Source organism: Colletotrichum navitas, assembly GCF_030913465.1.
Source record: "Colletotrichum navitas strain CBS 125086 chromosome Unknown LY79scaffold_111, whole genome shotgun sequence".
In the NCBI taxonomy this organism is placed as follows: domain Eukaryota; kingdom Fungi; phylum Ascomycota; class Sordariomycetes; order Glomerellales; family Glomerellaceae; genus Colletotrichum; species Colletotrichum navitas.
This window is the reverse complement of record NW_026850657.1, coordinates 1-72,089: the sequence shown is the minus strand read 5'-3', so window position 1 is coordinate 72,089 and position 72,089 is coordinate 1. Positions and strand designations below refer to the sequence as shown.

Below are 72,089 nucleotides of genomic sequence, written 5' to 3'. Positions count from 1 at the left end.
ATTACTATAAAAGGGTGGTCTTTTTTATAGTGTACTATAAGATTAGAGACCTAAAATCTAGCTAGTTTAGCTATATCTTTCTTATTATATATAGCGCTTTATATTATAAGTTAACTTTATTTCCCTATCTCTACTTAAATTAAACTAATATATAATAATTTAAGATAAAATAATGTATTAGTAATAGGATACTGTTAAGTATATTTAAAAGTATAATCTTTTTTATTTTTTAGCTTATTACTATATAAAAACTGGTTTTTAGTACTATTAATAGAAGTTTAAAAAGAATTATTAATTAAATCCTCTTATTAAGAGGATAAAGACTCACTAGTATAGAAGTAATCTCTTAATTTAGAAGCTATTTCTATTTATTATTAACTATTTTTAATAACTATTAATAGTTAATAGGTTTAATAATTTTAAAGAATTTAAAAAATAAGGTAGTTAAGTTAATAGATTAAATAATAAGTAATATATATAATATACTTATATAGTATATTATAGATTATAGTAAGTTATATACTTCTTCTTACTCTTCTACCTTTTATATAAGTAAATTTAGCTATAGTATATAAAATTAATTAAAACTACTAATTACCCTCTTCCTTATTACTATCTTAAGCTACTTTATAGGTTTATATATTATATCTAGCCTTTATATAATTACTATATTATTATATATATAGTTTAGTACCTTCTATACAACCCTCTTTTTAAGAGTTATTCTCTCTCTTAGTACTAACACCTTTCTTTTTTTTTATAGTACCTTTACTTTAGTAGTATTAAGTAACCTTCTAAAATATAGTCTAGTCTTTTTTACCCTCTAGTACTTACTTAGTACCTTTATACTTATATAAAGCTTATAGTTCTTAGCCTTAATAATAATAAGCCTATAGGCTAACTTATTAATACCTTTAGCCTAGAAGTTAATTACTTTATATATTACTATTAGTAAGTTACCTTAATATACTTAGATCTTTTTTTTAAGAAAAGTAGTATTTTATATACCCTTTAATACTATAGTTAGTATCTTTAAGTCCTAGGAACCTTAGCTACTTAGCCTTAAGTTTAATAGTGTTAAAGTCTTTAGCTTAAAATCTAGTTAAAAAAGAACTACTTTAAGGTTAAAAGGTATAAGGCTTACTTATTTAAAACTAGCTTATATATTATTCTTATTTAAAAAAGTAAAAAATACTACTTTAAAAATAAAAAAGAAGTTATCCTTTATAATATATAAAATTTATATTTATATTATCTTTTTAATTTCTTTACTATATAAGTATTTTAATAAGCTAAAATACTTAATATTAAGAGGCTAAAGCTTATATAATAAAGAAAAAAGTATATAAAAAGTAATAATACTCTCTTTTTTATAGTATTTATTATAATTAGTTAATTTATAACTATTATAATTATTAAGAACTAAAAAGTAATAAGTACTCTTTATATAAGACTTTATATATTAATAAAAATAATTTAACTAATCTAGGCTAATATTATTTATTATTTATTTACTTTTACTTAAATAGATATACTATATAGCTAGGAATTAGCTATTTTAGTACTAAAAGAAAAGATAATATTTACTTTTTATAATAATATATAAAGGTATTACCTAACTATCTATATATATACCCTAAATAATAAAAACCTATTCTTAATTACTAGGCTTCTTTATATAAGGCCTTTCCTTATAGTTAGAGGTTATAATAACCTTAGTATATAATAATACTCTTATTAAGAAGCTAGTCTTATTAAAATTATAAATATTATAATTCTATATCTTATACTTTATAATTATATATTATATAAGTATAAACTAGCCTTATATAATTATAAGATCTTTAGCTAAGGCCCTCTAATAGTTAATTTAATATTAAAACTATATTTTTAATTTAAGGATATATTATATAAAGTTTTTTACTTATTAAGGTCTAGTATATATCCTATTATATATATTTAAGAGTTAGTTAGCTATTTTTTATATATCTTTTTATTATAAAGAGAACCCTTAATTAATTAAGTTAATAACTTATTTAAGAATTACCTTCTCTTTTATTATAGTTATCTTTATTAAATTTATTTATCTTTTACCTTGTATAATATGTCTAGTGTGTTAGTTATAAAGGGTTAATTTAGTAACTTTAAAGGTAAAGGTAGCCCTTTATATAGACATTTTTAGGTCTTTTTTAATAGCTTTAAGGGCTAGGATAATATAGCTTTCTTTAGAAAAAGATTATATATTTATATATACAAAAAGTTAGTGTAAAGGTCAAAGAGGTAAAAAATAGAAGGACATACATAACTTACTATAATCTATAACTTACTATATAAGTACGTTATATATATTTATATATCTATATTTACTAATAGGCCTCTAGCCTTGTATTATATATATAGAGCTTTTACTAATAATAACTTTTACTTTAGCTACTAGCTAGCTAGCTTACTAATTTACTACTAAATAATACCTTTTACTATTATATAACTTAAAATAGTTAACAAGTACTCTTAGTTATATAAATTTAAATAGTTCTTTAGTAAGTTAGAATCTAAAATTAAGGGTGTATTATTATACTTTAGGTATTAAGTAACTTTTCTCTTTCTATACTTAACTAGCCTAGAGAAACTTACCTTTAGGTAGTCTACTAAACACTATAATTTAAACCCTTTACTACTATTACTACTACTACTACTGTCCTCTAAGTTAGTCTAAAGTCCTTTAAATTTATATACTACTAACCTTTATATTACCTTAATCTAGCTAATCTAATATTATACTACTACTATTAGTAAATATCTTAAGTATTAATATAGTATTATAAATTAAGTTCCTTAACCTTTAGTTTCTTATAGACTTTTTATTTTTAAATAGCCTCTTTTACTATAAGAATTATATTAGTAAAGTATTTACAGACTTTATTATACTTAAAGAGCTTTTTAAGCTTTTATAAGTTATCTTAAAGCTTATTAATCTTATTTAAGATCTTTATTTTTATAGCTTAGCTAAAGTCTCTAGCTAGTAGCTTTAGGCTAAAGATAGCTATAGCTAACTTAAGAGCTAAAGGAAGGCTATAGAATAAGGTGTCTTTATTAACCTTTATAAGGCTAAGCTATTTAATAAGACAGCTAGTTTTACTAGGATCTTTATATATTATATATAGTATATAGTAGTTATATAGCTAAGGTAGACCTTAGAGGTTTATAATTATTAATTATAAGGTTATTTTAAAGTTAAGAGTTATATTTATATAGGCTTATAAAGAATATAGATAAGATAAAAAAAGAGAAGAAGAGACTAAGCCTAGCTTCTATCTTTTTATATACTAGTAAGTAAAGCTATCTTTAATACTATTATTAGTATTTAGTATAACTTAAGGTATAGGGTTATTTATAACCTTAGTAGTAGTAAAGTTATTATATAGCTTATAATAAAGCTATTATAACCTTAGTAATAGGTTTAATATTACTATTATTGCTATTTAGAATAGCTTACTTATAAACTAGTATAACCTTACTTAATAGTGTTACTACTAACGTATATACTATATTAAGATATTAAGATCTAGTATAGGTTAAAGATGCCCTATATTAGGTGTTATATACTATAATATTATATATATATTAACTAAACTGCACTATACTATCTATAGGGGTTTATAGTAACTATATTTATTAATATACTTATAAATATTAAGTATATAAATATATAATATATAAGGTGTATATAAGTATAATTAGGTTATATAGTAAGTATACCTATTTAAAATAGTTATTTATATTTACTGATAGCTTAAAGACTTATAAGTAGATAATAATAGTAATAAAGATTTAAGTATTCTAGAGATATTACCTTCTTTTATACTTATTATCTCTTACACAATATCTATTAGTACTACTAATTATAATTATATATAATTATTATAAATCTATAACTATAACTATAATTATAACTTTAAACTTATATATCTATATTCTTAGCTTTATATATATAATAATAATATTAATCATTTTTTTTTGTACTTATATTCTAGTTTTATATAAAGTACTTTATAACTTTTATATTCTAGAAGTATAAAAGTATATATTTTAAAAGATATAAGTATTAAAATAAGAGATAGTATTAATATAACTATATTAGTATATATAAGTATATATAATTATATACTATAAAGTATTTATTTACTCTTTAGATACGAAAATATTAATATTATTATACTTAAGTATTAAAATTAGAAATAGTATTTAAGTAAGTATATAATTATATATAATACTAATTTTACTTTTAAATATAGTAGTCTCTATTATACTTTAACTAGCACTTATATATAGTAAGAGACTTCTTAAACTTATAAGAAGTTAAGTTACTATTAAATCTCTAGTAGTATCTAGGCTTTATAGCTTTTTAAAATAGCTATTTAGTCTTTAGTAAGTACTTTCCTTATAATAATATTATTAATACTTCCCTAGCTAGGTAGTTTCTTTAGTATAAGGACTTTAAGGTTTACTTAAGGTAGTAAAGGTAGGTTATAGGCCCTAGTTCTAACTATATTAGTTTTATTACTATTATATGTTTAATAAGATTTACTTTTAGTAGCCTTTTTAAGCTATAGAATTAAGAAATAGTTAAGTTGTAAATAGTTATACTTTTAAAAATAGTATACTTTATGCCTACCTACCTTAGTATTAATTAAGCTAAAAGTTCTTATAGCTTCTAAGAATAATCTTAGCTTTAAAGCTATTATATTTTATTTAAATTAATATATATATATAAATCTATTTCTATCATAAAGTAGTTAAATTATTTTACTTTATTATAATAAAGTAAAGAAAACAAACTGAAATATAAGTAAACTTTAGAAAATTAGATTTTATAAATACTTAGCTATAGCTAGAGAAAAAGAAAGTAAAAAAAAAAAAAAAAGAAGAAGCTCTTTTTCTTTATAACTATTCTTTTTTAAATAAAAGATCTCTATAGTTATAAAAAAATCTTTTTATTATTATATATAAAGTTAAAAGGTAAAAAAAGATAAAGTTAAGTAAATTAAAAAGATAAAAAAAGAGCTTCTCTTTTTACTAGTAGGCTATGACTTTTTTTGTTTATATTAATAACAGCTAGTAACTTAGTAAGTAACTACTCTCTCTCTCTTTTAATCTAATTTATTAAATAAAAATTAGTTACTTTTATATTTTAGTCCTAAACTAAAGGTATTTAATATAAAATTATTTTGTAAAAAGAAAGCTTTGTAGTAATATAAGTTTTAGAATATTCTACTATATATATAAATAACTTTACTTTTCTTATTAGTAGTATTAAAAATACTAATGAATTATAATCTTAATATGTTTTTAAAATAATAAAAATATTTTAGCTACTAGAACTAAAGGCTAGCGTAACACTATTTATAAAACTTTATAGCTTATTAAAGTATATCTCTTTTAGTAATAATTAACTAAAGATAAGTTATTAATCTATAAATCTAAAGGATCTCCTATTAATTATTAAGCTACTATATCTTTTCTATAAATACTTTTTACTATTTATTTCAATAAATACTTTAAGGTTACTTTTATTTTATAATTATAGCTTAATAACGTATCCTTTTTTATAAGGCTTAGTTCTAAAAAGTATACTTAGGCTAATAGGAGTTTAAGTTAGTATATTTTTATAAAGAATTTAGATTATTTATAAAAAAAATATATTGATTATACTTCTTTAATTATAGATAAAACCTTAATATTTATAATATTTAAATATATAACTATAGTATATAGCTTTTATATTTAGGCTTAAGAAAAAAGAAATATAGTACTTTATTATTACTATAAGAAAAGCCTTTAGAACTAAAGATAATAATACTAGTATATAGGTTTATAGACTATACTTTAAGTATACTTATTATTAAAAACCTTATATACTAATTACTACTATTATAAGACCTAGAGTACTTACTTTTATAATACTAAGATTATTTACTAGAAGTATAAATATAGTATTAAAAAGAAAAGTAAAAGAATATATAATAATAAGTAAAATAAACTACTTATTTTTACTTTTTATATTTTTATAACTATTAAGGTCTATAGTACTAAAAAAACTTAAGTTTATTTAATACTATAATAAAAAGGTTTTATTAGATTTAAAAAGTTCTAAACTAAGGCTTTTTTTTATTACTCTTACTTCCTGTTTAAAATACAGTAGCTTATAAAAGTTTAAGTAAAATTATGTTTCTTTAAATTTAGAATAGATAAAAAATAAAGTATAACTAATAATCAAAAATACTATTTAGAAAATAGTAATATAAAAAGAAAATAAGTTTTATATACTTAAGAAAAGTATAAAAGTAGACTTAAGTATTATTAATATAACTTACTTTTAATATAAGAAATTATATACCTTAGTTCTTTTATTTTTATATATTTCTTACCTTTCTTAAGATCTATTTAAAGTAGTATTACCTTAAGGGTCTACTTTTGCATTTTATTATAAGTAGCCTCAAGATTAGTATAGTATTAGTTAAGTTATTTTATTATTATTTAAAAAATATTTACCTTTTATTTTCTTGTTAAATAATAGTAGTTCTTTTAGTTGTTTTTCTTAAAAGCTTCTTCTTTTAGTTCTATTCCTCTAAGTATAAAAAGACTTTTATAATATTTTTGAAAAATCTTAGATTTAAGAATTTAAGAGTTAACTAGATCCTAAGTCTTTAATACTATTTAAGTATTTTAATAACTATTTAAAGTTAGTTACTACTATAGGTTTTCTTAATAACTTAATTGTTAAATAAGCTTTTAGCTTATATAATAATATTTTACTTACTTATAATAAAATTTAAAAAGACCTATACTATTTATAATTAAGTTTTATAATTTTAAATATATTAAAAACCTCTTTAATATTATATAGAAGTATAAAGTTACTAACTTCTAATTATTTATTATATTAATATTTAGTATAATAACTATTATAATACTTTATATTCTTTATACTAGTTTCTTATTATAACTTTAGCTTTTTAGTAATCCTTATTAAGTATAAAAAAAGCTCTTATTTATTCTTTTATCTTTTTTTTTATATAAATAAAGGCCTAGTCTAGAACTTTTTATATTAGTATAAGAGTTTTAATTAAGATAATAGCGTTATACTTATAGAATAAAAATAAATAAAGCTTATAAAGTAGTAAATACTTATTTAATTTATAACTAAGGTTATAATAAGATATATGTAAAGCTTAAGCCTTATTTCTTTTATAAAGTTAGAATTAAATAAGTAATTAACTAGTGACTAGTTTTATAGTACTGTTATTCTTGGGATTATAACCTAATATAACTTATTATATTATATCTTATAATAAATTTAATAATATATTTTTTATTATCTAGTTCTTTATTAAATATTAGTTTATAATAAAGACTAAAGTAAAAAAATCTCTTTTTATATAAATTTAGTAATACTTCTAAAGTTTATTTTCTTTAGTTATTAGGCTTTAAGCTATCTTCTTAAAGGGTCTCTAGCTTTAACTAAGTAGTAGTATTTATTAGTATACTATATATTTAAAAGAATTCTTATAAAAGTAACTGTTATAATATAATATAAGTATACTTATTATTTTTCTATATCTTTTCTTATAATTAGTAATAAAGTAGTTTTAAATTATCTTTCTTACTTTATTATATAAGCTATTTTAGATTATTAATTACTTTTTAAGAGGTATATTATATTACTATAGGCTATATAAAACGTAATTTATTTAAAAAAAACAATACTAGACCTTAGACCTTAAAAGTCTTAAACTCTAAAGATTAGATACTAAGAAAATAGTATTAAGTTAATAAATAGTATATATTTTACCTAATTATTATTAAATAGATTTAAAAACTATATAATATAGCAGAAAGAATTAAAAGTAAGTTATTTATAGGTGATGTGGGTGGCAGTAAGCAACAAGACAATATCCATTGATATTGGTGATGTGTATCTAGAGGAAAAAGGGCTGCTGGCTGGCAAAGTGAAGAGGCTGGATATCTGGCTGGCAGTGGCCACGTGACTAGACCAACACCTCCCCTCAGCTCTGCCTAGCTAGACTACTATTATACATAATATAAATTTTCCCCTTAAATCTGTATTTATATAGCCTTATCTAGCAATAGAAGATCCTCTAAGAGCGCTAGAGGCACCTCTAATAAAGACAGAGGCAGGGCAGTTATCTTTACAGTAGGCATTAGTGTAGTAATAGTAATAAGCCTTCTTGTAAAGCTCCTTATAGTAAAGGTAATTAGTAGGGATAAGCTTAGGATAAGTAAAGTAACACTTACTATTAGTATAGTTAGTACTATAATAGGTATATTTATCCTTTTTGACTTTAATAAGGGCAGCCTTATTAAATATAATAGAGCTAATAGTGTTAGCTTTATAATAAAGGTTATTAAGTAGATCTTAGAGCTTAGCCTCCTAAGGCTTAATAGTAGTATACTTATTAAAGATCCTAGACAAGGTGCTATTATTATAAATTAAGTTTAAAAGAAAGTAGAAGTGTATAGCCTTCTAGTTAGTAATAAGTTTATTAATGCTTTAGCTTATAGTATAAAAGGTCTTAAGATACTTAAAGAGATCCTTAGAGTTATTAACGTTAAAGTGTCTATAGTTATAGATAAGGTTAGTAATAGCGTTACTAGACACCTAAGGGATAATAGCTTTAAGCTTACTTATAAGCTTATAGAGGTAGTGGCCCTTAGGGGTCTAACTAGAGCCCTTAAGGCAAGGAAGAATAGGCCTAATACTGTTAATAATAATGCTATAGGCTAAGGCTTAGCCCTTTTGCTACTGCTTATAGTTATTAGCAGGAGCAGGGATATTAGATTTAGTATACTTAAGAAGGTTATCCTTATTAAAAAGGGCTTTAATAGTAAGCAGCTAGTAGTAATAGTTCTTTTTACTATAGAGAATAGGAAGGCTAGTAAGGTAAAATATAGCTAGAGCTATAGTTATTAATTAGTAAAGGTAAAGGACCCTTATTATAATAGGTTTATTATTACAAGGGTAAAAATCCTTATTATAGTTATTACAAGGGTAAAAAATCCTTGTTATAGCAAGGGTAAGAAATCCTTGTTATAGTTACTTAACTAGGCAGGAGCACTAGTTAGTTATATAAAATCAGTGAGGATATTTGTTATAGTTAAAATCCCTAAGGATTTATTATAGTTAAAATTAATAAGGATATTTGTTATAAAAAAAAAAGTCTAAATAGCTTTAATAGCGTTAGAAAAGGTAGAGGCCTAGGCTTATAACCTGTAGGTAATGTGGGTGGCAGTAAGTAATGAGACAATATCTATTGATATTAGTGATATGTATCTAGAGGAAAAAGGGCTACTAGCTAGCAAGGTGAAGAGGCTGGATATCTGGCTGGCAGTGGCCACGTGACCAGACTAACATTATTTATCCTTTATTATTTATAATTAATACCTGTTTTATCTATTTAGTTTCTTTATATACTTCTAAGCTAAGCTATATTATAAGTTAATATTCTTTTTATATTTATAAAAAGATTAAAAAATCTATTTAATTATTAATCTCTTTACTTACTTATTATCTATATTAAAAGTCTTTATAGTTTTCTTAATAATTTATTACGTATATAAGTAGTTATATACTCTTTCTAATAGTTTAAGAACCTTTTAAAGCTTCTTTTCTTTAGTATTATAATTTAATTTAGTACTTATATATATACGTATTTTAAACTATATAAGTAATTTAACTATATAACTACTTTTTAATTACTAATAACTTAGTTAAGGAGCTTATTCTACTCTTTATTACTAGTGTTTACTATAAAGTACACTTTATTACTTTTTAGCTTATAGTTAATAAGATTTAGGAGAAGTATAGTAGTCAGCTTTTTTTTAAAACTATTTATTAAAGTTTCGTACTTTCTACCTTATATAAGTTAAACTTCTTTCTAAAGTAGTATTATTTATAGTTTAGTAATAGTAAAGAAGTCTTAGAGCTATATTTTATAAAATAAAGTAATATTAAAAAATAGCTTTAAGTTAAGTATACCTTAATACTTAAGCTACTTATAAATTCTAATAATGTTTTATAAATCTAAAAAATAACTTAAAGTGTTCTAAATATAGTTTATAATTATAATTACACTTTAAGTCTATATAAGCTTAATATTAAAAACTAAATATCTAGTAAGCCGTAGGCTAACTAGAACGTTTTTAATATTAGTTAAATAGTTAAATATAATTTTAAAAACACTAGAGTAATTTACTAGCTTGTTATTATTATACTTAAAAGTTAGTTCTTAAATTATAATACTATTAAAAAAGACGTTTTAATAAAATAAAATATATAAAATATAGATTATAGTATATATAAATTAAGTAACTAAATTGATAACTTTTATAAGTAGTATATACTACTAAAGAAGTCTAAAAGTAGTTATAAATACTATTATATATCTATTTTATATTACTAAAGGACCTTATTTATATATTAAGTAAATATTAATAAGTAACAGAAACTATTAACTAGTATATAGTAAAAGTTCTTAAAGAAATTTATTACTATTAAAAGTAAGGTAGTATTTCTTAAAGTAACCTTATTAACCTTAGTTACTAAATTAATTAATCTTATTTTCTTATTTATCTTTTTTATTAAAAGAAATTATAATAGTATATAGTGTAGCTTTACTTAAGGGTCCTATAGTTTAATTAGTATTTTAGAATATTAATAACTTTTTACTTTAAGATATAAGAGATAGAAATATTTCTTACTTACTAGGCCTTAGAGAGTTACAATATTATATATAATAATATTAAATACTTTATATAATAATACTAAAGATATATCTCTTTATAATATACACTGTGTAGTATTATACTAGATCTAGTAGCTAAGGCTATAATTAACTAATATACTAGTACTATAGTTAAAGATAGTAATATATCTAATTTTAGAAGCTTTATAATAGTTAGTTACTACATAGGGACTTTAGATAAATTATCTTCTAAAGAGAAAGAAAAGCTATTAAAAAGTAACTATATTAAGTTATTTATATATATATTAATTATTTTCTTAATAATAAATTGTATATTAATAGTTAATTTATGGCCTACTAATACTAAAATAAAATAGAAAATATATATTAACTTAAATATATAGTTATTCTTTCAAGAAATAATACTGTCTTATATAAATATCTTAAGACAACTATTAGTATTACTAAGAAAGCTAAATAATTTACTACTGATAAATTTAAAGCAAAAATACTACTTTGTTAGTAAATAAATATATATATTAATATCTATATACTATATTAATATCTATATACTATATTAATATCTATATACTATATTAATATCTATATACTATATTAATATCTATATACTATATTAATATCTATATACTATATTAATATCTATATACTATATTAATATCTATATATTTACTAACTGTTTATTAAAATCTATTAGTTATATATAATATACATAATAAAACAAGATGTAATTTAGGATATCTATTAGTTTATATAGCTATAGAGCTAAAGCCTGTCTTAGATACTTTAAGTAGATTAATTAAAATTATACTATATAAGCTTATATATTTATTCTATTCTAAATAGAAGTAAGTTAAATATTTATAAATTACATAAGTCATATCTATAATCTTAATAAATTTTATTTATTTTTTACCTTTTATAGTAATTTAGTTTTATATATAATATAATAACTATAGAAATACTTTAATAAGTATGTTATTTCTATTATTTCCTAATAGGTAATACTAACTATATTACTTAAGCTCCTAGTACTTTCTCTAGATATTTTAAGTTCCTTAAAGCTACTAACTAATTAGCTTACTAGCTCTATTTTTTAAATTACTTCTCTTAGGCCTATAAGTAATCTATAAATCTAAGTCTTATAAAGTAATAATAATTTCTTACTTTTAGATACTTTGTTTACTTTTTTTTAAAACTTTTAAAAGTAAGAGTCTAACTTAAAGAACTAGTAACTTAAGAATAACTAAAGTAAAGTTAAATACTAAAGAGGCTAATACTAGTAGTTTAATAGCTTTTAAATACTATTATATTTAGTGTATTTAGTAGTATTAAATATCTTGAATATTTAATATTATTTTAAATATATATATATATTAGCTGGTAAGTTGGTTACTAGAAATAAATTAAAACTAGGATACTTACAGAGGTATAGTATTATAACCTTTTATACTTTGTAATATAAAAAGGATACTTTTACTTATATTAAGAGCTTTAATAAAACTATATCTATAGAATATATATTAATAATACTAATAGTAATACTTAATATAGGTTTTATAATACGTTTATATAACCTTAGAGCCTTATTTAATAATAGTAGCTTAATTATTAGTATAAAAAATAGTTAGGTTTTATTAAGGTATATATAGCTATAAGCTATAACTAAAAAGGGTATAGAAGGTAGGTCTATTTTATTAAGTAGACTTTTTACTAAAGTTCTTAAGGACTAATATTCTAGGCTTAGTGTGTATATAGACTTATAGTTACTAAACCTTTACTAATAATTAGCTAGGGTTTTTCTAGTTTATATAGCCTCTATGTGGCCCTCTTATAGGTTTAAGAATACTTTACTTATTATATTTCTTTTATTATTAAACCTTCTTATAAGTTATAGGCTATAACTAAAATATTAATTATTCTTTAAATAGTATATATAATAGAAGTTTTATTAGAAATAAGTATAACAAGGTAGATTAGTTAAGTAGTTGTAATATAGATAAGAGATAAATAAATCTAGATAGTAAATAAAAAGAAGAATTTACTATTACTACTATAAGTAGTAAATAGTAGTATATACTATTATATATAAATATATATATATATATAGTTATTTTTATAATACTACTACCTTCTTGTTAACACTTTTAAGTAAAAGTTTATGTTTATAATTCCTTCTTAATCTTTAAACCTTTTTTTACTTTTTCTTTAGATTAGGTCTAAGAATTACTAAATCTATCTACTTATATATCTATATATATTATTAAGATTAGAAGAGGTCATAAATAGGGGTGGATTTTACTCTTATTTCAACCTCCTTCCGACTAGTAATTACTATACTTCTGTAGTATATTCTAGATAGATTTAGGCCTCTAGCCTTGTATTATATATATATATATAAAGCTTCTACTAATAATTACTTTTACTTTAGCTAATAGTTAGCCTACTAATCTACTACTAAACTTTAAAGTAACATTAGATTAATACTTTTTATTACTTTACTAGTAGTTAATTAGCACTTTTAGTGATATAAATTTAATTCTATAGTAACTTAGAATCTAAAATTAGGAGTATAGTATTATACTTCAAGTATTAAGTAAAAGACGTTTTCTTTTTTATACCTAACTTGCCTAAATAAACTTACCTTTAAGTAGTTTACTATTAAAAAAACACTATAATTTAAGCTTTTTACTATTATTACTATTACTTTTTAATAAGATCTTTATATTACCTTAATTAAGCTAATTTAATATTAGCTTTAAAAGTAGTACTACTACTATTAGTAAATATCTTAAGTATTATTATAAATTAACTTACTTAACCTTTAGTAGCTTATAAGCTCTTTTTTTTAAAAATAGCCTCTATTACTATAAGAATTATATTAGTATAGTATTTAAAGACTTTATTATATCTTAAGAGCTCCTTAAGCTTTTATAAGTTATTTTAAAGCTTATTAATTTTATTTAAAATCTTTATTTATATAGCTTAGGTAGAGTCTTTAGCTAGTAGCTCTATACTAAAGATAGCTATAGCTAACTTAAGACATAAAAAAAAAGATATTAAATAAGGTGTTTTTATAACCTTTATAAAGCTAAGCTATTTATTAAGATAGCTAGTTTAACTAAGATCTTTATATACTATATAAGATATATAGTAATTTTATAACTATATTAACTACTAAGGGTTTTTAGACTATTACTTATAAGGTTATTTAAGTATAAAGTTAAGAGATATATATAAGAGTATACTAAAAATTAATAAAATAAAAAGAAGTATTCTTATTATAGATAAGATAGAAAGAGAGAAGAAGAGACTAAGCCTAGCTTTTACTTTTTTATATACTAGTAAGTAAAGCTATTTTTAAGACTATTACTAGTAGTTATAATATAACTTAAGGTATAAGCTTTTTCATAACCTTAGTAGTATTAAAGCTATCATATAGTTTATAATAAAGCTATTATAATCTTAGTAATATATTTAAAAATAGGATTATTATAACTATTATAAGCTAAGTAGTAGGTTTAATATTACTATTATTACTTATATATTAGTTATACCTTTATATAGCTTACTTATAAACTAGTATAACCTTATTTAATAGTGTTATTACTAATATTATAGTACTTAAAGGCTATTATTAAAGTAAATTTAGATATAAAAAGTACTTATTACTTCTTAATTTTTATTAACTATTATAGTTATAAATTAACTAACTGCAGAAAATATTATAAAAAAAAACATTATTACTTTTTATATACCTCTTTACTTGTTATATAAGCTTTAACTTTTTAATAGTAAGTATTTTAGTTTATTAAAGTACTTTTAAAATTAAAAATAAAGTTATTTTTATAATATATAAAATTTATATTGATTTAAAGTATTATTTTTTACTTTTATAAATAAAAATGATTTATAAAGTAGTTTTTAAATAAGTAAGGGTTTTACTTTTTTATCTTAAAGTACTTATTTTTTAACTAAATTATAAAATTAAGATTTTAATACTATTAAATATAAGGCTAAGTTTAGGTTCTTAAGACTTTAAAATACTAACTATAGTACTAGAAAGTATATAAAGAACTATTTCTTTTTTAAAAAAAGATCTAAGTATATTAAACTAAATTACTATTATTAATATATAAAATAACTAAGTTTTAAACTAAAAGTACTAGTAAATTAGCTTATAAGCTTATTATAATTAAGGCTAAGAATTATAAGCTTTTTATAAAAGTTACAGTACTAAGTAAGTACTAAAAAAGTAAAAAAGATCTAACTATATCTAAAATAGTTACTTAATACTACTAAAGTAAAAGTACTATATAAAAAAAAGGTATTAGTACTATAAAAAAATAACTTTCTAAAAAACATTATATAAAAAGTACTACACTATATATATAGTAATATAGTAATTATAAAAAGCTAATATATAATATATAAGCTTATAAAGTAGTTTAGAATAGTAATAAAGAAGAGAGTAATTAGTAGTTTTAATTAACTTTTATATATTATATTTTAAAAGACTTATTTTATATTAATTACTTTACTAAAGTTATTATAAGTTTTCTTTATTATATAACTATTAGATATTATTAAGTTAAAAAAGTAAAATAATATAAGTAAGATTTATAATAAAGTCTATTATACTAATTATATTACTTAATAAAGATATATATACTTATATAAATTATAAAAAGCTACCTTTATAGCTAGAATAATTATATACTTATATAATTTAAAATAGAACTACTTCTTAGAGTAAATTAAGTTAGTTAAGAGACCTATATACTAGCCTCTTTAAGATAGTAAGTATGTAAGTTAATTAATAAGAGAAGTAGTATCTAAAAGCTTTAAAAATAAGGTAAAGCTAAAATAATAAGAAAGTTCTTAAAGAATAATATAGCTAGTAAATATATTTAAAAAAGAAAACTATCTAAACTACTTAAATTACATACTAAATTAATAAATTCTTTATTTTTAAATAACTTCCTTTAAGTTAAAAAGAATTACTTATAAAGTTATAAAGTAATAAATAGCTAGGTTAAAGTTAGTAATTAAAAAGCCAGTAATTATTAAATTCTTAATTACTAATAGGTATATACTTATAACTTTTAAGTTAAATAAGTATAAATACTTTATAAAGCTATAATTATACTTTATTATTTATAATAATTAATAACTAAAAGATATAATTTAATATATATATATATATATATATATTTATATATATATAATCTTTACTATATATATATTTAAATTAATAATTATAATAGAAGCTAAGTTAGATCTTAAGGTAATTAAACTTAATATTATAAATATATTAATATATACTAATTAATCTAGAATAAATATAATAGTATTTATAAAGCTTTTACTTAAGTATCTTAACTATAGCTAAAGAAGAAAATTTAAGCTATTAAAAGCTCTTTATAGTTTATTATAATAAGGCATAGTATTATATTTATAATTAGTTACTTAATAAGATTTAATATTAATCTATTAGCTACTTACTAGTAAGTAGTAAATTACTTACTATAATACTTTAATTTAATAAAAGAAAACTATTCTAAATTTAGTACTAACGTACTTATATAGTAAGTTATAGATTATAGTAAGTTATATACATCCTCTGCTTTTCTACCTCTTTAACCTTTACACCTACTTTTCTTTACGTATAACTATAAACTCTTCTTCTAAAGAAAGCTAAATTATCTTTGCCCTCTAAGCTATCTAAAAAGACCTAAAAATATCTATATAAAAAGTAGCTATTACCTTTAAGGTCCCTAAATTAACTCTCTATAACTAATACATAGGATATATTATATAAGATAAGATATATCTAAAATTTAAGAAGATAATAAAAGTAAAAAAGAAGGTAATTCTTAAGAGGGTTATTAACCTAATTAATTAAGGGTTTCCTTTATAATAAGAAGATATATAAGAAATAGCTAATCTCCTCTTAGATTTATATAATATAATATATATTAGACCCTAATAAGTAAAGAACTTTATATAATAATAACCTTAATTAAAAATATAATTTTAATATTAAATTAACTATTAGAAGGCCTTAGCTAAAGATCTTATAATTATATAAGGCTAGTTTATACTTATATAAAATATAATTATAAAGTATAAGATATAGGGTTATAATATTTATAATTTTAATAAGACTAGGTTCTTAATAAGAATACTATTATATATAAAGGTTATTATAACCTTTAACTATAAGGGAAGGCCTTATATAAAGTAGCCTAGTAATTAAGAATAGGTTTTTATTATTTAGGGTGTATATATAGATAGCTAAGTAATATCTTTATATATTATTATAAAAAGTAAATATTACCTTTTTTACTAGTATACTAATAGCTAATTCTTAGCTAACTAGTATATTTACTTAAGTAAAAATAAATAAATAATAAATAAGATTAGCCTAGATTAGTTAAATTATTTTAACTAGTATATAAAGTCTTATATAAAGAGTACTTATTAACTCCTAATCTTTAATAACTATAATAGCTATAAATTAACTAAATTTAATAATTTCTATAAGGAATAGAATATTATTACTTTATATATACTTCCTTATTTATTATATAAGCTTTAGCCTCTTAATATAGGTTATTTTAGCCTATTAAAGTACTTATATAGTAAAGAAATTAAGAAAATAATATAGATAAAGATTTTATATATTATAAAGGTTAACTTTTTTTTACCTTTAAAGTAGTATTCTTTAGTTTAATAAAAAAAAATATATAAGCTAGCTTTAGGTAGGTTAGCCTTATACCTTTTAACCCTAAAGTAGTTATTTTTTACCTAGATTTTAAGCTAAATATACTAACACCTACTAGCTTATATCTAAGTAGCTTAGGCTTATAAGACCTAAAGACACTAACTATAGTACTAAAGGGTATATAAAGTACTAGTTTACTTAAAAAAAGAATCTAAGGTTATTAAGGTAGCTCTTTAACACTAATATATAAAGTTATTAACCTTTAAGCTAAAGGTATTAGTAAGTTAGCCTATAGGCTTACTATTATAAAGGCTAAGAACTACTAGCTTTATATAAGGATAAAGGTACTAAGTAAGTATTAAAGAGCTAAAAAGGCCTAACTATATCTTAGAGAGTTACTTAATATAGCTAAAGCAAAGGCACTATAAAGAGAAAAGGAAAGTATTAAAGCTAAAGGTAAAAAAACATCCTAAAAGTAGGCTTATATAGAGGGTAGTAAACTATATATATAATAATATAGTAATTATAAAAAGACTAAATATAATATATAAACCTATAAAGTAGTTTAAGATAGTAATAAAGAAGATAGTAATAAGTAGTTTTAATTAATTTTAAATATTATAGCTTAATTAACTTATAGAAAAGGTAAAAAGGTAAAAAGAGGTATATAACTTACTATAATCTATAACTTACTATATAAGTATATTAATAGTTTAATAATAATTATATTTAATATAAGCTTTAGTAATAATTTAGTTAATTATAAAAGCTTATAAGTATATACTATTAAGCTACTTAAAATACTTATAAAATAAAGACTAATAACTAGAGAGATAGTAAATAGTTATAACTTTAATAATAAAACTAAAGCTACTTACTTTATTATAAGCTATAAAAAAAGTAATAGTTATAAGCTAAGTAATTACTAGATTAATAGTTAATAAAGAGATAATTAGTTTAAGCTTAAAAAGTATAATTTAGTATAATAATTAATAAATTATTAAAGTAGTAATAAAGAAGCTAGTTTAGCTTTATTTATAACTTTATTATATTAATATATACTACTACTAGTTATATTAAAAGATTAGTAAATAATAAGTTTCAGTTATTTTTACTTTATTATTTAAGTTAATAGTAAATAAATTAATTTATAATATATATTATAGGTTTCTAGGTATCTAGATATTTATTTCTCTATAGTTTACTTAGTGTATTTATCTTAATATATTATTACTATATATTTTACCTGCTAGGTACTAAGAACCCTTTAATAAGAATAAACCTAGGCCTAGTTAACTAAAAAGACTCTTATTAGGGAAATACTTCTAAGCCTAGTAAGTTAATTTAGTATAATTACTTACTACTTATCTTAATAACAGCTAGAGGGGGCTTCTGGCCTTGTATTGTGTGTGTGTAAAGCTTCTGCTAATAACAACTTTTCACTTTAGCCGCCAGCTAGCCGGCCTACTAATTCACTACTAAATAACACCTCCTGCTATTATGTAACTTTAAACAATTAATAGGTACTCTTAGTTATATAAATTTAATAAGTTAGAATTTAAAATTAAAGGTGTATTATTACACTTTAGGTATTAAGTAAAAGACTTTTCCCCTCCTATACCTAACTAGCCTAGATAAACTTGCCCTTAGGTAATCTACTATTAAAGAAATACTATAATTTAAACCCTTTGCTACTATTACTGCTGCTATAGCTGTCCTCTAAGACCTCTGTGTTACCCTAATCTAGCTAATCTAATTAGCACTACTACTATTAGTAAATATCCTAAGTATATTATAATATAGTATTATAAATTAAACTTACTTAACCTCTAGTCTCTTATAGATTATATATCTTATAAATAGCCTTTATTACTATAAGAATTATATTAGTAAAGTATTTAATAACTTTATCTTTATTTATTAAGAGCTCTTAAATCTTAAAGATATATATTTAAATTATATATTTTTTTACTTTAATTTATACCTTTTTTTCTTTATTAGTATCTTTTACTAATAGCTTTAGGCTAAAGATAGCTATATTTACCTTTTAGGTAAAAGAGAGGTCTCTAAAGACCTTTTTAATACCCTAATTAAGGCCTAGCTATTTAGTAAGAAGGCTAGTTTAAGCTAGATCTCTATATACTATATATAATATATAATAATTATAGACCTAGGGTAGACCCTAGGGGTTTTAAATAGTTAATTATAATATTATTTTAGAATAGGTTATCTTTATTAGCTTAATATAGATAAAATAGAAAGAGAAAAAAAGAGACTAAGCCTAGCTTTTACTTTTTTATATACTTACTATAGCTAGTAAGGTTACTAGTAAGTAAAGCTATCTCTAGTACTATTATTAGTAGTTATAGTGTGACTTAAGGCATAAGGTTTTTAATAACCTTAGTAGTAGTAAAGTTATTATATAGCTTATAGCTATTATAACCTTAGTGTAAAGCTATTATAACCTTAGTAGTAGGTTTAAAAATACTATTATTGCTAGTACATTAGTCACGCCCTTGTTTAGTGTAGCTTGCCTACGAACTAGTGTAACCTTATTTAATAGCGTTACTACTAACGTTCTAGTGCCTAAAGGTTAGTTACACTATAGTTAAAGTAAAGTTAGATTTAGCTACTGCTCTATATTAACAGGTATTATATACTATATTAAGATATTAAGATCTAGTATAGGTTAGAAGTGCCCTGTATTAGGTTTTATATACTATAATAATATATATTAAGTAAACTACACTATACTACTTATAGGGGTTTAGAGTAACTATATCTATTAATAATAGCTAGAGGCCTAATACCTAATTTCCTAGAGGCCTATTTACTTAAGGCCTTACTTTTTATATATACTTAGTAAGTAGTATATATAGATTTAATTTAGACCTTTTAGTTATTAATTAAAAGGTACTAAAATTAGTTCTTATAGTTAGAGTTAAACTAACTAAGAGCTTTACTCTTACTACTAGATAAATACTACTATATTATATAAGTATAAATAGATTAATAAAAGTACTACTAACGTATATATATAGTAAGTAGTACATTATAGTAAGTAGTATATATCTACCTACCTTTCTATCTTATTAATAACTTAATTTAACTAGATTATATAAAATTAATTAAAAATATATATTACCTTATTCTTTATTAGTATCCTAAACTACCTTATAGGTTTATACGTTATATCTAGTCTTCCTGTAATTACTATATTGTTATATAAGTGGTTTACTACTCTCTATGTAACCCCCCTTTTAGGATATTTCTTTACCTCTAGCTTTAATAATGTCCTTTTCTCCTTGTAGTACCTCTACTTTAGCTATATTAAGTAATCCTTTAAGACATAGTTAGGTCTTTTTAGCCCTCTAGCGCTTACTAAGTACCTTTATCTCTATATAAAGTTAATAGTTCTCTACCTTAATAATAGTAAGTTAATATACTAACTTACTAATACCCTTTAACTATAAGTTAATTACCTTATATATTAGTGTTAGTAAACTTCCTTAATAGTCCTTAATCCTTTTTTTTAATAAAGTAAAGCTTTATATACCTTTAATTACTATTATTAGTGTCTTTAGGTCCTATAAGCCTAAGCTAGTTAGATATAAGTTAACTAGTGTTAGTGTCTTTAGCTTAAAATCTAGGTAAAAAATAATAACTTTAGGATTAAAAGGTATAAGACTAGCCTATTAAAAACCTACTTATATATTTATTTTACCTATTAAAGTAAAGAATACTACTTTAAAGGTAAAAAAGAAGTTATCCTTAGTAATATATATAATTTATATTTATATTATTTTCTTAATTTCCTTACTATATAAGTGCTTTAAACAGCTAAAATAGCTAATATTAAGAGGCTAAAGCTTATATAATAAATAAGGAGGTATATATAAAGTAATAATACTTTCTTTTTTATAGTAGTTATTAAATTTAGTTAATTTATAGCTATTATAGCTATCTAGGATTAGAAGGCAATAAGTACCCTTTATATAAGACTTTATATACTAATTAAAGTGCTTTAGCTAATCTAGGCTAATCTTATTTATAGTCTATTTATTTTTACTTAGGTAAATATACTATATAGCTAAAAATTTACTATTAAGGTACTATAATAAAAGGTAATATTTACCTTTTATAATAATATATAGAGGTATTATCTAGCTATCTATATATATACCCTAAATAATAGAAACTTATTTATAATTACTAGGCTACTTTATATAAGGCCTTCTATATTAGTTAGAAGTTATAATAACCTTTATATATAATAGTATTCTTATTAAGAACCTAGTCTTATTAAAATTATAGATATTATAATCCTATATCTTATACTTTATAATTATATTTTATATAAGTGTAAACTAGCCTTATATAATTATAGAATCCTTAGCTAAGGCCCTCTAATAGTTAATCTAACGTTAAAATTATATTTTTAATTAAGGTTATTATTATATAAAGTTCTTTGCCTATTAGGGTCTAATATACGTCCTATTGTGTATATTAAGGAGTTAATTAGCTATATCTTATATATCTTCTTATTATAAAGAAAATCCTTAATTAATTAGGTTAATAACCCTTTTAAGAATTACCTCTTCTTTAGATATAGTTATCTTTATTAATTTTAAATATATCTTAGCTTATATAACTTTTCTAGTGCGTTAATAATAGAGTGTAGTTTTAGGTATATTGTAGATAGAGGCTGCCTTTTATATAGATAGATTTTAGTCTTTTTAGATAGCTGTAATTACAAGGATGATTTAGCTTTCTTAAGAAGAGGATTCTATTATTATACATAAAGAAAGGTTAATATAAAGATAAAGCTAGTAGAAATAAGGTAGACATGCGCCACTTACTATAATGCACTACTTACTATATATATACATTAGAATAAAAATTAGTATTTTTTATAAATTAATTAAGTATAGTTAATTAATTTAAATAGATATTATATAGTTATTAAAAAGAGCTTATAATAAGTAAATTACTAGTAGCTATTAAAAATAAACTAAAAACTAATAAAGTAATTAAAATTAAAGTAACTATAGTTATTATAGTATTTATAATAAGAAAGAAATAATTAGTTAGTATAGCTTTAACTAAAATAGTTAATTAATATAGTTATACTAAATAAATAGGGGCCTCTAGCTTTATATTATATATATATATATAAAGCTTTTACTAATACTAACTTCTACTTTAGCTACTAGCTAGCCTACTAATTTACTACTAAATAACACGTCTTACTATTATATAACTTTAAATTAATAAATACTCTTAGTTATATAAATTTAATCTTTTAGTAAGTTAAAGAAAGTAAGAGTATATTATAATACTTTAGGTATTAAGTAACTTTTCTCTCCTTAAACCTAACCCTTAATAAACTTACCCTTAGGTAACCTACTAAATACTATAATTTAAACCCTTTATAGTAATTACTACTATTCTTTAAGTTAGTTTAAAGTCCTCTTAATTTTATATACTACTAACCTCTATTAATAGATATAGTTACTCTAAACCCCTATAAGAAGTATAGTATAGTTTACCTAATATATATATAATATTATAGTATGTAAAACCTAATATAGGGTATCTCTAACCTATACTAGATCTTAATATCTTAATATAGTATATAATACCTATTAATATAGAGCAGTAGCTAAATCTAACTTTACTTTAACTATAGCTATATATATAACTAACCTTTAGGCGCTAGAACATTAGTAGTAACACTATTAAATAAGGTTATACTTATTTATAAGTAAGCTATACTAAATAGTAATAATACTAATATTAAACCTACTACTAAGGTTATAATAGCTTTATTATAATAATAGTATTATTAAACCTACTACTAAGGTTATAATAGCTATAAGCTATCTAATAACTTTACTACTACTAAGGTTATTAAAAACCTTATACCTTAAGTTATACTATATACTAATAATAGTATTAGAGATAGCTTTACTTACTAGTAACCTTACTAGCTATAGCTAGGTATAAAAGGTAACTAAAGCTAGGCTTAGTCTCTTTTTCTCTCTTTTTATCTTATCTATATCCTTTATAAAATAATAAAAAATTCTTAATTATATAATAATATAACTTTTAAAATAACCTTATAATTAATAGTTAAAAATCCCTAGTAGCTACCTTAGTTATAGAATTACTATATACTATATATAGTATATAAAGATCTAGCTTAAACTAGTAATCTTATTAAATAGCTAGGCCTTAATTAGGCTATTAAAAAGGTCTTTAAAAACCTCTCTTTTATTTAAAAAGTAAATATAGCTATCTTTAGCCTAAAGCTATTAGTAAAAGATACTAATAAAGTAAATAAGGTGCTTATTAAAGTAAAAATATTTAAAATTAAAATAAATATTTCTAAGACTAAAAAGCTTTTATTAAATAATAATAAAGTTATTAAATACTTTACTAATATAATTCTTATAGTAATAAAGGCTATTAAGAAGATATATAATTTATAAGGCACTAAGGGTTAAGTAAGTTAGTTTATAATAATACTTAAGATATTTACTAATAGTAGTAGTACTAATTAGATTAGCTAGATTAGGGTAACACAGAGGTCCTAGACAGTATATAAAATTAAAGGGACTCTAGACTAACTTAGAGGACAATAGCAGTAGTAGTAACAGCTAATAGTAAAGGGTTTAAATTACAGCGTTTAGTAGATTACCTAAGGGCAAGTTTATCTAGGGTTAGGTGTAAGAGGGGAAAAGTCTTTTACTTAATACCTAAAGTGTAATAATACACCTTTAATTCTAGATTCTAACTTGCTAAAGAACTATTTAAATTCACGTGACCAAGAGTGCCTATTGACTGCTGGCGAAGTGACAAAAAGCATTAATCCAGCGTTGCCTAGAGGCTGTCGAATTATTCAAAGGTGCGTAACAGCAGGAGGTGTTGTTCAGTAGTGAATTAGCAGGCCGGCGGCCAAAGTGAAAGTCGTCATTAGCAGAAGCTCTACACACACACAATACAAGGCCAGAGGCCCTAGGTTCAAAGTTATATAATAGTAAAAGGTATTATTTAGTAGTAAATTAGTAAGCTAGGTAGCTAGTAGCTAAAGTAAAAGTTATTATTAGTAAAAGCTTTATATATATATAATATAAGGCTAAAGGCCCTTATAATATTTATTAAAGTTAGTTAACTTATAACTATTATAGCTATTAAGAATTAAAACGTAATAAGTACTTTTTATATAAAACTCTAGATATTAATTAAAATAATTTAACTAATTTAAATTAACCTTATTTAGTAATTATTTATTTTTATATAAATATATATACTATATAGTTAAACACTAACTATTTTAGTGTTATAAAGAAAAGTAATATTTACTTTTTATAAAACTATATAAAAGTATTATCTAGCTATTTATATATATATCTTAAATAATAAAAACCTATTTCTAATTACTAGACTACTTTATATAAGGCTATTTTTATAATTAAAGGTTATAATAGTCTTAGTATATAATAGTATTCTTATTAAAAAGCTAGTTTTATTGAAATAATAGATATTATAATTTTATATTTTATACTTTATAATTATATTTTATATAAGAATAAACTAGCCTTATATAATTTTTAAATCTTTAACTAAGGTCTTTTTATAATTAAGTTAATATTAAAACTATATTTCTAATTTAAAAATATAGTATATAAAGGTTTTTACTTATTAAGGTCTAGTATATATTTTATTATATATATTTAAAAACTTATTAGCTATTCTTTATATATTCTCTTATTATAAAAAGAATCCTTAGTTAATTAAGTTAATAACTTACTTAAAAATTACTTTTTTTATAGTTATTCTTATTAAATTTAGTTATTCTTTACTTTATATAATATATTTAGTTTATTAGCTATTAAAGATTGATTTATTAACCTTAGAAGTAAAAGTAGTTCTTTATATAAATATTTTTAGGTCTTTTTTAAGAGCTTTAAGGGCTAGAATAATATAGCTTTTTAAAAAAAAGATTATATATTTATATATAAAGAAAAGTTAGTATTAAGGTTAAAGAGATAAAAAAATAATATATATAACTTACTATAATCTATAACTTATTATATTAGTATATAAAAAAATTTCTAACTATAAGTTAATATACTTATATAGTAAGTTATAGATTATAGTAAGTTATATACTTCTTTTTACTTTTTTACTTTTTCTATAAGTTAATTAAGCTATAATATATAAAATTAATTAAAACTACTTATTACTATCTTCTTTATTATTATCCTAAACTACCTTATAGGTTTATATATTATATTTAGTCTTTCTATAATTACTATATTATTATATATATAGTTTATTACCCTCTATATAAGCCTCCTTTTAGGATATATTTTTACCTTTAGCTTTAATACCTTCCTTTTCTCCTTATAGTGCCTTTGCTTTAGCTATATTAAGTAACCCTCTAAGATATAGTTAGGCCTTTTTAGCCCTCTAATACTTACTTAGTACCTTTATCTTTATATAAAGCTAGTAGTTCTTAGCCTTTATAATAATAAGCCTATAGGCTAACTTACTAATACCTTTAGCTTAAAAGTTAATAACTTTATATATTAGTATTAAAAAGCTACCTTAATAACCTTAGATCCTTTTTTTAAGTAAACTAGTACTTTATATACTCTTTAGTACTATAGTTAGTGTCTTTAGGTCTTATAAGCCTAAGCTACTTAAATATAAGCTAGTAGGTGTTAGTATATTTAGCTTAAAATCTAGGTAAAAAATAACTACTTTAGGGTTAAAAGGTATAAGGCTAGCTTACCTAAAGCTAGCTTATATATTTTTTTCTTTTAGTAAAGTAAAGAATACTACTTTAAAAGTAAAAAAGAAGTTAACTTTTATAATATATAAAATCTATATTTATATTATTTTTTTAATTTTTTTCTTATATAAGTGCTTTAATAAGCTAAAATAACTTATATTAAGAGGCTAAAGCTTATATAATAAATAAGGAGGTATATATAAAGTAATAATATTTTATTTCTTATAAAAATTATTAAATTTAGTTAATTTATAGCTATTATAGCTATTAAGAATTAAGAGTTAATAAGTACTCTTTATATAAGACTTTATATACTAGTTAAAATAATTTAACTAATCTAGGCTAATCTTATTTATTATTTATTTATTTTTACTTAAGTAAATACACTAGTTAGCTAAGAATTAACTATTAGTATACTAGTAAAAAAGGTAATATTTACTTTTTATAATAATATATAGAGGTATTATTTAGCTATCTATATATATACCTTAAATAATAAAAACCTATTCTTAATTACTAGGCTACTTTATATAAGGCCTTTCCTTATAGTTAAAGGTTATAATAACCTTTATATATAATAGTATTTTTATTAAAAACCTAGTCTTATTAAAATTATAGATATTATAATCCTATATCTTATACTTTATAATTATATTTTATATAAGTATAAACTAGCCTTATATAATTATAGGATCTTTAGCTAAGGCCCTTTAATAATTAATTTAATATTAAAATTATATTTTTAATTAAGGTTATTATTTTATAAAGTTCTTTACTTATTAAGGTCTAATATATATTATATTATATAAATCTAAGAGAAGATTAGCTATTTTTTATATATCTTCTTATTATAAAGGAAACCTTTAATTAATTAGGTTAATAACCCTCTTAAGAATTACCTTTTCTTTTATCTTTATTATCTTCTTTAATTTAAGATATATCTTGTCTTATATTATATATCCTATGTATTAGTTATAGAGAGTTAATTTAGGGACCTTAAAGGTAATAGCTGCTTTTTATATAGATATTTTTAGGTCTTTTTAGATAGCTTAGAGGGCAAAGATAATTTAGCTTTCTTTAGAAGAAGAGTTTATAGTTGTATATAGAGAAAGGTAGGTGTAAAGGTTAAAGAGGTAGAAAAGTAAAGGATATATATAACTTACTATAATCTATAACTTACTATATAAGTATATTAAGTAATAGTAGTAAAGTTACTATTATATTTAAATTAAATTTATAAGTAAGTTAAACTTAAAAAAGTATATTAAAGTATAAGTAATATATTTATATAGTATATAATATATAATAGTAAGTAATATATATCTTTCTATATTTATCTTCTTTATTTTTAGGATAACTTGTCTTTATATATAAATATATAATTTATCTTAATTAAAAGCTATATTATTCTTCCTCTCTAGACTATTAAAAAAACCTAAAATTATTTATATAAAGAGCTACTTCTACCTTTAAGATTCTTAAATTAACACTTTACTATTAATTAACTAGATATATTATATAAGCTAAAATATACTTAAAGTTAATAAAATAACTATATTTAAAAAAAAGTAATATTTAAATAGGTTATTAACTTCATTAATTAAAGGTTCTTTTTATAATAATATAATATAAAATATAGGTAACTAAGGTTTTTATAAATATAATATAATATATATTAAACTTTAATAAGTAAAAGACTTTATATAATAACATTCTTAATTAAAAATATAATTTTAATAAGACTAGCTTTTTAATAAAAATACTATTATACTCTAAGGTTATTATAACTTCTTATTATAAAAAGTAGCCTTATATAAAGTAGCTTAGTAATTAAGAAAAGATTTTTATTATTTAAAATATATATATATAAATAACTAAATAATACTTTTATATATTATTATAAAAAGTAAATATTACTTTTTTTTAGTACTAAAATAGTTAGTTTTTAACTATATTATATATATATTTAAGTAAAAATAAGTAAATAATAAATAAGGTTAGCTTAAATTAGTTAAATTATTTTAATTAATATATAAAGTTTATATAAAAACACTTATTACTTCTTAATTCTTAATAATTATAATAAGTATAAATTAACTAACTTTAATAAATATTATAAAAAAATATTATTACTTTTTATATATTTTTTTATTTATTATATAAGCTTTAGCCTTTTAATATTAAGTATTTTAGCTTATTAAAGTACTTATATAATAAAAAGATTAAAAAAAATATTAGTATAGATTTTATATATTATTAAAAATTATTTTATTTTACTTTTAAAATAGTATTTTTTATTCTTATAAATAGAAATAATATAAGCTAGTTTTAAATAAGTAGGCCTTATATTCTTTTAATTTTAAAGAAGTTATTTTTTAATTTAATCTTAAACTAAAGACTTTAATACTATTAAACTTAACCCTAAATAGCTAGGGTTCTTAAAACCTAAATATACTAACTATAATACTAAAAGATATATAAAGTACTACTTTTTTTAAAAAAATAATTTAAGTATATTAAAATAGTTTACTAATAGTAATATATTAAGTAATTAACTTTTAAGCTAAAAATATTAGTAAGTTAGCTTATAAGCTTAGTATTATTAAGGCTAAGAATTATAAGCTTTATATAAAAATAAAAGTACTAAATAAGTATTAAAAGCTAAAAAAGTCTAAACTATATTTTAAAAAGTTACTTAATACTATTAAAAAAAGTATTATAAAAAAAAGTATTAGTATTAAAAAAATAACTTTTAAAAAAAAGTTATATAAAAAGTACTAAACTATATATATAATAATATAGTAATTATAAAAAACCTAAGTATAATATATAAACTTATAAAGTAGTTTAAAATAGTAATAAAAAAGAAAGTAATAAGTAGTTTTAATTAGTTTTATATAATATACTTATATAGTAAGTTATAGATTATAGTAAGTTATATACTTCTTTTTACTATTTTACCTTTTCTATAAGTTAATTAAGCTATAATATATAAAATTAATTAAAACTACTTATTATTATCTTTTTTATTACTATCTTAAACTACTTAATAGGTTTATATATTATATTTAGTCTTTCTATAATTACTATATTATTATATATATAGTTTACTACCCTTTATATAAGCCTCCTTTTAGGATATTTTTTTACCTTTAGCTTTAATACTTTCCTTTTCTCCTTATAGTGCCTCTACTTTAGCTATATTAAGTAACCTTCTAAGATATAGTTAGGCCTTTTTAGCCCTTTAATACTTACTTAGTACCTTTATTCTTATATAAAGCTAGTAGTTCTTAGCCTTTATAATAGTAAACCTATAAGTTAACTTACTAATACCTTTAGCTTAGAGGTTAATAACTTTATATATTAGTATTAAAGAGCTACTTTAATAACCTTAGATTTTTTTTTTAAGTAAACTAGTACTTTATATACTCTCTAGTACTATAGTTAGTATCTTTAGGTTCTATAAGCCTAAGCTACTTAAATATAAGCTAGTAGGTGTTAATATATTTAGCTTAAAATCTAGGTAAAAAATAACTACTTTAAGGTTAAAAGGTATAAGGCTAGCCTACCTAAAGCTAGCTTATATATTTCTTTTCTTTATTAAAGTAAAGAATACTACTTTAAAAGTAAAAAAAAAGTTAACCTTTATAATATATAAAATCTTTATCTATATTATTTTCTTAATCTTTTTACTATATAAGTACTTTAATAGACTAAAATAACCTATATTAAGAGGCTAAAGCTTATATAATAAATAAGAAGGTATATATAAAGTAATAATATTTTATTTTTTATAGAAATTATTAAATTTAGTTAATTTATAGCTATTATAGCTATTAAAGATTAAAAGTTAATAAGTACTTTTTATATAAGACTTTATATACTAGTTAAAATAATTTAACTAATCTAGGCTAATCTTATTTTATTATTTATTTATTTTTACTTAGGTAAATACACTAGTTAGCTAAGAATTAGCTATTAGTATACTAGTAAAAAAAGTAATATTTACTCTTTATAATAATATATAAAGGTATTACCTAGTTATCTATATATATACCTTAAATAATAAAAACCTATTCTTAATTACTAGGCTACTTTATATAAGGCTTTTCTTTATAGTTAAAGGTTATAATAACCTTTATATATAATAGTATTTTTATTAAGAACCTAGTCTTATTAAAATTATAAATATTATAATCTTATATCTTATACTTTATAATTATATTTTATATAAGTATAAACTAGTCTTATATAATTATAAGATCTTTAGCTAAGGCCTTCTAATAGTTAATTTAATATTAAAATTATATTTTTAATTAAGGCTATTATTATATAAAGTTCTTTACTTATTAAGGTTTAATATATATTATATTATATAAATCTAAGAGAAGATTAGCTATTTCTTATATATCTTCTTATTATAAAGGAAACCCTTAATTAATTAGGTTAATAACCTTCTTAAGAATTACCTTCTCTTTTACTTTTATTATCTTCTTAAATTTTAGATATATCTTATCCTATATAATATATCTTATACGTTAGTTATAGAGAGTTAATTTAGGGACCTTAAAGGTAATAGCTACTTTTTATATAGATATTTTTAGGTCTTTTTAAATAGCTTAGAGGGCAAGGATAATTTAGCTTTCTTTAGAAGAAGAGTTTATAGTTATATATAGAGAAAAGTAAGTATAAAGATTAAAGAGGTAAAAAAGCAGAGGATATATATAACTTACTATAATCTATAACTTACTATATAAGTATATTATTATAGCTAAATTTACTTATATAAAAAGTAAAAAAGTAAAGAAAAGTATATTACTTATTATAATATATTACTTACTATATAGGTATATTAATAAATAGATTATAAAGTAAGGTACTAGTTAGATTTATAAGATAAATACTAGGTGTATTTTAGTAATAGGTAATCTCTACTTAAAATAAAGAAAAATAATAATATATATATTTTACTTTAGGTAAGTAAAGATAGAGGACACTTTTAGGCCTAGACATATATATATAGATAGATTAATAAATTAAGTAAGGTTAATTACTATATATACGCACTTTAACAAGAGGGCTACGCAGAAGGTCTTGTGTATAGAAGAAGTTTAGTGCTACGTTTATATAGCCCTAAGGAGTAAGGGTAAGGAGTGTTCTTTTTTATTATAGTTAAATAAGACTATTATAGTAAAAACATTATAGTAACAAAAGGGAAGCAGCTGCCTACTTTAATGCATTGGATTGTTGTTTGGCGCTGTACAGCAGGTTCTATTATCTTAGCAGTGGTGAAAACAAAACAGCAGGTTTAGCTAAAGTATAATAGTAACATTTGGTGCATTATGTAGACTAAGTTCAGGGAGGATTAAGTAGCTAGGTCATTAAGGGAGGTAGTTAATAGGATAATAATAATTATAAATAATATAGCTTATTGAGGTGATTGCAGAGTTAATTAGTAGAGTAACATAGATGCTGTTATTAACCTATGTATCTAATGATTTCTATACTATTATTATAGTGTAGAGGCGTATTATAAAGATATCTCTTATAGCTAGAAGGAATGCACTTTGTTAGAATATTTAATAATTACCTAATGTAGTTGATAAGTATCTTATGATTACAGTAAGCCTGTGGTAGATAATCCACAGTAGTTGAGATGAGCTTGTTGGCCGCGTTGTTCAGCTAGGCGAGGGCAGTGCCACCTTCTGACTGATTTAGAACTGCAGCAGTGTAAGATAAAGAGGGATTATTTATTATGTACGCTATAACTGTGTATCTCTAAGCAAAGCAAAATATAATAAGATAAGATAAGCAAAAGTTAGTAAAATAAGACCACTAGGTGTATACAGTGTTTAGGTATAAAATCCTGTTGCACTTTATAACAGGATTACTTTAGTAAGTATATGCCAAAGGGAGAATAAGGTAGGCCTACTAGGACTAGCGGCTGTAGAGGTATCTAAACCTGCCACAACAGCACCTCTACAACAGCACTATAATTAACACTACCACAATTAGTACTACTACCTCTATTAATGCTACCTCTATTAACGCCACCTCTATTAACGCCACCTCTGCTACAACACTACCTCTGCTGATTCCAACGACTTCGGCCACTACTTATGCTACGCTTGGATTAGTTGCACTATGTCCTTCTAAAATATATCCTAAGGCTAGCTAACTAGCTAACTTTGTTAAGCTAGAGAGTAGTAGCTGTAGAGTGTCTCTAGATATATTCATGGGGTCTACTGGACTAGGGGGCTGTAGCCACTAGAAACCGTTATTAAGTATGTGTTAGTTGTTATTAATAATAATAGAAAGCTTAGAATAAAGATCCTAATTAGGGAAGAATAGTTAGTTACTGTAATTACCTTAATACTAAAGAGCAAGGTGGAAGGAACAAGTTAGATATACTAAATTAAGCCTACTTATATCTTAAGAAAAGTCCCTGAACTTAAGTCTAATGCTGTGCTATGTATCCTGGTCATTAGGGTCAGACTTAGCAATATTACTGTTAATGTCTTCTAACTTGGATTCAACACTACAGTTATACTCTAAGTCAGTGAGCTTACTGCTGTTGTTATCTCTGACTTTAACTTTAGATTCAGACCTAGAAGATTTACTAGCAGGTTCTTCTAATGTAAAGTCACTGTTACTACTCTAGGAATTAGAATTTATAATATTACTATTAGTATCTCCTAACCTATAGTTAACAGGCTTAGGGGATTTATAGGCAAGGTTAGAAGAGTAATCTTGTAGGTTATTAATAGCGTGAAGGATATTAGACTTTTGCACTAGAATAGCGTGCTTTCCTAGGGCTTAGGCATATCAACGTTGTATATGACTACGTATAGAGGAACTTACCTTGTCCTAGTTATAGTAAATAGAAGCAAGTTTTAATAGGGCAACAAAGAAAGGGCAACCACAGTTAAGGGCATTAAGCAGGAAGATGTAGGCCAACAGATCTAGGCCTTAGTAGCCAGTTGCCTTTCAAAGCTTTGTAGAGATCTAGCTATTAAATAGTGTAAAGTCATCAGAGTAGGAGTTATTAATAATAGCACTAACCACATATAGCAGGAGCTAGGCGCAAAGATCAATAAGGTAAATCAAGGACACAAGGTTAGACTCAAGCCTGTAGAACTCAGTAGTAATGTAACCTTTTGGCTGTTAACAACAGTAGTTAGTGTTAACAAGTACAACAAAAGCAGAAAAAGATACTTATAAATCTTAGGTTAACTTACTAGCTATGTGCATAGTGTTGTAGGATTAATGTTTTACCTAGAACAAGTCTATTCAGTGCTGGTTCATGTTTATTAAAGGACATGGTCTAATCTAAGGCTAGCCACCCATGTACTTAGTTGAAATATTTCTAAGTAACTGCAAACAAACAGAGATAAGCCTAAAGGCAAGTATATACCTACCTACCTACCTAGGTAGTTAGTAGGTCTTAACACATGTAGAGCAGGTAAGGAGTTTATAGTGCTAGTGTTGATAGACAAGGAGGAAGGTTGGCCTACTTAAGAGGGGATGGATAGAAAGGCTTAGGCTTAGCCTAGGTAATATCTTAGATATAATTAGGTGTACAAGATTATTTAGGCCTAAGTGCTACAACAAGTGTTATAAGGCAGGAAATAAACAAGGCTTAGGTGGATTAGTCTATAGCCTTGGTAGTTAGTTCTTGACAAGACTGCTAGATAAGAGCTAGGCTGTTGCCGTTTTAAAGGGACATATCAGTAAGGGAGAGGTTAATGATGCTGTAGGAACAAGAGAAGCTGTTATTGTCTTGGTAGACGTAGTTAGCAACCATTAGGTTAATATTGCCTTCTGACTATTAGAGATAGGTGTAGTTAGTAGTAATAAAGTTCAGCTTCTCTTGCAGCAGTTTGTTAGCCAGTAAGCTAAGTAAAGTCCTAAAGCACACAGGCTTTAAAAGGTCAGGTTAAGCCTGGTAGATCAGGGCAATTAATGTGGTTGTTAGTGCCGTGGGTATATAATGACCTCCAGGGACTAACAGAAGGACTTAAAGATAGGGATCCTAGTTAGGGGAAGGGTTTTGCTTAGGGAAAAAAAAGGTGATTACATCCTTGTCCCTTCCTTCTTCCTTAGCTGACTAGTCAGACTGTAATTACCTTGCCATTTCTGGACAGTAGACAGGAAAAGGCCTTGGCTGCTGCTTCACATCCACAGAAGGCAGTTGTGGTCCCTCTCAAACGGCTGTACTGCCTGCCCTACGTACCAGTACCTAAATACCTAGGTAGATACCTAGGTAGGTATATAGTACCCTGGTACAGGTAGGTACCTGAGGTAGCTTTTACTTTCGGATTTTAAGGCTAGTCACAGTTGCCAAGAGCCTAGCCAAGATACCTTGGCCAATACAGCGCCGTGTACAGAGTACAACCATCTAGACCCTTTATTATTAGATTCTAGCGGTCTAATCCAATCTAATCCTATGGCACAAGTGAGATAATCATTACCACAGTACCACAGCACAGCTAAGAGGCCACGCTAATAAGGCAATTAATTTAATAGCAAAAGCAAGTGTGTATTTCTAAAGACATAACTAACTAACTAGCAGAAGCCAATTCCTATGCCACACCTGCCCATCTGCCACATCGGCAACATCTGCCACACCCACCACATCCGCCACACCTGCTACACCTGCGCCTCTCGTGGTGACAGCGACGCTTGGTTGGGATTGAGTGAGGGCCTGGTGGCGACAATTAGGCGAGCGCCTTGGACGATGTCTTCTAAGCGGGGCTTGGATTTTCTCGATGGAGTCTGACTATTCTACTAGCAACGCATCGTTGTCAAGCATCTCGACTAGCGATGATGATCTTGGTTGAGTTTTTGGTCCTCTGCTACAGCACAACAGCAGAACAGCACCTCTATTACGCCACCGCCACAACAGCACCTCTACAACAGCACCTCTACAACAGCACCTCTACAACAGCACCTCTACAACAGCACCTCCACAACACCACCTCTACTACAACAGCACCTCCACCCAGCAGAACAGCAGAACAGCACCTCTATCACGCCACCGCCACAACAGCACCTCCCTTAGATCAACATAACAACATAATAGCAAGACAGTGCTACACTATAGTAAAGTTCTGCTTGTACCTTTCTCTGAGTTTCACCTAGGCCTGGACGCGCAGTAAGCAAGATATTGCTATATGATTGCTTCTAGGCCTTGGTGCGCTCTGAGATGGACTGACCTGACGCGTGCCGCAAAGCAATACGAGGCGTGTGGGGACTACGTGCAGAGAGTGACGGCAAGAGCACTCTGCGCTGTTTCCCGCACTATCAAGGGGTGGACCCAGGCTGTACAAATATCAGCTCCTCTTTCTATCGCCACAACCTTAAGGTACCTACCTTGAGGCTTGTCATCAAAGCTGGTTGACCCCTTTTGCACACAAGATTGAAATCAAAGCATCAACGGTATGATGTCATGTGCATTTGAGTTCGAGATCATCACTGACGTCTGCTCATTAGCAGGCAGAATATCCCGCCACCTAGCATTTGCTTGCAAACAACCCACACACACCACCGACGTCGCAACCTCTCCGTCCCCAAATCCAGCTTTCCCGAACCAATTGCTGCGAACATTCTACCTCCTGGACACATAGCCGTCGTCGTCCAGCTGGGTCTTGCAAATCGAGCATGTTGCAATTACGGTACTTTGCCTAATGTTGACATCGCCCTTAACGACTGGTGGCAGCCGACCTTGACACGACATCTGTTGGACTGGCACTAACTAACTACACGCTCTTCGATGAAGCTCTCTATGTATTATACCTGCTCCTTGACAGAATCTGACAGACGGCTCGCATTTCGCCTAAATGCCTTACCAAGACCGGAGATCCGGTGCATTATCACATTTATTTGACACCAGACTGGAACGCTCGTGTCAACCTTGCGAGAGATGCACCGCGTGGGGCATGTACAGAGGTGCGCTGAATTGCTGCGTGTTCTATTTGTTCCTCGGGGGACTTAGTAACAAACCCAAAATATCACCTTTGGTCTTGGGTAATATTGAAATAAAACATGAATTTAGTCTCAACAGTACTGAGGCCAGCTGGCTGGATCACCACCCTCCACTCATTTCTTCCTCCCTGACATCACCCCCGTCAATGTCATTCCAGCTATCTGTTCGTTCCTCCTGCCCACCGCAATTGCCCGTCAAATTTATGTCGTCGACTCATCAGTTCGTTTCCCGTTTTTTCATTGGGACTTCGTTGCTAACCCTGACAATACCTTGTTGCCGCATTTTGTTTTGTAGACCACCCTCGCCGCATCATCCAGCATTATCGCCCGATCAAGCTGCCATTGCCTGCGCTACCGTATTCCATCCACGGAAATGACGCTTAACTGCGAGCACGATGTGCTCCATTGAGCAGCATTTCCCAACAGACAAGACAGGCCCGAGAACGACCACAGCGACGAGAGCGACGCAGCGCGGAAGCTGATTATGAAGTACCTCCTGGCCTTTTACCGCCTCTATGTCCCCGCCATCCGTCCTATGGCGGCCGCTCCCTGTCTGTTAGGCATGAACCCAGCTATTGCCATAAACGCATTCACGATCGAGACAACGGCCGTTCTCCTTTCCTTTGTCGTTGCTGTTACATGTACCTTCACTACTTAATACCTACCTCTCTATCCCCCCTCCCTTCTGTGCCGCCGACTCTGCGTCTGCACGCTCACTCGGTGAGACAAGATGAGGGCTTCTCCGGTTGGGGCACAGGTTTCGTTTTATTTTTTGTATAGGAAACAGATCGCATGATTATGATTTAATTAAGCCTACTCTCCTGATTGAGCAAGTCGAAATAAACGCTACGTCTACCACCCTGTGCGGTACATTGCCCTCCTCTCTATTCTCCTCCCCGTCTCCCTCCCCCGTCTTACCCCTCTCTTTATCCACCGCCCGCACTCTATCACGCACACCCAAAGAGACAGAGACAGCACGGCTGGCTAGACCTTGCTGAATCCATTTCCCGGGTGGGGATGGAGGCGGGTTGTCTAAGTTGACATGGCAATCTCTCGCAAGTCTCTGCTGATGGGTGGCCAGGCCACTAGCAGGTGCTTGTTTGAAGCTGCTATGTCGACTATGGACAGTCCCTTGGGTGTCCCTAAGAAACGGGCTGTGCACCGCGCCGCGCGTTTGACTTGGTAACGGGCACGCAGCTTAAGATGGGGATGGTGCGCGTATGGAGCGACCATTGGATAGCTCCCCGTCTCGAGCGGCTCTCCTCCTGTCCACCTCCCTCGGCTGGTTCCCTCATACAGGTACACAGACAGACATACACAGACAGATAGAAGACTCTGCAGGTTGAATCCGCGATCAGCCACCGTGGGTCATAGAAGAGCCCGCTGCTGCCCCCTTGTGTTGGCTGCCGCGCGCAAGCAGACCAACAAAGTGGATTAGAGGAGGGGAAGCAGGCGGGGTCAAGACTGGATGACGGTGGTGAGTGAAGACAACGCGAGACTTGAAACGCGTATGTGTGTGTGTGTGAAATGAGAAGACGAGGGATCCCTTGTGGAAGGAAAGTATTGGTGGGATAGTTGTTTGTGTGATGGAGGAGAGGTTTTTGGTGTGGCGTGTGTGTGGTCTGGTTTGATGCGAGAATTGGGCAAAGGTGGCCTGGGGGCGAAGCAGTAGAGGCTTCGTTTTGAGCTGCATAGGAGCGAGGCAGATCTTAAAGGTTGAGCTTTGGAAATGGGATCTCTATTGTTTGTTTGTTTGTTTGTTTTGTTCGTAGAAGCCGTAAGGCTTTTCCGCTCTGGTCTGGTTTGACGTAGAGGTTGGGCAATGATGGCCCGGGTTTGAAGTAGTAGTAGTGGTGGTGGTGGTTTTGTTCTTTGGTTCGCATTAGACGCTCACATAGTAACGCACACGGGAGGAAGAGAGAGAAGAAGCTCACCATGAAGGACGGGAGATGATGGCTATATCCTTCTTCTCGGCCAATTCCTCTCCTCTCCCCAATATCCACCGCCTTCTTGTCTGACTTTCGCAAGTCTTACCGAATTCCCAATCACAGCCTAGACATGCGTCTTGCAAATAGCGGTTAGAAGTAAGCAAGACGAGACGAGACCGGGGCTGCTGCTCTCTTCTTTCAGTCCCAAAAGGACTGCTTAACTAGCGATGATGCGGCCAGATGACCGGTTCCCTTATCTACGTGCCCTTACTTCCTTACTGGTTTGTACGGGGCCGGATTCGCAGACCAATGATTGATGAGGGATCCTGTTCGTCCATCCATCAAGTAAAACAGCACAGGGCGACGTGGCCACCGCTGCAACAGGACGTGGCCTCTTCCCTACTAGTTCGTTGTTGTAGGAACAGGTGGAGCGGACGGCAACCGACTGTCTGTTTCTGGCCGACATCGCTCCCGGGGGGGTGGGTGGCTGAGGAGAACCTCTGCCTGAGGTGAAAATTTGTCGCAGATGTTCGCTTGTGAGAGGGGCTTATTTGCCTAGCGGGCTCGCATGTCTGAGACTCGCATGTATTCTGGCTAAGAAAAACAGGCGGAACAGGCAGCCAAGAAGAGATGGGCCAGTGGTATCAGCGATAGAAAACGGCATAGAAGAGGTTGGGGAGGCCGATGTGACAGGGACTGAGACAATTGTTTGACGATTCCTCCCTTACCTTGTGGTCTTGGCAGGGGTCGCAAAGAGATTCTGCGGCGTCCCCTAAAAACGGGTTACACGGCGTCGGGGAACACATTTTATGTGCATTTATACATGTTATAAATCAGTGGGGAAGGAGTAGAAACAGCATAAGAGATGGATGCAGTCTATCAAGGGTGGTGGGAACGAGCGTTTCCTCTTCTTTTGTTATTTCTCCAAGCGACGTCGAGGTGTCTTAACAGACTATTTTGGGATAGCAGACAGACAGGGCAAAGAGATTAGACAGATGGAGAACAGACGGATAGAACATGAAGCATTGTATCTAGCTGATGGCAGAGACAAGTGACAGACAAACAGAGAGTTACAGGCAAAATAACAACCAAAGGGTAATTCCTGGACAAGTTGCGCAGGGGCCAATGAGAAAACATTCGTTTGCGTTAGGCTGGACTCTACAATGCTGGCCCCCCCCTCCCTCATGATCCATCCGCCGGCTCGGGCGATTCCTTGTTGGCGTTGTTCCTGCCCCTCGATCCCTGTCCGCGACGACGCGAAGACTTCTTGCCTCCGCCATGAGGGTAGGTCGTGCCAGCAAATCTCCACCTCTCCTTGTCGTCGCCCTCGCCAGGGCAGAAGTTGTCTGTCGCAGCCACCTTACGTGATATGGGCTGCTGTGGGGTCAAGGGTATGACTGGGGTTCTCATGGGATTGGGGGTCTCGGAGGGAACACTCTTGTTTTCTGGCCCTGCTTGTTCAAACGGTCTATTGCGAGCAGATTACCCATCATCTTGACCTTGAGGTCCTCCAGCTTTATGAGGAGGGTGGCCGCCTCCTTTGCGACTGCCTTGTAATGTTCCCACGTCTCCTGGTACTGACCATTATTGAGGTCGTACTCGGCCTGGACCTTCTCCAAGGTTTCTCGACCGGATCGACTCGAGAGGGTGGTCGGAATAGCCCGGGGCTGGCGAGAGCGCGGCGTAGGTGGAGTGCGTGGCGCCAAGGCGGCGCGGGGAGGGGGGGATGCAGGAGGGAAGCGTGACGATCTGCCTAGGTCGGGATTTTGGTGGAAAACTGCGAGTTTGGGAATGTTCGGTCACCGGCGCTTATAGACGAGGAGTGAAGTAAACTGAGAAGAAGGAGGATACCCGGGTTAATTACCTGTTGAGGCTCCGTGACGTCGGAGAACCGATTGGCGGGCCTCTTGGGCCGCAGCTTCGGCCTCAGCCTCAAGTCCGTTTCTGTAGCGGGCGTACCAGACGTGGCTTTCGTTGTTGAGGTATTGTTGGAAGGGGGCCTGAAGCTGTGTGGCCTTGCGCTGGAGAACGGTCTTGCTGATCTGGCTCTGACGCGAGGGAATAGTCTCCCAATTGGTGATATCGGAGGGAGGCGGCTGACGAATTGGAGCAGAAACGCTGGGAGCGGGACTACTTTTAGCAGCGTAGCGCACGCAATACTTTTGAAAAGCGGAGTGAAGAGGGAAAGGTAATTCTTCGATAGCCTCCCTTTGAATAATATCCTGAAAGTAGGACTTGAGGTCATTGGCGTCGGTGCCGTCCATGGCTGGAGAGGTGTTGAGGTAATCGATTGGAGGAACAGTAAACAGCGAAAGACACAGCAATGAGAGGAGCGAAGAGTGAGTGTGTGAGTTTGAATGTGAGTGAATGAGTGAGTGAGTGAGAAGGAGACGAGGAATCATATGCTGCCGTTGGTGGTTTGGAAGGAAAAGGCTTGGAATCATGGTGGTGCGTAGTATGTCGTTCGTTGGCAGTTCGTTATTTCCTGCGACCGCCGGGAGAGCGAGCATCAATCCGTTTGGATCTGAAATGAATACGAGATGGACGGACGGCTTGACGACGGCAGGTATGGATGGAGTACGTACCTACCACCCGGGAAAGATCTACAGGTATTCGTCGCAGGTGTGGAGTACGTTACGTACCTGCCAGGCTGCCACCAGGGAAAGATCCACAGTTATCCGTCGGGAAGGACTGGGTGGGTGGAGGAGGGCAGGTACGTACTGCCTAGTGTAGAATGGAGGACGCGGCAGCCTTGACGCCTTGGCACGTGGAGATGGGTGACAGGCTGGTACCTGTACGATTATCCCGACCTGATCTTGGTGTTGCCCGTTTACCTGCAGGTTTCTCACAGGCAAACCGCCGGCGGTGTATTGAATGTACCTAAGGGACTTGTCCACATGCAGTACGTACCTGCGCCATCTACAGGTTCCTCGCGTTGGAGGGGGGGAGGGGGGGGGGAACCCGCGCTAACCACTGCCACCTTCCCTCTTCACTCGTGGCCTCGGAAAGTTTCATTCTTCTCGTTTCCTTTCCGCAGTCTTTGTACTCGCACAGTTCGCACAGTTCGTACCTTATCAGACAACGATACACAACCAATATCATTATCCGCTTCACCCCCATCTGCCCGTCTTTAACCTTGTTCAAACTTTGACTGCACACACTATCCAACAACGATCGATCCTCCTCCGTAAAAATGCCATCTGAACCTTGCCCTGTCGCTCCTTGCGAGCCCGCAAAGCCCCCAAGATCCCTGACCGGACGAGCAATAGTAATTACGCCTGACAGCCCCTCTACCCTTCTGAGATTGCCACTGACAACCAACCCTCTCACAGACCCGATCGTCCTACTTGTTTCGCGGCCGTACCCTTGGCGAGATCGTTTCCTGTCACCCAAGTCCAAGGATCACCTGGCGATCCTCTGACTGGATAATTATGAAGTCTTACTTAGCCTTCTACTGCCTCTCTATTCCTGCTATCCGCTCTATGGCCACTGCCCCATCTACGGTTGAGGTTCGCTGTCGCATCCTAGATGATCCCCCATCTGCTAGGGACAACACCTGCCTGACCCTTGTTGAGCTGGCTGCCAAGCTTAACATTGACATGCCCTCGCTCTTAGACGAGGAATGGACTATAATTAGGAAGAAGATGGCGAGTAGTCTAATTAATACTCTTACTGAAGAAACAAAAAAAGGCATACTAATGCAGTTTTTTGACGCTGACACTGGCCTGCCTACTCTTGACTGGCCTGACGACATAAGGAGCGCCTGGACCTATAAGGAATGGTGGGGAGACAATGACGCCAGGCTGCTGCCGCCGCCAGAAGGTTCCGATGCTACTGCTGCTGCTGCAAGCTCCTCCAGTGACACCGAGTCGTGTCAGCGCGTCCGTGACCGTTATGATGGCAGCCCCTCTTCGTCGTTAATCACCGCCCCGGCTTCGCCTCGCTCCGTTCCCTCTCCTTCATCCCCATCGCCACAACTACAATCACGACTGGAGCCGTAGCTATTCTCGCCCTCCTCCTATTCCCCTTTGCAACTTGATGCCATCGTCGTCGCCGCCGCTCGCCGCCTTCACCAAGCCACTTCCCACCACCTGATTGATAGTCAGTCCTCTTGTTGGAAGTACGTTTGCTCCAGGTGAGAAATCAGGTCTGGGACGAGGCGCATCAGCTCTGTCTCTGCCCACAACGCCCTCTGGTCCCTATTATCTTCGGCTTCCGCTGTGACAGACGGCTGCCGCGACCGTAGAAACCCCCGGAGACGTCCGCCTTGATGGCCTTCAGCCCCTCGGCCAGCCGCACCGCCGATCGCCTCGTCACCTCAAAGATATTGACGGCCTGATTTGCCTCGGTGCACACATTCGTTCTAATAAAGTCAAAGTACTGCAGCTTGTAGAAAGCACCCCTAAGAACATCAACGTCAGACGGCGGCACTGCAACCTCTCCTGTCCCCACGCTCGACTCCTAGCCCCTTACTGTCCCGGCTGCCCTCCCGACCTCGAGCGCTCTTGACACACGGCCCTCGCATATAGCAACTGCGTGCCCCAACAGATTACCCATTGTGCAGGTGTCCTTCTCAAGGGCTGACCCCAGCTTGAGTGCCACGGCGAGGTCGGGGAGCGTCGCCAGAACTGAGTTCAATAGTGATTTAAACGACTCAAGCCGCCGATCGACCTGGCGTGCGGCTGGCCCAGGAAGACCATCTTTATTAGCCGGGTGCTAGTCCCAGGATGCCCGCCAGAGCTTGTTCCACCAGAGAGCGACTGTCCACGTAGACTGCTAGCGCTCCTTATGGAGCGCAATGCTGTGGGACACAGGCGTCTTAGCCAGCTCCCTCTGTAGCGCGCGGGCACGTCGGAAGGCGTAGAGGGCGTTTCTAGCTGCCTCCTTGGCGAACCTAGCCTCCTCAGCACCGATTTCCGAGACGACGGATCTAATATGGGACCATGACTCGTCCTAGGCCGCCGACAGCGAGTATGGGTCACTACGGTGTCCTTGCACCTCGTCCGACATGACCTCCTCCAGCGTGCGGATGGCCATGTTGAAGCCTGGGTGCGCTCCCCCGCGGCGGGGCACCACTGCTCTAACAGGAATTGCCAAAAGCTACCCAACACCCTTGCTTATGTTTGCAGTTCAATTTAGAACGGGTGAAGGTACCAGGATAGACCCTCAAGGCTGCGGATACGTACTGAGTCTTGACGGACGGAAAACAAGTACCTTGTACCCACCCGCCTGTTCCTTGCCTAGGTACATAACCTAGTCCGCCAGCCCACACAGGCTGTCGCGCGGACCTACATACAGAGCGCGCCCAACAATGTCATTGTCTCAGTCAGAAACAACAGTGCCATGTCAAAGGTGTCAAGCTTCCGTGACTTTTAGCTGCCAGATGGCTAGTAATAATAGTAGGGAGCTAGCCCGCTGTGGAGGATGTACAGGTAGGTGTCATGGGCAGGTGTGGAAGGTGTGGCGGGTGTGGCAGATGTGGCAGATGTGGCAGATGTGGCAGATGTGGCAGGTGTGGCGGGTATTGTAGCGTGATAGCTGGTTTGGTTAGACAGAGGATTAGATGACGAGGACAAACAAGATGGCAGCTCTGTGGAATTTTCAACAGCCGTGACAAAAAAAGATACTCAAAAGCAGCCACAGGCCCAAGACAGCGGGCTCGGCGACATGAAAATTTTCTTAACGACGCCAAACACAGGGTACTTCTTGAGGTGTGCTGTTTGCTTGCGAAAGCGAGATTGCGACAGCAATTAATATAGGTAGTACGACACGGAACCCATGACCGGTGTGGTGTACCGTGTACCTAGCTACATAGGTAGGTACCTACCTACCCTGTAAATACCTGTACGTACCTACCCAGGGGCCCCATCATGTGTGCTGCCAGATCGGGGCAAGCACGTGGCTGCCCCGATCTGTGGCAGGGCTGACGGCGCATTACCTCATCTCATAGGCTGTGCCACCACCGTTCACAGCCACTAGGTATCGTCACACCCTTATTTTCCACGCTACTCGCTCAAACAACCCAAAGCCAAGATACGCCTGATGATGATAATAACCTAATCTAGGTAGTACCTACATATGCAGCAAACAATATCATCTCTCGCATTTGGGTTCATAACTTTCTCCCTCTCATCCATTCATTCATCCTCCCTCCATTATCCAACACCTGTCGTTCGTTCCTTCTGGTAATTACAATCATTCCATCCGTCGTTCGTTCTTCCGGTCATTATTTCATGGCATCAGCCGACCCGTCAATGGTTCACCATCACTAGCAAATCAACCAAAAACAACTGACGACAACGCCATGCCGCCTCATCCCGATGACTGCTGCTCCCAACCCCATTGTCTAATGTCTCTACTACCCGCCGACCGCCACCCGCGCGATCATTTTACCGCCCTTCGCTTTTCAACTCGTATCCCGCGCCTCTGCCCCGAGCACAACAACAACAACAACGCCCAACATGAGGCAACCTACAACCTCACCCAGCTCCAACCTATCGAGCTGTGTTTCCATCGCGACTTTGTTGCCGACCCCGACGACCCTGTGTCGCTGCATCTCGCAGGTCACCCTCGCCGTATCATTCAGTACCATGGCCCCATTAAGCTTCCGCTGCCTACGCCACCATGTCCTATCCACAAGATCGACGATGTTGTCCAGTTGACACTCTCTAATAACAAATCTTCCTATCCTCCGACCTCCAGTCCGAGCCCCAACCCAAGTCTGAGCCTGAGCCCGATCCTGAGCCCGATCCTTAGCCCGACCCAGCAGCGCCGGCGCCCTAACCTCGTTGCCTTTTCCCGTCCATCACTCGCTTTCTTCATCTTCTGCGGGTTTCTCCTAGGTCTTTGGACCTCCCAGCTCTTCCGACATTCCCACGTCAACTCTTGTACGACTGCTATGACCGCTCCCGACGGCACTCTCTACGAGATGCACTTTGAAAACAATGCCATACCACTTGAACTATATCGTGCAATAGCCCTGCTCGAACATCAGCGCTTATCACTCTACAATGTAGTGATTGATACTCTTAATAGCCCCAACGCCACCTTCCTCCAAGATGTACAAAAGGTTGTCGGCCGCATATGCCTTAACGCTACCTATCTCTTGTCGCAAGAGTCGCGAAAGTCGCAAGCAGCAACCGCCAGCCATCGCCACGACATCTCATTCACATGCCGGTTGCTAGATCGCCACATCTCTACTGTGGCTCTTTTGTGGGCGCCCCTTAGCGAAACTGTGTCCGCCTGGCGCCCTGACCGCCGCCTACGCATGGCCGCTAAGCTGCTGGGCACGGCATACGACACCCCTTCGTTCCTCTATACCTACCGAAAAGCCTTTCTCAACAGCGAAACCGATTGGGCTGATGCTACATGTCATTTCTGCTCATCTGCTGGTAACACTCAAAATGGAACAATCGGTATGGCGTGGCACTTTGCCTGTGACCCGGCGTTTGTTGCGCTCTCAGACGTTTCCTCGCTCGTTAGCTTTCTTGAGTCGTGGGGCCAGCAGCAATCAGCACGCCGTTACAAGGCACTCCATAAAGCCTTCATTGAACGTCAAGGAGGAGGGCCTGATGAGAACAACTACGGCGCCGAGGGCGGCGATATAGTGCGGTTTCTCCTTCAGGCCAGCGACGTGGCGGCGCCGTCAATGGCAGCAGAAGGCGAGCTCATGTCACTGTTACGCCAAGTAGTTGAACTCTTAACGGGCATTTCAGACCTGACTAGGCTCGTGTCTCAGCACATGTTCCGGATCGCCGCTATGACGGATGCTGCAGATGGGGGGCTATTAGGCAGAAACAAGGAGTACACAGCGGCGGCGCCGCCGCCGCCGTGGTTCCAGGACGCGTTCCTATGGCTGCGGCCTAGTCAGGTCCCATCACACTCCCCAGACGTCAGCATGAACAACATATACAAGGACGTAATAGAGCTCAACCGTTTACAAGATTCAACCATCAAGCTTATCTTGCACACGCTTGCCCCTGCTGCAACTGATATAATACCAATCTGCAACATGGCATCAGACTTTAAAGTCCTACTTGATTTGCTTGATGACGGCCATGGATGGAACGCAGTCACCTCACACGTCGTCGCTGGCTCAGAATCTAAGCCATTGTCTATTATTCACGTAACGAACACCACCTATGTGATGAACATTGACAGAGAGGTTGCCGCGCTTGAGGCTGAGGCGGCAAGGCTTAAGCCTATTAGCCGGCAAAGACGGCCGCCGCCTGATACAGAATTTGGCGACGAGGGTGAAAACGGGCCACGGGCACCCGTAGAGGTTCCGGAGCCGCAGGATAACGAGGAGAGGCAGTTTCTTGAGCGGGTGCGGCAGGGCTCTCAGGCAATGCGTCAGGCAGCCGTGCAAAGGCTGATGGGCGTGTTTGGTCAAGAGACACCGGCGCCTTCAGTCAGCACCGTGTCGACAAGAATGCGCATCGGGTGACGGGCCTCTGCCGGGTTTGATGACAGCATTTGATACTTTCCTGGCTCTTGACTTTCTTTGCTCTCCGGCACAGTAGGTGAAGGCCGGCGACGACTGAGGCAGTCGGATGTAGATAGATTCTATGTATATATTTGCCCTCTCCGCCGCCCTCTACCCCTTCTAGATAGATGGACCGTCTTTGAATATATATATCCTGACCCCTATGCGCGACACTTGCATAGTGTGATGACAAAAGCGGATCCGTAATTGCCGATACGCAATCACGGCTTATATATCACGGCACATGGTGAATCAGGGCATGGTGGAGGTTGGAGGGAACCTATGGTAGTATTGCTGGTAGACAAGCAGTTATCGAAGGAGAAGCGCGAGGGACGAGAGATACAGGGGCTACAAACAAGGCTTGCTCCAAGAGCGATAATACTGTGGCCCGAGGAAGAGAAGCTAGGCGGTCTGGTTCGCGACTTGTCCAAGGCCGTGAGCGAGACGTACCACTAGTACCCAAGGTTGACAAGGGCAAAAGTAGGATGATGACTGGGGAGAGTGAATGAATGAATCACACGACATGGAGCGCAAGGGCCTGTATCTCATCTCACCTCATCCAATGTCATTGGCGTTAAACCGGACTTTTCTGACAGGCATTAATACATACTAGGGTGCGATATCTCTCTTCTTGACAGGAGTCTCCCCGTTCGTCCCTCACCACCCGATTCTACAGCACCAAGCTGTTGGATTGACGAGTGAGGACGATGGCGAGTTGACGATTTCCAGAGAACGTGCTACTGTGCCGCCGCATTGTACCAAAACCTCCAACACCATCGTCTTTCCCTCGTACCATCACCACAGACCGATACCACCGATACCCGAGACCAGTTAGCACCAGTCCTCGGAAAAAGCACAGATTCATGACCAGATCAACTTGCATGCTGGATATAGACTCCCATATCGCGGATGGCGTTTCAATGCTTGCAAGGCATTCATGCACCTGAACGGCCGTTCTTTCAAACAGACCCTGTTAATATTTGATGGGGATTAATTACGGCGCTCAATTGTAAAACCCCTCTTTCGCATGTGCCGTATTGCACCCAGTCAAAGACATGATGGTATCATGTGAAGGACGAGGGCTGGAAACCGACTGATTTTGGCTTGGTCTGTTGCCAGAAGAAAACGGACCACGACCAAGGGAACAGCTTAGGGCTTGACATACAATCGTTTTATGCTGAACATGAGTAGTCCGAGGTACATAGACTTCAGATGCTTGTTGGAGTATTGTGGCACGTCGGGTTCGTTCTGCTATTGGATGAGACGAGGCTGTGTTTGTAAGTGGGGTGGCTCGTATTCATTCGTTTCCAGGTCAAGGCGCCGATGGGCAAGGAAGTACATTATGAGGGCAGTGCGGAAATGACGAAAAGGAGAAGGCGAACGGGAATAGCGGATAGAAGTGGTGGTGGTGGTGTTGTTTGTGTGTTGTGCCGGCCGGTCGATCAGTGGGATGTGATGCTGGTTGATGTGGTTTGTGTGTGTGAGGATGATTGATGTGCCCCTAGGTATGTATCTGTCTGACTCTGATAGAAAAGACGACAGATGGGTGCTCAGGTACGTACTTGGGAGCTTGGGTACATAGAGCCATGTGCTGGTTTGCCCCAGAGACTAGGTACCTAGTCAGGTATCTACCTTAGGTGGTAGGTAGGTAGTACATACTTTAGTAGGTACATGGAGGGATGCATTAACCCCTAGTAGGTATCTACGTACGATGTACCTACCTATGCGACGTGGTGCACACTTGGGTGCCTTAAGCCACGAGACGAGACGACGACAGGGGTCCTCAGTGCAACAATTACGTCAAACAGGGAGGCAGGCTCAAGGATGTTGCCCCCACCCACACCTCAATACGACTTCGCTTTCTGACCGCGCCGTTCCACCGCACCGCACCGCACCGCAATACTACATACAAATCGCTGGTCTCGACAGATAGATGGTGATTGCTTCATGAGCGAGTTCACAACAGTGGTCCAGCAGCTCCGCCCTTGCCCTATCAGTCTGGGGGAGTCCTCCGAAGTCCTCCGAAGCCAGCCGATCAACGCCTGCTCCGGGGCAAGAGAGTGTATCTTTTTGCACCAGCCCCGCGGTTTTTGACAACGTGGCCTTGAGTGGCAGTGCTATTGCCTCCGATCCCCTCGACCAGGCCATCTACAGGTATCATTATCTCACCAAGACCGCCCCTGCGAGACGGCAACAGGCAAGACCAATGTTCGCTTCGGTGGGGTTTCTCCTTCTTTGCCTCGCGGGTATAGACCGATTGCTCATTCGCTTTGACAACCTCGCAATCACCTCTATACGCAACATCAGGAGCTTCTGAAATCTGACAATTCTCCCCGTGCCTGACCTCGCGAATGATAAGTTCATCATGACAAAGGTGGAGTCGCGATGCCTCAGGTACGACAAAGAATCCTGTACAGTCTGTTATATTGGAAGGGTTGAAAACCCAACTTTTCGTCCGTGCGCTCAAAAACACTGTCACCGCTGTAACTGCTGTAATCGCTGCAACCGCTGCAACCGCTGCAACTGCTGCAACCACTGCAACTGCTGCAACCACTGCAACCGCTGCAACTGCTGCAACTACTGCAACCACATCCAGATTACTGCTACTATTTACTTATGCCATCATGTTTACATTACTACTATGCTCTTGGACAGGAACGCGGAAACCGCAGATAGAACATAGGATAGGCAGGTTTCTGACAGCTCGGGTCTCCCTGTTTTTGCTCCTCGCATCACATTGACCGCTTTGCGTCGCGATAGCCATCGAGGAGCAAGGTGAGGCGCACGCAACAACACCTCGTCGCGTCATGGTACCAACCCTTGCACGTTTCAAACGGACCAAAGGAAAGCATGTCTAGTTGGCGAATGTCACAAGACACGGTGCCCGGTCCGCACCCCATTAATCTTGAACTGAATGCTCTCTGTACTTGCGGTTTGAAAGTGCAGGTAGAGAGCAAAGCCTAGTTGGCCAGAGCTGACGGAGGGATTGATGCAAGATGGCAGTAGTGGCGGTGGTGGTCATGGTTGTGATGTTTTGGCGGATAGGTATCACCAGAAGTGTGTCGCGGCATGGCACGGCAGTGGCTTAGCCATAGGGCCCGCAGGGCCCACAGGATCGCCGCGCGTTGCGGGTGATGGTGAGCCGGCCGGTGAAAGGTACAGTCTTGATGCCATTCCAAAAAGATGTCGGGCCACTAGTACATGTAGATACCTAAACCAGTCAATCTAGATCTTAGGGAGCATGATATTAGCAATACACATATTTGTGACCTGGCAGTATGATAAGCATGTGCTGGCAGATGGCTTTGCGTTGCATCAAGGCTCAGAATATACAGATCTTTGTGAGGTGATGGTCCGTTCCTAAGATGAGATGAGATGAGGCGGGGTGAGGAGAGATGAGATGATGCCAAGCACGGATGATCCGTCTCAATGAGAAATGAGAGTAGAGGCTGGGTTGATTTGATGGCTGTCAGATCCGTCTCATTAAGAAATGAGACCTAGAGGAAGCTTGCGTGTGGCCTTTTTCGTAGATTAAGAAAAGGAAAATGAGAAACCAAACCTTTCCGGCGGTAGCCAGACTTTTATTCATTATACTTACCTAACTACCTGTAAATACTACTGTCATGGCATGACTCTCCTTTCAGATGTCTTTTTTTTCAATGTCTTGGAGATGCAGGTGTAATAAAGATAAGGTAAAGACAAACCCTCAGCAACGTCCACAATCTAATAGCACCTAACCAATGTATTCCAGCCCTCACCAAATTAAAATGATAGCAGATAGAAGACTTGCTAAAATGCATGGGTTATTAGTCTTGGGAAACAGTTTTCCGTCTCACAATTTACCGATCTTTCTTGAAAGCAAAGAGAAGCTGACAAGTGGCCACGATGTGAAGGTGATCAATGAACCTGATTGGTATGTTAATATGGTAACAGTACGCCCCCCTACGAGTGGCGCCAGAATAGTAGTTGTTCTGGCCTCTGAAGAAATCTTGCGAGGCTGCAAGATACATATGAGAGCATCCCAATATCAAGATGAATACTTTCGAGTTCCCTAGCAAAAACCTAAACGCAGCAGGGTAGCTATATTTCTTTTCATCTTTATTTTCCTATTCTTTCAAATTATCTTTGATGTTTCCCTTACCTTCTTTTCTTTCAAAATGTTGGTGTGTGGAAGTACGGGCGGGTGGAGGGACGTCATGTGACCTCTCACCGCCCGTGGCAGAAAATCCTGCCTCTCACCTTCTCACCCCACCAGCCCACCTCACTCACCCCTGTTAGATTGAACGAGCAAGCAACAACCACCATGAATATCATCACTTTTGGTGCACCACCTGCAGCAAACGACGATATCCTCATAACCCACTGCATTGACTACTTTTGACCTTACATAAAATTAAATGGTACTTCTATTATGCATTAATTGTGCCTGTGTGAATTACGGTATCGCGCTTTATTGATTACGGGTACAGACATATTTGTAGGGGTATGATTAGCAGTTGTCTAGGTTACTAACTGCAACCTGCCGACCTACATATTAGCAAGCGGTCCAAGTGAAAGTCAGCTTGTTGTGCCTACTTAATTAAAAGCAGATACATAAAGTCAGGTTTTTTTTTTCTTCTCCTCCATCTTTTTGTTCTTCTTCACAATACTCTTATTCCCAACAAGGTACCCATACTTATTAAAAGAAATCCCTAGATGACTATGAATGACTGATGCTGAACTCTAGGGGCAGACTCGCTTACTTCAAGTTACTTCCACCATTTCTTCACAGGCACCAAAGTTCCAAACGGCGAATACAAGATGGCCACGTTCATTGCCATGACGCGCGAATCAGCGAGAAGAATTGACCGGACGCGCCTTCCAAACGACCCAGCAGGCAAGGATTTTGTCTGGCACTGGAATGAAAAGGATAAGATGTGGGAGGTAACGCGACGGTGCAAGCAGGAGGAGGTACAAGAGAACAGCAGAGAAGCATGCATGGCTAGTCAAGAAGGTGGAGATGCAGAAGTGAAGAAAGAGGTTCAGGTGGCTATGGATGATGCTCTTAAATGATTATCTACTTCCCCTGGATGCTTAAACAGCTTTGAATGTTTAATAATTCTTCTTTGCTCGCTGGCAACGGGAAAAGTAGGCTGTCCGTTGGTGGCGATGGTGATTGTGGTGACGATGAAGACTTTAATAGGGATGTCGCCCGGCAATGGGATTAATTTTGATGATTGATTGCGGACATGAGTCATCTAGTCATGGCGACAATGTTCTGGGATGTTAAGGGTGGCGATGGGAAGTGTGAATATTGATTGGGTATTTGCTGTGTAAGCTGGCCGAGCAGGAGAGGGTATTACGCAAGTCTATATTAGATGCTACACGAGTCGCGGTCTTGTCCTGTCTGAAGGCGTTGGGGAGTAATCGTCTTAGTTGGCATTGATAGCCTCGAGTTGTGGTGCGGGCCTGGGGAGACTAGAAGACAAAGAAAAAGGGGAAGAAGAGATAATAATAATAATTACTGCTTAAAATTGACCTGCCACTGCGTGCGCAACAAGCTAACAAAAGAGAAGAGCGGGCAAGGTAAGGAATTTTAACATCTTAATTAATTAGATTAAAGTAAAAGAAAGTAAGTAAGTTAGTAGTTACCTTGTCGTAAGGTGGAAGGTGCCCCTAGTAGTGTACTTGCTTTACTGCCTTCCTTGCATAGACTAACGGAGAGTCTAGGCCTGTGGAAGGATGGATCTAACACTTGTGTTAATATTGCCGTTGGGACGGACTGGGCTAGCTAGAGTTGGCGTTGTTTAGTAGACACAATATGCACAACCTATCAGTACAGATTTTTCTTTCTTTCTTCAGAATGCTTATGTTATTGCCTGCTCTTTTCCCCGGGCTAGACTTCCCTGGACCCAAGGTTCTAATAGTTCCCACAAGAATTACTGCCCTGAGAAAGATGACGTACGTAAGCATTCCAGGTAACCTCGAGGAGACATGCACTTGTCGGCACGTAGTACATGCATATGCATTGTACATAGATATTCTTATTGTGCAACAGCTTTATGCACCTAAACATTTTTGTACCTTGTGTTATTCTTACACTATCTGAGTACTATATACATTCTCACACTGCTATCCATAACACGACCTCGTTCTATTATCTCGACAATCACCAGCGCCATCTTGACGTGAGCGAAACGCCCATCCTCAGAGGTTCGAACAACTTCGACTCCCTTTCCTCCCCTGCGTTTTCGCTCCCTTACGCTAACCAGAATGCCGAAGCCCAGCAGCCCCCCGCCTCCCCTCCCCGACCCGCCTCCGCCTCGTTCATTGCCAGCGTCCGCAAGGCACCCCAAAAGCTCTCGGTTATGTATGCCACACATGGCACAAGCCACTTATCAGCTGCTGCTACGATAGGTACGGAACACACCTACACTCCCAGCCGACTTAAAACCTCCCCGTCGACGTTGCCCCATGCTGTTGTGCCTTGCCAAAGGGGACAACCGATACATTGATTGCTCCTTGGACCAGATGTCGTGGCTTTAGTAACACCCTCTACCGACCACGAAGCTGGCTGATTAACAACAACCATCCAGTCTACTGTTATTCTCTTGCTGCAAGAACCAGGCCGAAGCATCGCGCTGACGACTGCAACTATGACGAACTATCCTGCGGGATCTGACTTCATCTCCCCGCGGCGCCGCCAACGTCGAGGCAGAACCTCGAGCCGCACCAGCCTCGCGTCAGAATCTATAACGTCATTGCCGACGTCGTCACCCAGTATTACCAAGCGTCAGCTGCTGGCTCGCGAACCTGAAAGCTTATAGCATTGCAACATGGTCCAGTCCACAAACACATTCCCGTCCACCCTCGAAAACACCATCGTGTTTGAGCTGGTGGCCATGGCACGCAGCAGCGACTGCTTGCCTCATTCCGAGTCGACAGAAACGTACGCCCCTATTGTTTGCTTCTTTTCTCTCTCTTCTTTCCTCCGTTGAGATCAGTATGCTTACACCACACTCTTTCATTCACAGTACGTATGGAGTTCAATCCTTCTCCCCACCACTCGACTTGTTCCGCGCTGAAACGATTCTAGCCCATGTACTCGTCCCATACAATTCGTCTCTCATTTTGTCGCCCACGCCATCAATTGTGAACTCGACTTGAAGGGGATAGCTAATTGCCCCCGCCAAAGAAGACGTCGAGCGCGACGATTCCTGCCCCTCCCAGTGGCCCCGGATTCCAGCGCCACATTGTTCAGGGCATAACCCAGATAACTGTCGACGAAAGCCTGCCGAAGCCCTCCACTCGCTCCTCGCCCACCGTTGTCAGCAACCTCAAGCTTATGCCGGGCTTTGCTAAACACTAGGCGCACGGCTGGGTCGAGCTGAGAAGAGGGACCGAAGAAACCCGTGATATACAAGCCAAACCCACGTGTCATTGAGCACCAGGAGAAGATTGAGCAACTAGAACTGAAAGTCAGGAGGTTCTTGATGGATATAGTCGCTCTAAACCCCCATAAGTGGTCTAGTGCGGTTCACCCGATACATATGTAATATCACAGTACGTCAAACCCGATATAGGGCACCTCTGACCCATGCTAGATCTTGATAACTTAATACGGTATAGAATACCCGATAACGCAGAGCAATTCCCGAATCTGACTTCACTTTAACCATGGTTGCACACGCGAACGACCTTTGGGCGCCGGAACGTCGGCGGCAACCGGCGATAACGGTGCTGTTGAATAAGTCAAAAGGTTATAAGCTATATCTGATGACCTGCTCGGAGCCTATGCTAACAAGACGCAGACTAAAAGAAGAGAAGAAGAAGTGGTTGGCGCTGAAAAAATCGCGTACACAAGCCATTGACTGTTGCAATGAATCTAACCAGGCCAGCGTCCTGTTGTTCAGTGGCATGGCCCCAGGTGGGCTGGCATGACTTTTGTCCATAGCATTGTTATTGTAGACTATCCTTTCTATCTTCATCATGAGCAAACACATGCCCCTGCCACCGGCGGCTCTGGTCATGGCCCAGATGCGCAAAGTGGTGACACGCACATGCCGGGGTCATTCAATCCAATTCCAGACAGGGCAAACGCCCGTCGCCAAGGTACGGAGGGTAACACAAAGGACGTACCACCATCGACAGCCCCACAGACCCAAGCAGCACAAGCCAGCAACGACCATATCACAGCTCACGCCCACGCCCTAGGTGGGAGCGCTCATTCCAGGAGCGCAAAACATGTAATAGGGCATGGAGTACCTTGGTAACGCCTTGATAGGTGAGCCGTGGACGGCGGCCATCGACGTGCTTGCTATGACGCTGGTAATTAATGGTGGACAAGGCGGGCATGGTGGGTGGAATGACAACTGGTGGAACATTTAGAAGACAGCAGAAGTAATGGTGCAGGTTGAGATAGCATGCTCTAGCGCCATCTCTGAATGTCTCCTGTAAGTCGAATACACAGCCTTGTGTGTAAGTCAATAAGGTATCTCAGAGACGCGGTTGAGGTTGGCGACAGACTCGTGACGCAGGCGCAGGGAATGGTGAGGCGACGGCCATCTTAGGGGTCGATAAATGGCAACAACGACAACGACAGCAACAGCGGCGACCAGGAGCAGCTTTGTGTAGCCAGCCTGGGCATGGCTACACACCAGCTGCGCGGATGGCAAGCAGCAGCAGCAAGCGTCTGCGTCAGGGCAGCGGGCGCGCTTAACAAACTTGCGGCGCGACGCAACGATCTCGGGAGGGAGATGTGGCTTCACGAACGGCATTATGCTTTGGCTCTGCTGCTGCTGGATGACGTGAAGAAGGCTCAGGTAGCGGCGAGAGAGTCTGGGCCCCAGTGTTGACGATTGAAGGCGGAGATGGAGGATCTTGAAGCCGGGCGCAAGAGGATTGAAGGGGATCTCGAGAGGAGCGTGTCGGGGTTCCTTGATAATCTGCGAGACCCATTGAGGTAGGATATGAGGCAGGCGGACACTGTCTGTCGTTTGGATCTTGCTTGCTTAATCACTAAGAGCCTGATCAATAACTGCGTTAAAAATTGAAATATGCAATAAGAATTTCAAATATTCAATAACACCAGCCACAAGTACCACCTGAACTTAAATCATATTGCACTAGGCTTAAAACAGGAGGGTACATTATAATTATAGTTCTATCTTATAGAACCTTATATTATTATATATTAGCTATATACCTTAGTAAAAAGTAACTTTTTACTAGATAAATTATTACTAATTACCTATTTCCTTATATAAATTTTTAATATACTAAAAACTTAGGTTAAACTTATAATAATATTATTATATATTAATAATTATATTCTTAAAAACCTTTTATTACTATAATTAATTACTATAAATTACTTAAAGCTTTTATTATTATAAAATTTAAATATTTTACTATAGTAGCTATATTTAGTACTATTATAGTTAGATAATAAGCTAGTATAAATATAGATAATTAAGAGGTTATTAATAGTAGCTTAATAACTATATACTAAATTTACTAAAAGCTTTTTTTTTAGTTTAAACTACTATTTCTAATACCTCTTTTACTTTAGTAAATAGTAATTTTAAGTATTATTAAGATAGCTTATAAATAATATACCTTTATAGCTATCTTAATACCTCTTTATTAAGTAAAAAGTACTTATTTACCTATTTATATTATCTTATAGTAGTAACCTTAGATAATAGGCTATAAGCTACTTTTTTTAGATTAGTTAATTAACTATATCTTTAGTCTAGAATAAAGTTTTATTATACTTTATATAGCTTTATAAGGTATATATTATACCCTATAGAGAAGCTAAGGTCTTACTAGAAATAAAAGGTAATAAAAAGCTAAGTAAATACTTTACTAGTTATATTAAAGTAATTAATAGTATTCTTATTAATATATATATTTTTATTAGTAAATAAGAAAAGTAGTATAGTTAAAAAAGAATAGTCTTTTAAAATATCTTTACTACTGTTTATTTTAATAAAGGCTTTTTATTTATACTTACTAAAGCTAAAAAGTTAATTTATAACACTAGTTTATTTAATTTTATAAGTAGTAAGGGGTTTAAAGTCCCTTAAGGTTAGTATTTCTTAGGGAATACTAGGTTTAGTATATAAAAAGGTATTATTACTCTCTACTATAAGACTTAATATTATTTATAAGATTTTAAAGATATAAATAAACTACTAAAGATAGCCTAAGAGCTATATAATCTATAGTATAGTTATCTTTAAATAATTATTAAGTAAGTATTTAGTTAGTTAAAATAAAAATAAAAAATAATTAACTACTTAGCCCTAGAGTATAGCTTAAAGGTATAAGTCTAAATTATATATATAGTTATAAGGCTTTATAACTTTCTAATATATTATATAGAAAAAAAAAAGCCTAGTCTTAGTATAAAAGACCTACTTACTATAAAAATACTTAGTAAAAAGGCTAATAAATAGTACTTAAATTAAAGTATAGTATAAATTTAAAAAAAGATAGCTAAAGTAATATAAGAATAGTAAGAAGTATAATAAAAATAGAAATTACTATAACTAATTACTATAATTTATCTTTAGCCTTTTTAAATATCCTTAGCTATCTCTTTAATAAAATCAAAGTTATAAGCTTATATAGCTTTATAGGCTATACTAAAGACCTTTTTCTAAGAGGCTAAGTATACCTTAATAAGTAGCTAAAGCTAAAGATAAAGAAGTAAAAGCTTCTATAAAGGCTTAAAAGCCTTTATTATTATATAACTAAATCCTATAGTTACCTTTAAGTTAAGATTAACTTTATCCTATAGCTTAGCTAATCCTAGAAAAATCTTTTCTTAAAAAAAGAAACTAAGAGAGCCCTAGACCTAGATATATAAGTTAGTATTATATTATAATAATTAATTATAGTAATTACTTCTTTAACTAGCTACTTAATAGTTAGCTTAAAGTCTTAAGTAAAGTAGTATTTTTAAATAAAGTAAAAAAAACCTTTACTTTATTAGCCTATAGTAAGGTAGTACTAAAAGGTAAATTACTTAAGAAAATTAGTAAAATATTAAGTAAAGCTTAGACTTTTATTTACTTCTTCTTTTAATAGATATAAAAAATAGCTCTTAGAAGCTTATAATCTTAAGAAGTAGTAGGCTTCTAAAATTTAGTAAAAACTAACTAAAGAAAAGACTTCTCTTTAGTAAAGATATTTACTATAGCTAGTAGACTTTAACTAGGCTAAATAAAGCCTTCTTTAGAAGTAATATTAAAGTAAATAAAAGGCTAAACCTTTAGGTAATAGACTTTAGTAAAAAGCTAGTCTAAAGCTATATACTAGTAGTTAGTTATATAGTAGTACTTTTAGTAAATAAGGTCTTAGTTTTATTAGTAATTTATAATAATTAATTATAGTAATTACTTACTTTTTTATACTTAACTATAAGTACTTATATTTTTTACTAAATATTAATACTCTTAATAGAAAAAAAACTAACCTTAAAGTTATAATAATCTTTTAGGTTAACTAGCTTTTTTTTTATATTCTTTTTAAGGCTAAGAAAAAGAACCTTCTCTTAGTTACTATTACTATTATTTTCTTAAATAACTTAATTATCTTTATTAACCTAAATAAAAGTCTAGCTCCTAGAAAAAGACTAATAAAGACTAAGTCTTATTATAACTATTCTTAGATAGTTACCCTTTAATTACCTATTTTTATAGTTAAAGATAAGTATAAATAAATAAAAAAAAAATTACTTATATAATAGTAGTAATATTATTAATTACCTTAGCCTTTATATTAGCCTTAACTAAAGCTATACTATTAATATAGGCTTAGGACTTCTTAAGGGTAACTAGCTTATAATTCTTCTAGGTAGTAAATAACTTTTTAGCCTTCTTAAGCTCTTTTATTTCCTTTATTATTCCCTTAATATACTTATAAGCCTTTTTAGTATATATATTCTTAAAATAGCTATTATTAGCCTTATGTTTTATACTAGTACTAGAGCCTAAAGGGTAGCCTAGAGAGATATTAGTTAGGTTACTATAATTAATTACTATAAATAGACCTTATAAAGGCTAAGAGAAAGATATTCTTAGTAGAAAATAAGTAACTAAAGAAAGTTAGAATTTTTTTTTAATAAATAAGTAAAATAGTTCTTACTTATAAAATAAAGTAATTATTATTACTATTATTATTATTATTATTATTATTATTATTATTAAAAAAAAAGTAAAATTAAAAAAAAATAATTAAAAATAAATAAAAAAGAAAAGTAAAGTAGCTATAAATTACTTTATTTTTAGTACCTTTTTAAACTATAATTTTAACTTACTTTACTTATTTTAGTTTACTTATTTATATTTTCTTTTTTTTTATTTCTTTTTTATTATAATAATAATAATAATAGTAAGTTATTACTTTTTCTTATTTACTTTATTTTTTAAATAATTACTAATAAATATTTAGACTATAAAAATTAGTTAAATTTTCTATAAGTGTAGAAGTATAAAAAAGTTATTAGCTTTAAAAGCCCTAGTTAAAAACACCTAGCTTAAAAGGCTACACTAAAAAAGGTAGTACCTAAAAAGACTATACTTAAAAAGGCTACTTAGAAGGACAGTAATAAAAAGGCTATAGTAGCCCTAAAGACAAGGTATTAGAAGGTAGATAGTAAGTATTTAATTACTATAAGTAATTACTATAATACTAATTTACTTATAGCTATTACTCTTTATAAAATCTAGAAGTACTAGAAAATAACTAATCTTTTAATAATAAAAGTACTTTTTTAATATTTTTATAAAGAGATTATATTTAAAGTTTTTTAATAAAATAACCTTTACTTTTAAAAGGCTACTATTTTTATACTATAAGAGGCTACTAAGACTTATTTTATAGCTATATTTAAAAGTAAGTAATTACTATAATTAATTATTATAATAATCTTTTTACTAATCTTTATTTTTATAGCTATTTAGTTAGCTACTATTTATACTAAGAGAATTACTATTATAAAGAAGGATATTAATATTATTAAGTCTATTTTTCTAGCTATAAAGCTAATAAGTAAAGACTAGTACTATTTTTAACCTTCTCTAAAGTTATTTTTCTTACTTAGGTAAAAAATAAATTACTAAAGTACTAGTAAAAGAAAAAAAAAAACTAGCCTAACTATTATTTAAAAGGCTACCCTTAAGAAGTACTACTAAGACCTAGCTAAAAAAAAAAAAAGTAAAAAAGCTAAGAATAATAATAATAATAAGGCTAGTAAGTAAAGTAATATAGTAGTAGCTAACTAGTAAAGGATTACTATAGAGGATTACTATAAAGGATTACTATAAATATAAAAATATTTTATTACTATTATTACTTAACTACTTACTTATAAACTTCTATATAATATACCTTCTTTAACTTATTACTTAATAGTAAATTTTAATACCTAGCTTATAAAACTACTAGCTTTTTTTTCTTTATTACTAATTAATTTATAACTAGTAAATAAATATTATAATTAAGATCTTTCTTAAACTTTACTAAGTTAATTATTACTTTTTTTACTTTAGCTTCTTTCTATAATAGTTAATTTTTTTTTTTACTTTTATTATAGCTTTAACTTTAGTACCTTTTTCTTACTACTAAAGTATTTATACTTAAGCTCTTATATAGACTTACTAATATAAGTGTTAGCCTTAGTAATAGTAAGCTTCTTTTTTAAACTACTATTACTAATGTATATATATAGTAAGTAGCGTATTATAGTAAGTAGCACACATCTACCTACCTTTCTATCTTTTTAATAACTTAATTTAACTAGATTATACAAAATTAATTAAAAATATATATTACCTTATTCTTTATTAGTATTCTAAACTACCTTATAGGTTTATACGTTATATCTAGTCTTTCTATAATTGCTATATTGTTGTGCAAGTGGTTTACTACTCTCTATATAACCCCCCTTTTAGGATATTTCCTTACCTTTAGCTTTAATAATGTCTTTTTCTCCTTGTAGTGCCTTTACTTTAGCTATATTAAGTAATTCTCTAAGATATAGTTAGGTCTTTTTAGCCCTCTAGTGCTTACTAAGTACCTTTATCTCTATATAAAGTTAATAGTTCTCTACCTTAATAATAGTAAGTTAATATACTAACTTACTAATACCTTTTAACTATAAGTTAATTACCTTATATATTAGTGTTAGTAAACTTTTTTAATAGTCCTTAATCTTTTTTTTTAATAAAGTAAAGCTTTATATACTTTTAATTACTGTTATTAGTGTCTTTAGGTCTTATAAGCCTAAGCTAGTTAGATATAAGTTAACTAGTGTTAGTGTCTTTAGCTTAAAATCTAGGCAAAAAATAATAACTTTAGGATTAAAAGGTATAAGACTAGCCTATTAAAAACCTACTTATATATTTATTTCTCCTATTAAAGTAAAGAATACTACTTTAAAGGCAAAAAAGAAGTTATCCTTAGTAATATATATAATTTATATCTATATTATTTTCTTAATTTCTTTACTATATAAGTGCTTTAAAGGGCTAAAATAGCTAATATTAAAAGGCTAAAGCTTATATAATAAATAAGGAGGTATATATAAAGTAATAATACTTTCTTCTTTATAGTAGTTATTAAATTTAGTTAATTTATAGCTATTATAGCTATCTAGGATTAAAAGGTAATAAGTACCCTTTATATAAGACTTTATATACTAATTAAAGTGCTTTAGCTAATCTAGGCTAATTTTATTTATAGTTTATCTATTTTTACTTAGGTAAATATACTATATAGCTAGAAATTTACTATTAAAGTACTATAACAGAAGGTAATATTTACCTTTTATAATAATATACAAAGGTATTACTTAGCTATCTATATATATACCCTAAATAATAGAAACCTATTTATAATTACTAGGCTACTTTATATAAGGCCTTCTATATTAGTTAAAAGTTATAATAACCTTTATATACAATAGTATTTCTATTAAGAACCTAGTCTTATTAAAATTATAGATATTATAATCCTATATCTTATACTTTATAATTATATTTTATATAAGTATAAACTAGCCTTATATAATTATAAAATCCTTAGCTAAGGCCCTCTAATAGTTAATTTAATATTAAAATTATATTTTTAATTAAGGTTATTATTATATAAAGTTCTTTACCTATTAGGGTCTAATATATGTCCTATTATATATATTAAGAAGTTAATTAGCTATATCTTATATATCTTCTTGTTGTAGAGGAAATCCTTAATTAATTAGGTTAATAACCCTTTTAAGAATTACCTCCTCTTTAGATATAGTTATCTTTATTAATTTTAAATATATCTTAGCTTATATAACTTTTCTAGTGTGTTAATAATAGAGTGTAGTTTTAGGCATATTATAGATAGAGGCTACCTTTTATACAGATAGATTTTAGTCTTTTTAGATAGCTATAATTACAAAGATAATTTAGCTTTCTTAAGAAAAGGATTCTATTGTTGTACATAGAGAAAGGTTAATGTAAGGATAGAGCTAGTAGAAATAAGGTAGATGTGTACTACTTACTATAATGTGCCACTTACTATATATATACGTTAATAAAAATATACTATTACTACTTTTCTTTATTAGTTTACTATATTCTTAAAAATATAAAGGTACTAAAATATAATATTAATAACTATAATAGTCTATAAGGTAATTAACTTTACTATATATTATTATTATTATTATTATCTTCTTTACTCTTAAAGTTAAATACCTAGCTATATATAGCCTTATTAACTAATAGTATATAGTCTTCTTTTTTAGTACTTATACCTTATATCTCTTAATATAGATATAGTAGGCCTAAGCCTTTTATAAAAACCTAGTTATACTTAGGGTAATAAATTAAGAAGTTCTCTTTTACTTTATTACTATAAGAGACTTTATTATACTCTTTATTAAATAAATTACTTAACTTATAAGTAATAAAGGCCTAAATATTAAACCTTTTTTTTAGTATTATACTTATTTTTTAACTATTTACTAGTTATAGAACTAGTAAACTAACTCTTTATATTAATTTATACTATAAGGTTTTTAAAGACTAGCTTTTATATAGTAGCTTTCTTAGTATTAAGATTTTTATTATAGTATAGGCTAAGAAGCTACTTTATAAAGTAGTAGGTAAGGTCTAAAGTCTATATAGTATAAGAGTATATTAGTGTTTAACTAGAAGGCTTTTTAGAAAATTTAGAAAATAGTAATATACTTCTTAAAGATAAGCTATCTTTATTATTATCTTTTAAGTTATTATTAACTTTACTACTAGAATTATAGACTTTAATAATATCTTTAGTAACCTTTTTATTAGGCTAATACTTCTTTACTAGCTTTTTTATAGACTAATATAGTAGGTCCTTTTATTTCTAGGTAATAAAGACTAAAGTAATAAGTTAAATAATAATAAAGCTCTCTAAATTAATAAAAAGCCTTTTTTAGTTTTATTATTTACTTATTTTAAGTATATAAGTAATAATTATAGTAATTATTTATAGTAATTTAGTAAAAAGTAGTAATACTAAAATAAATAAGAGAAATTAAATCTTATTTACTTTATAAAAGGGGAAAATAGTAAAGATAATATACTATATAGAGATAACTATAGTATATTACCTAATTTAAACCTTGAAATCACAGGAAACTCTACTTTATTTTAACCTAAGGTATCTTTTTATTATAGTACACCTGTTAACGCAGTTCTAACGCAGTTGTTGATCACGGCCTAAGTTAGCAAGGACGAAACAGCCACCCACCTTCCTTGCAAGGGGAGGATGTGTCAATATTTTGCCACAACCCCACAGAGAGGATGTGTCAGTTTTCGGCCTAGCCACCACTGGCCACACTGCCACAACTGCCACAGTACAGCTGTCAGCAGCTGCAAGCTACGTGTCAACCTCCACCACACCACCTCCGTCAAAACTCAACTTTTTGTCCGTACACGCAGCAACACGCACTTTGCTGAAGGCGACAACATCAGAGACACCGACCTGGGGGAAACAACCCCTATCAAGGCTGCCACACAGCAACTTCAAACCTTCTCATTTGGAACATTCACCACTATATTCAGCACTGACCCCTCGGCACTCGGCACCCACCTGCCCCTGAAACACTGCCCTGCCCTGAGCACTGCTGACCTCATGGAAAGCACTGGCCCAAACAGTACAGACTGTCAAGGTGGGGCGGGGCACCTGGTCGGACCCGCGGGGTAAATGTCGGGTGCATTTCGGATATATGGGTTTACGTGCATTCGCCTTAGGTAGGTACTCCCAAGTGAACGCTACACCTGAAGGCAACGCCTCACCAAAAACCCGGCCACTCTTCTGGACCTAACTTCACCACCGCCCTATTGTAACTACAACAATTTCCTATCAATAACCTCTTTTTCATAGGGCGCTTTTGGTTTCGCCTCTCGGAAACGAGTTTCCTCAGAGCATCCGACAATTGCCTTTCTAACCCGCTGGCCGTCGCTCCGATCGGTCGGCTCATTGCGAATGCTTCCTTCGTGCGAGCCCAAGCGCCCGGATCGTTGTCTGTTCGATGTTTTCCGCATTGCTGTTTCGGCTTCTGATTCTTGGGCCACAGCCTGCTTCGACGCAAGCAAGGTATCTGTATACGTAGCTGCCTAGGTAGGTGGGTAGGTACTCACATTAGGAGGAGGATTCCAGGCCGTCAAATCCATGTGCCTGACGTGCCCACGCCCACTTTATATTATTCAAGAACGTGGCAGCCAATGGCTTGCTCAGACTTTCTTAGTAGATCGCTCCGACTTCCTAGGCCTAAGAGTCCAAGGTCATGGTGCGTTGATCTTGCAATTAAGACGTCGCCAACTCTAAGCTCCAGGAGCTCTCTCAGTGCAACCTCAGACGTAATTTCCTTCATAATGCTTAGCTCCTAGTTTTAAAGTTAGTTATTCCTTACACTACTATAATACTACACCTTATAAATATTAATATACTCCTAAAATTATAAATACTAGTTATTAAGGGTCTACTTATTAATATACTAGCTAATACTAGCTTTTATTATTATAATTATACTACTAGTTTTTAGTATTATACTAAAAAGAATACTACTAAAATTAGTTCTTAACTAATTAATATTAATATTAACTAGCTTCTTAATACATATTATAAGCAGCTTGTGTGTATTACCTAGAGCCTGCTTAAGAGTATAAGAATAAATTTTCTAATTGTTTTCCTCCTCTTTAACTATTCTATTAACCTTAGGCTCTTTACCCACCTAGACTGACTCCATATCTTTAAGTTCTAATTCACTACAGTCTACACAGCTTTCTCTCCTGCGTACCTGTCCTTCTACATGGACTTAATGAGGGTAATATTGAAGAGACCAGGACACTCTTTGTTCTTGCGGTAGTAGGCCTCAACGTTAAAGCAGTTAGAGGACACCTATAGATTCTGGCCCAAGCGCTTGTTCATTAAACGCCCTAGAAGCTAGATATAAATAAGATGTTACTACAAAGGCAGCAGCCTAAGTGTTTACCTTATTAGCTAGTTATTAGGCAGAAGTTAGTATTCTTGTTAATTTAAACAGATAACGCTTATATTTTAACACTAACTAGTAACTATCTTTTACTTACAACAAGAGCTAAATAGTAAATAGTATTAGGTATCTGTATTTTATTATATACCTATCTAGATTATTTAATATATCTGTCTATATTATAGCCTTTTTAACTTATTATAGCTATTTTATCTTTATCTTCTTAATTAGTACTCTTGCTCTAGAAGATTATTTAGCTTTTTACTTATTAACTAACTTGTTTAGTATATAGCTTAGTGCTATTTAATCTTATTATAATAAGACTTCCTATAGATTAAGCTCTAGAGGTATAATAAGGAGAAGGTTTAGGTTTTATAATTAGATTACTAGATCCTTGCTCCTAATGTCTCTATCTTAATAAGTATAAAGTTAATATAGAAAGAGAGTAAGCTATATATTTATTATTATAAGAGAAGAGACTAATAAAGTTAATTAAGTATAATAAAAGGTTAAATATTCTTAGGGATAGTCTTATAGTGTTAAAGAAAGAAATAATAGGTAATAAAGTCTAGGATAAAGATAAATAGTGTCTATTATCTAGGATAAGGTTAAGAGATAAGTAATAAGGTATATATATAAGGCACCTAAATTAAGTATATACCTATTAAGAGCTAATAGTAATCCTAGGATATTAGATAAGTAAGTAGTATATAGTAATACTTATTAAAGTAGGCTTACCTTAGTGTAAAGGTTATTAGCTATTATTAAATTTAATTATCTTAGGGTCTACTTACTAGAGGGTTTCTATAGGTTATTACTTAAGTTTTTTTTTAATAGGGTATTTTAGGTTATAGGTTATATAGTAGGTATAGGCTTTAATACTTTAGTTAGTAACCTAAGGGCAACATTAATAATATATACTACTAGATTTACTTATAGTTATACCTATAGCTTAGGCTAACCTAGTAGTCTTTTCTTATGTTTTTATTTTAGTGTTTATTATCTTTACTATTAACTTTTATAATATTATAGAATTCTTAGCCTCTATTATAAGGAGTTCTTTAAGGAGGACTAAGGTTACTAAAGTGTATATTATAGTTAATACTACTACTACCTCCTTAGTAACATCTACTTTACTTTATAAAGGTATCTAGGTTAGTATTACTATTACTTAACGTAATAAGGCTAAATAGTTATTTAGTAATAAAGTAAGTTAGTAAAAGAAGTAGGTAGAGGGAATATAGGTATTTATATTAGGTAGTAAGTTATATACTATATTACTAATAGATAGTATATACTTAGTGCTATTATATCTTATTATATACTTAATCTTTGCCTTTTCTTCTCTTATTCTACCCTATTACACTAGCTCTATTAGTGTACTATTATTCTGTTCTATTACTACTTAAAATAGTAGACTAGTGTATTAACTAAGTCTTAGTAATACTACTTATTCTTAGCTTGCTGCTTCTTCTTTTTCCCTTCTCTATTGTCTAGTACTGTCTCCCTTAGCCTCTAGTAAATTCTATTAGTTATAGCTATAGACAGCATAATCTAATAGTTAAGCCTACTTATCTAGTTAATAGTCAGAAAGGCATATAGGTAGGCAGTAAGCAGAAGGGCATAACTGTAATGTACAAAGAAGACAGCCTGCTCTAGATGCACTGCGTTATATCTCTAGCCATTGTGCTCTATATATGTTGTTAGAATTGCTTAGAGTTCATTAGGGCTGGGGCTATGGCTGTGGCGGCGGCGGTAGCTCTGGCTTTAAGGGCTACCCCAATGGAGGAGGAATCCGTGACAGTAGCGTTAAAAGACATCAGATGTGTTTATGTGTGTGTTTATGTGTGCTAGGAGGTAGTTAATAGTGTTAATGTCTATATTGCGTTAAAGTCATCTAAAGTCTATATCACTGGTCTCCTGGCTTTTTCTAAGTAAGTAGTTACACCTTTAAGTTATTATTTCCTCTGCTACTAGCACTGCTAATCACTCTTCTTAGGCAGCTGCTATGCAATCTAGGTACCTCGGACCACTCCACTTAGGTATCTTTAGCAAGAAAGGAGGTCCAATATAGAGGCTGCTTCCTTGGTTATGGTCGGTTCCCTCTAAGGATATAGACCAAGCCAAAGTCAGTAGTTGCCATTCCCTACCAGTTCTTTCCCCTAGCCCTCATTGTTGACGTCATGCTATCTTATCTCTCGTCGGCTACGATACAACCTTGGATGGCGAGTCTTGGGGAGAGCCATGGTTGTAAACTTGGGCAAGCGGCTTCACTCGTTCACCACGCGACAAACCAGAAAGTTTTGGTCCACCTGAGGCAGACCTACTGTAAGCGTTCCAGTCATGGGTAGTCAAGAGATGGTGCCGAGCTGTTTACCCGGCGGCCAAAGGTCAGTACTGCTGCCGCCCATCGCCATCATCATCTATCGCGACAAATCCGGCATCACGGTTGGTTTTTAAGCCTTTTCGACCTCAATCCTCCAATGCCCTGCTGTGTGCTCCAACTTGTGACAAGAGTTGTCGTTAGCGGTGTGCCCAGTGTATCACACACAATGGGCGCCAAGCGCAAAGGACCGCAGGCCCCGTCAGACGCGCGAATTCCGGCGAGTTCCTGTTTGTCTTCCTAGCCTTCACTTATACACTTGTTGCTAATGATGCAGGTGGATTGAAATGAAGTTAAATACGTGTCAGTGAGACTATGTTGACATGGGAGTGTGAGGAGAAAAAGTGAGGTGAAAAAGTGAGGTGAAAGTGTAAGGTGAGGTTAACTCAAGGCCCTCACCTTATCTTTCTATCCCCCCCAACATAGACCAGTCGCACAAAAGAAAAAGACAAAAAATAGCTATTCTCTCGCAAGGGAATCTCCGCTAATAAACTGCGTTGTTTCTTCCCTGCGGACCAGTGCGATTAGTCCTGCCTTGGTGCCCTTCTCGATGGCGATAGGGCCTTTCGTTTGGTTGAAGATGGGTATTGGCTTTGGTTTTCTGTAGTGCACAACTGCGTCTAGAACGTACCCATGCTGCAGGCGTATGCAGCATGTCTCTACTTCCCGATTCGCCCGGCGTCGTGCTGGGAGATGGATGTACTTAATGAAAGGGCAGATGCTGTGCCTGTCTGGGGCAGACGCCCGCATCGAAGCAAATTCTCTTGTAATGGGGAACGTGTACATTGTGAGGATGAGTGCGTGTGTGCTGGTGAGAGACCTAATGAAGACTTAATCTTCCGTCCCGACAGGCACCATTGTGTATAGCTGTATGGGGTGGAACGATGCGGAGTACAGAATGGTTTTCTTCTCTTCTTCATGCAACACTTGGAACTGGTCTGGACAGCCAGATAAGGCCAGAAGGGCTCTCTCATGATAGTCCTAGTTGGCCCATAATTGCTTCGTGAGAGCATCCATTGATCAAGGTTGGGCTCGCTCAGCGACATGGTGGGCTATCCCATATTTTGTTATGTGCACAAAACAGGACTGTAGTTGCACTATTGTTGTTGTCCTGAGTGAGCCTGGAGTAGCCTGTGGTAATTGTATGGGCACTCAAATGCAACCAACCACCTCTTATCCCACCCACGCGAATCTCCTCTAGACAACAGAAATATAAAAAACAGCATATAGTACACAATACTAAACAGTACAGCCAACCAGTCCCGCTGGGACAAGACCAGTAAGTAATTCTCTGTTAGTGCGACATACAGCAAGTATGGAGTGTTGCATGCTAAGGGAGAGGCAGGCCAGGGCATCAAAGGAGTGGCTGTGAAAAGTGACGGGGCCCTTATTAACTCGCCCCAAGATAGGAGGGCAAAGATATAAGGATTCGACACCAAAGGGCCTGCTGTGCCCTCGTCAGGCTCGGCATGCAAGGATCCCCATTGAGATTCATTTCCTTAGTCGAGGTGCTATTAGCTATCTATCTAATGGGCTAAATTATGTCTATCTGTTGCCCGGTTGGTGATATTATATAGCGATGTGTTAGATAATGATTCTATTAGTTGTATTTCTAGGTCGAAATGAGAAACAAACACTACATGGACCTAAACATGACAGCAGCTACAATGGCCCTACGTTTTGAATTAGCACATAGGTTGGTTTGCGCGCGTGTCTGTCTTGTAATTAGAAGTATCCATCAATAGGCAGACATAACATGGCCTTTTTCTGTTTCCTTTGCTGTTATGCCGCACTTATGTGATGATTCTCTAGTTAGAGCCTAATTAATGACTACGTTATAAGTGCAGTAACGGCTGTACTGTAATAAAAAAATACCTTAGGTTAAATTAAGTAGAGTTTCCTATATTATTAAGGCTTAAATTAGGTAATATATTACTGTTATCTTTATAGAGGTTATTATCTTTACTACTTTCTCTTTTCTCTAGGCTAAATAAGCTTTATTTTTCTTTACTTTTATTTATATTATTATTTTTTATTAGATTACTATAAATAATTACTATAATTACTTATACCTTTATAATAAGTAACTAGTAAAGTAAAAAAAGGCTTTTTATTAATATAAAAGGCTTTATTATTATTTAACCTATTACCTTAGCCTTTACTACTAATAAATAAAAGGACCTATTATATTAGTTAAAAAAAAAGCTAGTAAAAAAGTAATAGCTTAATAAAGAGGTTACTTAAGATATTATTAAAGTCTATAATAAAAATAATAATAAAGAATATAATAAAGTTAATAATAAATCTTAAAGTAATATATTACTTTTTTTAAAGATTTATTTAGTTAATAAATACTAATATACTTTTATACTATTTAGACTTTAGAGCTTACTTATTACTTTATAAAAAAGCTTCTTAATTTATACTATAATAAAAACCTTAATACTAATAAGGCTACTACTAGAAAGCTAGTCTTTAAAAATCTTATAGTATAAATTAATATTAAAGGCTAGTTTACTAGTCTTATAACTAGTAAGTAAATAAAAAATAAGTATAATAGTAAAAAAAAAAGGTTTTTTATTTAAATATTTATTACTTATAAGTTAGGTAATATATTTAATAAAGATAATAAAAAGGTTTTTTATAGTAATAAGGTAAAAGAGAACTTCTTAATTACTTACCTAAAGTATAAGTAGGTTTTTAAAAAAAGGTTAAGACTACTAAATCTATATAAAGAAATATAAGGTATAAACACTAGGAAAAGTAATACTATATTATTAGTTAATAAGGTTATATATAGCTAAAAGACTAACTTTAAGGTAAATAAAGATAAAAAAAATAATAAAAATAATAATAATAACTTAGGAGATATATAGAAAAGTTAGTCTTTTTATATACTATTATAGTTATTTACTTTATTTCTTAGTACTCTTATATTTTTATAAAACTAGTAATCTAATAAATAAAGCTAGTAATAGTATATCCTTATTAGTAATAGTAAGTTACTAAAAAAAAGACTTACTACTACTAAGGCTAACGCCTATATTAGTAAATTAATATAAAAGCTTAGGAATAAATACTCTAGTAGTAAGAAAAAGGTACTAAAGTTAAAGCTATAAGAGAAAAAAAAAAAAGTAACTATTATAAAAAGAAGCTAAGGTTAATAAGGTATTAAGAGACCTTATAAGGTTTAAAAAAGATCTTAATTATAATATTTATTTAGTTATTTTAAATTAATTAATAATAAAAGAGAAAAAACTAGTAGTTTTAAGAGTAAGGTATTAGAATTTACTACTAAGTAATAAGTTAAAAAAAGTATATTATATAGAGGTTTATAAGTAAAAAGTTAAGTATTAGTAATAAGATCTTTTTATTTATAGTAATCCTTTATAATATACTTATATAGTAAGTTATAGATTATAGTAAGTTATATATATCCTTTACCTTTTTACTTTTTTAACCTTTACACTTACTTTTCTCTATATATAACTATAAACTCTTCTTCTAAAGAAAGCTAAATTATTTTTGCCCTCTAAGCTATCTAAAAAGACCTAAAAATATCTATATAAAAAGTAGCTATTACCTTTAAGGTCTTTAAATTAACTCTCTATAACTAACGCATAGGATATATTATATAAGACAAGATATATCTAAAATTAAAGAAGATAACAGAAGTAGAAGAGAAGGTAATTCTTAAGAGGGTTATTAACCTAATTAATTAAAGGTTTCCTCTATAATAAGAAGATATATAAGAAATAGCTAATCTTCTCTTAGATTTATATAATATAATATATATTAAACCTTAATAAGTAAAGAACTTTATATAATAATAACCTTAATTAAAAATATAATTTTAATATTAAATTAACTATTAGAAGGCCTTAGCTAAAGATCTTATAATTATATAAGGCTAATTTATACTTATATAAAATATAATTATAAAGTATAAGATATAAGATTATAATATTTATAATTTTAATAAGACTAGGTTCTTAATAAAAATACTATTATATATAAAGGTTATTATAACCTTAAACTATAAGGGAAGGCCTTATATAAAGTAGCCTAGTAATTAAGAATAGGTTTCTATTATTTAAGGTATATATATAGATAGCTAGGTAATACCTCTATATATTATTATAAAAAGTAAATATTACCTTCTTTACTAGTATACTAATAGCTAATTCCTAGCTAACTAGTGTATTTACTTAAGTAAAAATAAATAAATAATAAATAAGATTAGCCTAGATTAGTTAAATTATTTTAACTAGTATATAAAGTCTTATATAAAAAGTACTTATTAACTCCTAATCCTTAATAGCTATAATAGCTATAAATTAACTAAATTTAATAATTTCTATAAAGAATAGAATATTATTACTTTATATATACTTCTTTATTTATTATATAAGCTTTAGTCTCTTAATATAGGTTATTTTAGCCTATTAAAGTACTTATATAGTAAAAAAATTATAAAGATA

General features: G+C 32.0%; 9 protein-coding genes across 9 annotated transcripts; 5 read left to right on the top strand and 4 right to left on the bottom strand.

Annotated features, from left to right (window-relative positions):
* The first annotated feature begins 36,407 nt into the window (after positions 1-36,407).
* LY79DRAFT_570398 (uncharacterized protein) lies at positions 36,408-37,047 on the top strand. Its single transcript, XM_060559146.1, has one exon. The coding sequence runs from the start codon at positions 36,439-36,441 to the stop codon at positions 36,667-36,669; it is 231 nt and encodes a 76-aa protein (XP_060408313.1). The 5' UTR covers positions 36,408-36,438; the 3' UTR covers positions 36,670-37,047.
* A 1,744-nt stretch (positions 37,048-38,791) lies between these two features.
* Positions 38,792-39,089, bottom strand: LY79DRAFT_53964 (uncharacterized protein). Its single transcript, XM_060556831.1, has one exon. It carries the CDS (start codon positions 39,024-39,026, stop codon positions 38,865-38,867), a length of 162 nt encoding a protein of 53 aa, XP_060408312.1. The 5' UTR covers positions 39,027-39,089; the 3' UTR covers positions 38,792-38,864.
* Position 39,090: 1 nt separating this feature from the next.
* On the bottom strand, positions 39,091-40,484 carry LY79DRAFT_678183 (uncharacterized protein; the record flags this gene model as incomplete). The annotated part of the gene is given in 4 exon segments (XM_060564496.1): positions 39,091-39,671; positions 39,686-39,844; positions 40,085-40,316; positions 40,338-40,484. 4 exon segments carry the CDS (start codon positions 40,482-40,484, stop codon positions 39,403-39,405), a joined length of 807 nt encoding a protein of 268 aa, XP_060408311.1. The 3' UTR covers positions 39,091-39,402.
* Positions 40,485-41,267: 783 nt separating this feature from the next.
* On the top strand, positions 41,268-42,221 carry LY79DRAFT_642791 (uncharacterized protein; the record flags this gene model as incomplete). Its single annotated transcript, XM_060562382.1, has 2 exons — positions 41,268-41,488; positions 41,553-42,221. The coding sequence occupies exons 1-2, from the start codon at positions 41,414-41,416 to the stop codon at positions 42,219-42,221; spliced, it is 744 nt and encodes a 247-aa protein (XP_060408310.1). The 5' UTR covers positions 41,268-41,413.
* Positions 42,222-42,996: 775 nt separating this feature from the next.
* LY79DRAFT_674197 (uncharacterized protein) lies at positions 42,997-43,257 on the bottom strand (the record flags this gene model as incomplete). Its single annotated transcript, XM_060564268.1, has 2 exons — positions 42,997-43,173; positions 43,234-43,257. The coding sequence occupies 2 exons, from the start codon at positions 43,255-43,257 to the stop codon at positions 42,997-42,999; spliced, it is 201 nt and encodes a 66-aa protein (XP_060408309.1).
* A 1,312-nt stretch (positions 43,258-44,569) lies between these two features.
* LY79DRAFT_527367 (uncharacterized protein) lies at positions 44,570-46,666 on the top strand (the record flags this gene model as incomplete). Its single annotated transcript, XM_060555931.1, has 1 exon — positions 44,570-46,666. The coding sequence occupies one exon, from the start codon at positions 44,570-44,572 to the stop codon at positions 46,664-46,666; it is 2,097 nt and encodes a 698-aa protein (XP_060408308.1).
* Positions 46,667-51,505: 4,839 nt separating this feature from the next.
* On the top strand, positions 51,506-53,262 carry LY79DRAFT_584230 (uncharacterized protein; the record flags this gene model as incomplete). The annotated part of the gene is made up of 5 exons (XM_060560385.1): positions 51,506-51,628; positions 52,301-52,316; positions 52,585-52,649; positions 52,723-53,101; positions 53,231-53,262. The coding sequence occupies 5 exons, from the start codon at positions 51,506-51,508 to the stop codon at positions 53,260-53,262; spliced, it is 615 nt and encodes a 204-aa protein (XP_060408307.1).
* A 1,359-nt stretch (positions 53,263-54,621) lies between these two features.
* Positions 54,622-59,658, top strand: LY79DRAFT_584229 (uncharacterized protein; the record flags this gene model as incomplete). Its single annotated transcript, XM_060560384.1, has 11 exons — positions 54,622-54,898; positions 54,969-55,012; positions 55,073-55,137; positions 56,470-56,478; positions 56,499-56,527; positions 56,754-56,776; positions 57,006-57,012; positions 57,687-57,710; positions 58,508-58,525; positions 59,579-59,590; positions 59,651-59,658. The coding sequence occupies 11 exons, from the start codon at positions 54,622-54,624 to the stop codon at positions 59,656-59,658; spliced, it is 516 nt and encodes a 171-aa protein (XP_060408306.1).
* Positions 59,659-63,587: 3,929 nt separating this feature from the next.
* Positions 63,588-64,683, bottom strand: LY79DRAFT_570381 (uncharacterized protein). The gene has a single exon (XM_060559145.1). The coding sequence runs from the start codon at positions 64,273-64,275 to the stop codon at positions 64,078-64,080; it is 198 nt and encodes a 65-aa protein (XP_060408305.1). The 5' UTR covers positions 64,276-64,683; the 3' UTR covers positions 63,588-64,077.
* Between the last annotated feature and the right edge of the window lie 7,406 nt (positions 64,684-72,089).

What these genes read in the sequence shown, in the direction of transcription:
- LY79DRAFT_570381 (XM_060559145.1), bottom strand. Translation starts at nt 64,275, where the DNA reads ATGCGGAAAACATCGAACAGACAACGATCCGGGCGCTTGGGCTCGCAC.
- LY79DRAFT_570398 (XM_060559146.1), top strand. Translation starts at nt 36,439, where the DNA reads ATGTCATTCCAGCTATCTGTTCGTTCCTCCTGCCCACCGCAATTGCCC.
- LY79DRAFT_53964 (XM_060556831.1), bottom strand. Translation starts at nt 39,026, where the DNA reads ATGTGTTCCCCGACGCCGTGTAACCCGTTTTTAGGGGACGCCGCAGAA.